Source organism: Gobio gobio (assembly GCF_949357685.1).
Source record: "Gobio gobio genome assembly, chromosome: 5".
NCBI classification, from domain to species: domain Eukaryota; kingdom Metazoa; phylum Chordata; class Actinopteri; order Cypriniformes; family Gobionidae; genus Gobio; species Gobio gobio.
Genome location: NC_137101.1, coordinates 57,759,957 through 57,832,045, shown reverse-complemented (window position 1 = coordinate 57,832,045; position 72,089 = coordinate 57,759,957). Strand labels below are relative to the sequence as shown.

General features: G+C 40.2%; 1 protein-coding gene and 1 long non-coding RNA gene across 2 annotated transcripts; both read left to right on the top strand.

Moving 5' to 3' along the window:
- Positions 1 to 9,994: 9,994 nt before the first annotated feature.
- On the top strand, positions 9,995 to 11,883 carry LOC307126855. Its single transcript, XR_013816553.1, has 3 exons — positions 9,995 to 10,078; positions 11,344 to 11,466; positions 11,560 to 11,883. It is a non-coding gene; the product is annotated as an uncharacterized lncRNA (long non-coding RNA).
- Positions 11,884 to 23,455: 11,572 nt separating this feature from the next.
- On the top strand, positions 23,456 to 69,549 carry LOC307127063 (uncharacterized protein). Its single transcript, XM_079818038.1, has 11 exons — positions 23,456 to 23,825; positions 24,000 to 24,053; positions 24,148 to 24,279; positions 57,038 to 57,153; positions 61,001 to 61,143; positions 61,275 to 61,359; positions 61,604 to 61,754; positions 66,013 to 66,206; positions 66,305 to 66,455; positions 66,700 to 66,827; positions 67,862 to 69,549. Exons 1-11 carry the CDS (start codon positions 23,492 to 23,494, stop codon positions 68,165 to 68,167), a joined length of 1,794 nt encoding a protein of 597 aa, XP_079674164.1. The 5' UTR covers positions 23,456 to 23,491; the 3' UTR covers positions 68,168 to 69,549.
- The last annotated feature ends 2,540 nt before the right edge of the window (positions 69,550 to 72,089 follow it).

Here is a 72,089-nt window from a genome sequence, read left to right as displayed (position 1 = left end):
GACTTGGGGTGAACAGTCATCTCTCCCAAAATGGGCAGTAAGTCCCGCCCAAAGTGCTGCACCAGAGCTAGGAGCCAATACGACAAAAAGGACAATTCATCACAGATTTCGTATTTTAAAATATTTATATCTGGGTATTAGTTTTGCTTTGTCATTTGAACGTGTATTTGACATTGTTTCATTACAAATGTAACTATATTTCAGATATTAGCTTCTTTAATTAAAAAAAAAGAATTGTCCCGTCGATTTTTGGCAATCTAGGGAGTGGCCTGTGTCCCACCCACCACCTTACAAGACACACCCTAGTCCTAACTCAAGGTGCTGACTTGGGGTGAACAGTCCTCTCTCCCAAAATGGGCAGTAAGTCCCGCCCAGAGTGCTGCACCAGAGCTAGGAGCCAATACGACAAAAAGGCCAATTCATCACAGATTTCGTATTTTAAAATAATTATATCTGGGTTTTAGTTTTGCTTTGTCATTTGAACATGTATTTGACATTGTTTCATTACAAATGTAACTATATTTCAGATATTAGCTTCTTTTATTAAAAAAAAAGAATTGTCCCGTCGATTTTTGGCAATCTAGGGAGTGGCCTGTGTCCCACCCACCACCTTACAAGACACACCCTAGTCCTAACTCAAGGTGCTGACTTGGGGTGAACAGTCCTCTCTCCCAAAATGGGCAGTAAGTCCCGCCCAGAGTGCTGCACCAGAGCTAGGAGCCAATACGACAAAAAGGCCAATTCATCACAGATTTCGTATTTTAAAATAATTATATCTGGGTATTAGTTTTGCTTTGTCATTTGAACGTGTATTTGACTGTTTCATTACAAATGCAACTATATTTCAGATATTAGCTTCTTTAATTAAAAAAAAAGAATTGTCCCGTCGATTTTTGGCAATCTAGGGAGTGGCCTGTGTCCCACCCACCACCTTACAAGACACACCCTAGTCCTAACTCAAGGTGCTGACTTGGGGTGAACAGTCATCTCTCCCAAAATGGGCAGTAAGTCCCGCCCAGAGTGCTGCACCAGAGCTAGGAGCCAATACGACAAAAAGGCCAATTCATCACAGATTTCGTATTTTAAAATATTTATATCTGGGTATTAGTTTTGCTTTGTCATTTGAACGTGTATTTGACATTGTTTCATTACAAATGTAACTATATTTCAGATATTAGCTTCTTTAAAAAAATTTTTAAAAATTGTCCCGTCAATTTTTGGCAATCTAGGGAGTGGCCTGTGTCCCACCCACCACCTTACAAGACACACCCTAGTCCTAACTCAAGGTGCTGACTTGGGGTGAACAGTCATCTCTCCCAAAATGGGCAGTAAGTCCCGCCCAGAGTGCTGCACCAGAGCTAGGAGCCAATACGACAAAAAGGCCAATTCATCACAGATTTCGTATTTTATAATAATTATATCTGGGTATTAGTTTTGCTTTGTCATTTGAACGTGTATTTGACATTGTTTCATTACAAATGTAACTATATTTCAGATATTAGCTTCTTTTATTAAAAAAAAAGAATTGTCCCGTCGATTTTTGGCAATCTAGGGAGTGGCCTGTGTCCCACCCACCACCTTACAAGACACACCCTAGTCCTAACTCAAGGTGCTGACTTGGGGTGAACAGTCATCTCTCCCAAAATGGGCAGTAAGTCCCGCCCAGAGTGCTGCACCAGAGCTAGGAGCCAATACGACAAAAAGGCCAATTCATCACAGATTTCGTATTTTAAAATAATTATATCTGGGTATTAGTTTTGCTTTGTCATTTGAACGTGTATTTGACTGTTTCATTACAAATGTAACTATATTTCAGATATTAGCTTCTTTAAAAAAATAAAAAGAATTGTCCCATCGATTTTTGGCAATCTAGGGAGTGGCCTGTGTCCCACCCACCACCTTACAAGACACACCCTAGTCCTAACTCAAGGTGCTGACTTGGGGTGAACAGCCATCTCTCCCAAAATGGGCAGTAAGTCCCGCCCAGAGTGCTGCACCAGAGCTAGGAGCCAATACGACAAAAAGGCCAATTCATCACAGATTTCGTATTTTAAAATAATTATATCTGGGTATTAGTTTTGCTTTGTCATTTGAACATGTATTTGACTATTTCATTACAAATGTAACTATATTTCAGATATTAGCTTCTTTAAAAAAAAATTAAAAAATTGTCCCGTCAATTTTTGGCAATCTAGGGAGTGGCCTGTGTCCCACCCACCACCTTACAAGACACACCCTAGTCCTAACTCAAGGTGCTGACTTGGGGTGAACAGTCCTCTCTCCCAAAATGGGCAGTAAGTCCCGCCCAGAGTGCTGCACCAGAGCTAGGAGCCAATACGACAAAAAGGCCAATTCATCACAGATTTCGTATTTTAAAATAATTATATCTGGGTTTTAGTTTTGCTTTGTCATTTGAACATGTATTTGACATTGTTTCATTACAAATGTAACTATATTTCAGATATTAGCTTCTTTAAAAAAATAAAAAGAATTGTCCCGTCGATGTTTGGCAATCTAGGGAGTGGCCTGTGTCCCACCCACCACCTTACAAGACACACCCTAGTCCTAACTCAAGGTGCTGACTTGGGGTGAACAGCCATCTCTCCCAAAATGGGCAGTAAGTCCCGCCCAGAGTGCTGCACCAGAGCTAGGAGCCAATACGACAAAAAGGCCAATTCATCACAGATTTCGTATTTTAAAATAATTATATCTGGGTATTAGTTTTGCTTTGTCATTTGAACGTGTATTTGACATTGTTTCATTACAAATGTAACTATATTTCAGATATTAGCTTCTTTTATTAAAAAAAAAGAATTGTCCCGTCGATTTTTGGCAATCTAGGGAGTGGCCTGTGTCCCACCCACCACCTTACAAGACACACCCTAGTCCTAACTCAAGGTGCTGACTTGGGGTGAACAGTCCTCTCTCCCAAAATAGCCAGTAAGTCCCGCCCAGAGTGCTGCACCAGAGCTAGGAGCCAATACGACAAAAAGGCCAATTCATCACAGATTTCGTATTTTAAAATATTTATATCTGGGTATTAGTTTTGCTTTGTCATTTGAACGTGTATTTGACTGTTTCATTACAAATGTAACTATATTTCAGATATTAGCTTCTTTAAAAAAATAAACAAATTGTCCCGTCGATTTTAGGCAATCTAGGGAGTGGCCTGTGTCCCACCCACCACCTTACAAGACACACCCTAGTCCTAACTCAAGGTGCTGACTTGGGGTGAACAGTCCTCTCTCCCAAAATAGCCAGTAAGTCCCGCCCAGAGTGCTGCACCAGAGCTAGGAGCCAATACGACAAAAAGGCCAATTCATCACAGATTTCGTATTTTAAAATTTTTATATCTGGGTATTAGTTTTACTTTGTCATTTGAACGTGTATTTGACATTGTTTCATTACAAATGTAACTATATTTCAGATATTAGCTTCTTTAAAAAAAAAGTAATAATTGTCCCATCGATTTTAGGCAATCTAGGGAGTGGCCTGTGTCCCACCCACCACCTTACAAGACACACCCTAGTCCTAACTCAAGGTGCTGACTTGGGGTGAACAGTCTTCTCTCCCAAAATGGGCAGTAAGTCCCGCCCAGAGTGCTGCACCAGAGCTAGGAGCCAATACGACAAAAAGGCCAATTCATCACAGATTTCGTATTTTAAAATAATTATATCTGGGTATTAGTTTTGCTTTGTCATTTGAACGTGTATTTGACATTGTTTCATTACAAATGTAACTATATTTCAGATATTAGCTTCTTTTATTAAAAAAAAGAATTGTCCTGTCGATTTTTGGCAATCTAGGGAGTGGCCTGTGTCCCACCCACCACCTTACAAGACACACCCTAGTCCTAACTCAAGGTGCTGACTTGGGGTGAACAGTCCTCTCTCCCAAAATGGGCAGTAAGTCCCGCCCAGAGTGCTGCACCAGAGCTAGGAGCCAATACGACAAAAAGGCCAATTCATCACAGATTTCGTATTTTAAAATGATTATATCTGGGTATTAGTTTTGCTTTGTCATTTGAACGTGTATTTGACTGTTTCATTACAAATGTAACTATATTTCAGATATTAGCTTCTTTAAAAAAAATAAACAAATTGTCCCGTCGATTTTAGGCAATCTAGGGTGTGGCCTGTGTCCCACCCACCACCTTACAGGACAGACCCTAGTCCTAACTCAAGGTGCTGACTTGGGGTGAACAGTCATCTCTCCCAAAATGGGCAGTAAGTCCCGCCCAAAGTGCTGCACCAGAGCTAGGAGCCAATACGACAAAAAGGCCAATTCATCACAGATTTCGTATTTTAAAATAATTATATCTGGGTATTAGTTTTGCTTTGTCATTTGAACGTGTATTTGACATTGTTTCATTACAAATGTAACTATATTTCAGATATTAGCTTCTTTTATAAAAAAAAAAGAATTGTCCCGTCGATTTTTGGCAATCTAGGGAGTGGCCTGTGTCCCACCCACCACCTTACAAGACACACCCTAGTCCTAACTCAAGGTGCTGACTTGGGGTGAACAGTCATCTCTCCCAAAATGGGCAGTAAGTCCCGCCCAGAGTGCTGCACCAGAGCTAGGAGCCAATACGACAAAAAGGCCAATTCATCACAGATTTCGTATTTTAAAATAATTATATCTGGGTATTAGTTTTGCTTTGTCATTTGAACATGTATTTGACATTGTTTCATTACAAATGTAACTATATTTCAGATATTAGCTTCTTTAAAAAAAAAAATAATACTTGTCCCGTCGATTTTTGGCAATCTAGGGAGTGGCCTGTGTCCCACCCACCACCTTACAAGACACACCCTAGTCCTAACTCAAGGTGCTGACTTGGGGTGAACAGTCCTCTCTTCAGAAAGCGGCAGTAAGTCCCGCCCAAAGTGCTGCACCAGAGCTAGGAGCCAATACGACAAAAAGGCCAATTCATCACAGATTTCGTATTTTAAAATGATTATATCTGGGTATTAGTTTTGCTTTGTCATTTGAACATGTATTTGACTGTTTCATTACAAATGTAACTATATTTCAGATATTAGCTTCTTTAAAAAAATTAAAAGAATTGTCCCGTCGATTTTTGGCAATCTAGGGAGTGGCCTGTGTCCCACCCACCACCTTACAAGACACACCCTAGTCCTAACTCAAGGTGCTGACTTGGGGTGAACAGTCCTCTCTCCCAAAAACGGCAGTAAGTCCCGCCCAGAGTGCTGCACCAGAGCTAGGAGCCAATACGACAAAAAGGCCAATTCATCACAGATTTCGTATTTTAAAATTTTTATATCTGGGTTTTAGTTTTGCTTTGTCATTTGAACGTGTATTTGACTATTTCATTACAAATGTAACTATATTTCAGATATTAGCTTCTTTTATTAAAAAAAAAGAATTGTCCCGTCGATTTTTGGCAATCTAGGGTGTGGCCTGTGTCCCACCCACCACCTTACAAGACACACCCTAGTCCTAACTCAAGGTGCTGACTTGGGGTGAACAGTCATCTCTCCCAAAATGGGCAGTAAGTCCCGCCCAGAGTGCTGCACCAGAGCTAGGAGCCAATACGACAAAAAGGCCAATTCATCACAGATTTCGTATTTTAAAATAATTATATCTGGGTATTAGTTTTGCTTTGTCATTTGAACGTGTATTTGACATTGTTTCATTACAAATGTAACTATATTTCAGATATTAGCTTCTTTTATTAAAAAAAAAGAATTGTCCCGTCGATTTTTGGCAATCTAGGGTGTGGCCTGTGTCCCACCCACCACCTTACAAGACACACCCTAGTCCTAACTCAAGGTGCTGACTTGGGGTGAACAGTCCTCTCTCCCAAAATAGCCAGTAAGTCCCGCCCAGAGTGCTGCACCAGAGCTAGGAGCCAATACGACAAAAAGGCCAATTCATCACAGATTTCGTATTTTAAAATATTTATATCTGGGTATTAGTTTTGCTTTGTCATTTGAACGTGTATTTGACATTGTTTCATTACAAATGTAACTATATTTCAGATATTAGCTTCTTTAAAAAAAATTTAAAAAATTGTCCCGTCAATTTTTGCCAATCTAGGGAGTGGCCTGTGTCCCACCCACCACCTTACAAGACACACCCTAGTCCTAACTCAAGGTGCTGACTTGGGGTGAACAGCCATCTCTCCCAAAATGGGCAGTAAGTCCCGCCCAGAGTGCTGCACCAGAGCTAGGAGCCAATACGACAAAAAGGCCAATTCATCACAGATTTCGTATTTTAAAATAATTATATCTGGGTATTAGTTTTGCTTTGTCATTTGAACATGTATTTGACATTGTTTCATTACAAATGTAACTATATTTCAGATATTAGCTTCTTTAAAAAAAAAGTAATAATTGTCCCATCGATTTTAGGCAATCTAGGGAGTGGCCTGTGTCCCACCCACCACCTTACAAGACACACCCTAGTCCTAACTCAAGATGCTGACTTGGGGTGAACAGTCCTCTCTCCCAAAATGGGCAGTAAGTCCCGCCCAGAGTGCTGCACCAGAGCTAGGAGCCAATACGACAAAAAGGCCAATTCATCACAGATTTCGTATTTTAAAATATTTATATCTGGGTATTAGTTTTCCTTTGTCATTTGAACGTGTATTTGACATTGTTTCATTACAAATGTAACTATATTTCAGATATTAGCTTCTTTAAAAAAATAAAAATAATTGTCCCGTCGATGTTTGGCAATCTAGGGAGTGGCCTGTGTCCCACCCACCACCTTACAGGACACACCCTAGTCCTAACTCAAGGTGCTGACTTGGGGTGAACAGTCCTCTCTCCCAAAATGGGCAGTAAGTCCCGCCCAGAGTGCTGCACCAGAGCTAGGAGCCAATACGACAAAAAGGCCAATTCATCACAGATTTCGTATTTTAAAATAATTATATCTGGGTATTAGTTTTGCTTTGTCATTTGAACATGTATTTGACATTGTTTCATTACAAATGTAACTATATTTCAGATATTAGCTTCTTTAAAAAAAAAGTAATAATCACTGCATGAAAACACTGAAATCCGGCACTATCCGGGCATGGTATACTCCTGTGTAATTTGATGTTTACCGGATGTATGTGGGAAAAAGCGGATCAGAGTAACACGGAACAGTATATTTCCAGAAAAACCCGGAAACCTCACGTATGCGGACGTATACAGGAATCCGTGAAATTTCACGGACATATACAGCTGAAACACTGCTGGGTGTGCTAGGACTGAAGACTGTTAGGTGTGAAGAAGACCTTTCATATGTTAATGACTGACACTTGTGCTGGCTGTTCTCAGAGGGAGAGGGGGCAGGGGAGGAATTCAGGATTGAAAATTATCTCTGGTCTACTGTAGGCTACAGCAAACAAGCTTTTTGCACAGAAAAAAGAATTCTTAAGGCCCTGAAACACTAAACTGAACTAGCAATGACTAAAGCCGACTGTGGGGTTGGTTCACGTCTGATAATTAACCAAACATTTTAGACTATCCCCAAACAATTTTTGCAAAGTTTTACAAATTGTAGGCAATAATAGAATTAAATAAAGAGGAGATGAAATGTGGAAAATGAAAAAGTTTGTTTTAAAAACACCAAAAACTGATATGCTCAAAATAAAAATATGGAATAAAAAAGAGCAGGGATTCACTTGCTCAAGAAACACAGAAACACAAGCAGATCTTTCAGCTCTGCAACTGTTAACAAAAAGTGTCACTCCAAGATTCTTAACTTTAACACGCTGCAAAAGAGGGGCGTTTTGAGGTTTGAAATCCACCACTCACAATAGATGTAGGTGCAACCAATAAGGTTACCAATAAAAATAAGGCAACCAATAAAAATAATCCTAATTTTACAGAAAAAAAACTTCAGTTTATTTACAGTATTTTCTTGTAATTTTGAATTATGTTTAAAACGATGTAAAATTACAAACAATATCTAAATAAACAACTTGACTGTTATTTTAAGGATTATATCATTAATGACAAACTACAGTAATTCTCATTTTTTTATACAGGAACATAACTGTATTATTTTTCTGTTTTCATAAATAACAAATTCATGCAAAATTACAAACAATATCTGTAAATTAACAACTGTAATACAATATTTAGCTCATTATATTAAAGATTTATGTTTATGTCCATACTAACAATTTAACATTATTCTTTGTCATTTTGAAGTAAATCTTATTAGTTTTATATTTACACTGTAAAAATAAAAACCTAAAAAAACAGCAGCTACAGCTGCAAAACAAAAACCGTAAAATTAAAGTCAAATATCTTAAGTCAAATAAAGTTAAAAAAACTTCACAGAAATTTACATTAAACGTTTTAGAGAAAACACTATTAGTTTACAGATTTTTCCTTATTTAAATTAAGATATTTTAATTTAATTTTCTGTTTTACAGTGAAGGTGTATTTTTACATTCAATTCTGGATACAAATATAACAAAATATATAGCAAACTAAATATCAAACAATAATTGTTTTTAAAGAGTACAAATCTGCACTGCTCTCCAGGTTGAAACTTCTGCCCACACCACAAAACACCATTTGACCAATTAATTAAATATAACAGCAAATAAAAATAAATATACACATTTTCTAACTGTTGTTTAAAACAAGTTTTTTCTATATTTGCAAGGCTATTTGCTGTCTTTCCGTGTTCTTTTGAGCTTGATTGGTCAATCTGAACGTCATCCAGAAATCTGGCCAATGACAGTGCGCGCCTTCAGTTTGAATTATACACCCGTTGCCGTTGCCGTTGGAGTTGATCGTGGCTCGCGGGGACGCGACGCGATCGCGGCTTCTAATCTTCACGTCGGTCTATTAATGGCATTGCATGGACCATTTAAACCTGTTAAAATCTTATTTTGGACGAATTTTGATGGTGGGATGTCGACTGAGAACGAAAAAACATGAATACGAACAGACTAAGTTTCCAATGGCGGACAGCAGACGGCAGAAGGTAACGTAAATCCCTTTATATTGTTTCTACTGCTCATCAAGATATAACGTTAGTGCATTAAAGTCATATGCTAATCGTGATTAACTTACATATTCTGTTTCTGTGTTTTGTTGTGTTGTAATATTGTTAAGATAGGGCTGGGTGTTATGGCGATCTGATGATACTGACTATTGTTAGCGATTTTGCTGTAAACGTTAACATTACCTTTTTATATTGCGGAATGGGAATATAGCGTATATAACGCAGCACTGACTGTACTAAAACTTTTTGACATTTTGACAAGGAAACATGCATGAATGTAGAATAATGAACGGGACATGCATGTGTTTAAATAAGCCTCTCTCAGACAGCATGCGATCCCGAAATCAATTATCTTTCTGTAAAATGCACACAGTTATCTCAGTAAGCCTGTCATGTGAGGTATTCACTTGATTTAAACAGTCAGTTATGTCTTAAGTAAAGTCAAACAGTTCAAGTTAACTTGGGGAAACCCGGATGCGTGTCATTCTGTGCATCCGTTCTTAAAGGGGCTGCAGCTTTGTCATCATTTTAATAAAACAAAAGAATAGAGAAGACCTTCTGCTTCCTTAAGAATCAAGTGATATTAATTAATTGAATATCATAAAGTGAAGACTTTTAGAGCAGTATTATTCTGTAGCATTTTAATAAAATATCTATCAAAATAAATATATTGTGATATCGTTATTGTAAAATAAAATTTCTCATGTATGTATAATTATATGGTCATAATGCCCATCCCTACTGTCAGCTAGTTTTAAGATCAAGCTTGTCATAAAATGTAACAGAGCTTTGGAATGAGTAATCTGAGAACACTGTCATGTACACTTGTTCAACAGAGAGGACAGGAAAACACCATACTTGGACTCTGAAGAATTATAGGCAAACCAGGATTTTGGATCTACTGTGAAGTTTTTGTATGGGCCTGGTGAGTATGTTTTGCAAGTCCATGTCCGTAAGTTGATAATTAATATTAATGTTTTATCAAACAAATTAATATTCATTTGTGTGTGTGCATGTTTCTTCCCCCCTCATGATCCAGAAGTTTTGGATCCATGATCCTGAAGAACTTTTACAGATGTTGACCCTGAATGTGTAAAAGGTAATCTTAAAAATTATTTTAATGTTCTCTGTTTTTTTCTGTAATGTAGACGCATGCATTTTCTGTGAAGTTGCTTTGAAACAATATCAGGGTTTTTCCTACATTGAAAATTTTTTGCCGGCCGCCAAAACAAATTTTTGTCCCGCCAAAGCCTTATTTGTTGAGTTATTGTGATTTTATGAATGATGTAGAACAGATGACTGCTGCGCTTGAGTTAACTGAGTGACAGAGAGAACGATCAGAGCTCCTCCCCCACTCGCACGCTCTCTGTCTTCAAAATAAGCATTCTTAGCTTTCTAATGTTTCACATATTACGTTAATCAAAATCAAAAGGTCGGAAGACCGAATCCATGTTGCACGTGGCGCTATCAGACGTCTTCCTTTAATTACCGCTGGGTGTGAAATGCGCTCAAAAAACATTGACTGATTCTCTGACCAGCTGCATAAAGCATACTTTAAATAAACAGGAAACAAATCCTATCCGGTTATGTAGTGTTTTCTGTGTGTTGACAAATCTTTCGCAATGTTCTAACAGACGGGATTCACACACAACGCGTCTGCTAATGTCCGATTTGCCACCTAATGACTCCTTTGAACTGAATCATTTTAACAACTGGTTAGAACTGAACTGTCCAACACTGAACTCACGAATTAGTTTAATCATTTACTCAGAACAACACCTGAAATGAGAACACAAGTGTGCTTACCCACTTTAGCAAGAGTGGATAGTAAGAATTAGTTTTAATTATCAACAGTCTTTCAGCTTATTTATGTTCATAATGTGTAGTAAAATAAATCGCCTAAAATCATTTAGTTTAGACTGGAGTGAAGTGAACCCAGAACAAAGTTGTTGTTAGCTAGCTGATTGTATATGGCAGAAAATTAGGCTATTTGTTCATTTTTTTAATATTGATATGATTACCAAAACAAACAATTATCAGTAAATAGTGTAAAAATGAGGGAAAAAAACAAACATCAAGGTATCAAAATAAGATAAGCAAAAGTTACAAACTTTCTTTGAATTTATTTCAAATTTATTGTCAGTTTTGTGCTTGCAGATCAAGTGGGTAGGGTATTTTTTTTTTAGTGTGTGTGTGTGTGTGTGTGGACGACCATGTCTGTCAGCCACCACCGAAGACCATTTTTGACCCAGGAAAAACCCTGAATATGTATTGTGAAAAGCGCTATACAAATACATTTTAATTGAATTGTTTTACTTGCTTTTATTGGCATTAACTATATATTATTAATGTATTATTTGGCAGGTCGCAAGATGTATTTTATTTTGTGAGACTTTGCTGAGGAAGTATTCTTTGGCTCAGTCTGAAAAGGCCCAGAAAAGAAACACTATGAAGAACATCACACAGAACCGTCAGAGAAAGAGACGGGTAAGTTAAGAAACCGGTTAAGCTTTTTCCCTCCAGAATGTTACTATACTCCTCTCTGAGTTTTAGTGGTTAATTTACTGTCATGTTTTGCAGTTGCTGGAAACCAGGTCCAGGGTTGCACAAACCAACACAGAACCTGTGGAAGACCGCAACTATAGACCTGATGAAGATGAAGATGATGCTGTTGTTGATGGAAGGCTTGGTTAGGCTAGCTACTACAAACCAGACTAGACTGACCCACACTACACATCACATCACCAGCCCATCACGGCAGTTTGAAAAAATGTTCAAAACTCAAACAACATTGTGTTAGAGTTGGTCACAATTATTTTATAATTATAATTTTAATATTCAATTGTTCCATTTTATATTTTCTTTATTCCTATGTTTATATACTTATACTTTTATTGGTTCCCATATATAGAACATTTACATATATTTTATATACACTTTTTAATTTATAGATTTCTTTGTCTCGTTTTATAATGTATACTTTGTATGTTTGTTCCTTTTTAGATGTCCATGTTGCTTTTGATCTCCATGTTTTGTATTGTTGTTCCTCTTACGTCGCCTTCCTTTAGAAACATTTTGTTCACTTATCTTTTCCCCCATTCATTTGAATGTATGTTTATAATGCTCTTTGTTCTTTTTATTTGGTTATATTGTTTACTTGGAATATTTATGTGTATTTTATATACACTTTTTTTTGTCTTATAAATTTATTGTTCTCATTTTATATTGTTTAATTTGTATATTTATTCTTTTCCTTTTTATGTTCACTGTGTATTTTATTCCTTTACATCTGTCTTTTAAATGCATTTTGTTAATTTTTTTTCCCTTTTTGTTTCTTTACCAATTCAATTTAACGTATATTTATGTTCTTTGGACTGTTTATATTTTTACATTTGTTCCTTTACATTTTCATCCCTTTTAAATACATTTAGTTCACTTGTTTTTGTTTCACCATTGTTTTAATGTTCGTTTATAATGCTGTTAAGAATGTTTTTTTTTTTTATATACCTTTTTAATAAATATTTCAGACTTTCTCAAATTGTTTTGTGTGTATTTTTCTTTTGGGAGGGAGAGGGGATTATTTTATATATATATATATTATATATTAATTAGCAAAATCTGCATAGCTGGCCTATAACCAATCAAGTCCCTATGCTACAAAACCTAGCCCACCCTTAGCCTTAGAAGTAACCAATAAAGTCACTTGACTGGGTTTTCAATGCGTCCTGTCCTCCAATAGCAGTCTGGGTTTTGGGAGTGGTTTTAAAAAAAACAACCAATCCAGTTTGAGATGAAGGACCAATAGGGGGTGGAAGGCAAAGCTGTTTAGAGGTGTGAAAATGTCTCCTGGGAAAAACTTGATGGGATTATTTGCCATGGCAACAAATGGCTGTAGCATGGGAGTATACGGCCACAACATACATCCGATTTGGTACCATTTCGGATGAATACGGACATATACGGATCCATGGAATTTGACCTATCCGGCCAGTATACTCCTGGATTCTTCCGAATTTCAGCAGTGTATACAGGAGTATCCTGGTCCGGATACACCTTTTTTCATGCAGTGAGCCTAATGTCATTTTTACTTTTTACATGTGTCATTATTGATGAACCACTATATACTTTATGGTGGTTTACACACCCTGGCGAGCCTATGATGAATAAAAACAGATAAAAACATAATCTTACCACAACAAATTCAGACGTTTCAGTCTAGCAGATGTCCATGAACACATTATCAGAAGTACAGATTCTTGCACTTTCCCATAACTCAGGATATTTTTTCATGTGAAGGAAAAGCACACATATAATGATTAACTCAGTCCACCGAATGATACGAGCACACATCAGTGGCTCAAGGCTGGAAGCTTACGCTGCTGTTTTAAACCAATAATCAGAACAAAAAGCAGTTGAAGGATGACGAGCATAATTCAGTTTAATTTAATTAATCTGACTCCATTAAAGTTGTTGTTCTTTAACCTCTTATTCTTTAACGGTAAAAGTCCACCCCCCAAGATTACTGTTATAAACATGAGCCCCATCTGAAAGGCAAAGGCGGAGGTGTTGCTGTAATTTATAATCATATATTTAGTATTACTCAGAGGTCTAGTTTCAAATAAAATTCTTTTTAAGCGTTGGTGCTTCTAGTGTAGATGATAAATCCCATTTGACTTTGTGCTGGCTACTGTATACAGGCCACCAGGACACCATACAGACTTTATCACAGAATTTGCTGATTTTCTATCGGACTTAATACTAAGACAGAAAGTCTGCAAACGCCTCTAGTTTTGTTTTATTCCATATAGACCCTTTTACTGTTTGTACACAATGATGACGTAGCAACGTATGCGCGCGCATTTTGGCAACAAACTATGGCGAGAATCAGCAGCTTGTCAAGCTACGCGAGCGGATTAAGCAACACAGACAGAGAAAGTTATTTTAAAAAGTTGATTTTATCAAATGGTATTCAGCTACCAGATCCGTGTACTATAGTGGAGTGGATAGAAGACGTTAGCAGATGGCCAAATATACAGTGGCCGGATATATACACGTATTTAGTTGAGAAACCGAACGTGTACACCCGAGAGAAATCACGAGCATATAAATCACTGGATGCTTATGAATACGTTGTCTGTGGGCATGTACAGAACGTCACCATGACATAGACTCTGAGTTTTGTGTCAGAAATTCTCCCTAGTCAAAGACAAGGACACAAGACAACGATGTATGAGGCTTGGGTTATTTACAATAACAACCCCAATAATATATATATATAAATAGGCCCCAAATATTATCTTTGTGGGATTAAACAATAATTCACACACGCATTTACACACTCAAATAAAATCACAGACGCAGATGTCACGGCATAAGACAGACGCAAATACAGTGTTGCCAAGTCCTCGGTTTTCCCTCGGTATTGGGCTACTTCATCACTGTTGCCACGAGCTGTTTTTCATGTCCGCGGGTTGAAGCTGTCACGGTTGAAGATCCACAGTCTCGGTCTGTGGTCTGTGTTTATGTTGTGCTGTCATGTTAATTGTTTCATGTGGGCGTCGCCGCTGATTGCTGATTAATGGCAGCTGTGTTCAATCTGAACTGCCTATTTATTCCCTTGTCTTTCGTCTCGTGTTTGTCAGATCGTTTGTTGGAGTTCCCTGTTCTGTTCCTGGTTTCCTCGTGTGTGCTTCCGTTTGGAGTTGGTTCCTCGTGTTTTTCACCCTGGATTATTGTTTCATCGTTGGATTCTTCACTTCTGATTCACTTCCACGGATTTCACCACGATCACCTCGCCACGGCCCACCAAAATCCCTGTGTCGCCGCTCTCTTGCTGTCTGTGTGTTCCACATCTGACTATCTACTTGAATAAATGAGATTTTTTACTTGCACTTGCATCCCTCCTTATTTCCCGTGACAGAACGATCTGACCACACAATATGGATGCAGCAAGTTCAGCAGCATTAACGGAGTTTATCAAGCACAGCATTGCACGGATGGATCAGCAGCAGGAGAGCATTTCCTCTACCGGACGCGCCGTGCAGGCATTGGTGACACAGGTGTCCGAGCTCTCTCAACAGCTACAAGAACTTCGAGCTCCCGCTGCGCCACCCACACCGTCCGTTCCCCCTCCACAATCCACTCAAGGAGATCAACCGGAACCACGCTTACCTACACCCCAGACTTATGCCGGTGAGCCGAGTTTTTGCAGAGCTTTTTTGAACAAATGTTCACTGTATTTTTCTCTACAGCCACGCACCTTCGAAAGGGAGCAGTCCAAGGTGGCATTTGTGTTGACCTTGCTCACCGGGCAGGCAGCTCTGTGGGGAACGGCGGTGTGGGAGAATCAAGATCCGTGCTGTTCCTCGTTCCAGAGACTCGCCGCCGAAATGAAGAGAGTGTTTGACCGTGCGGTCACAGGAAAGGATGCAGCTCGACGTTTGGTGGGACTCAAGCAAGGTGATCGCACGGTGGCGGATTATTCCATCGAGTTTCGAACATTGGCGGCGGAGTGCAACTGGAATGAGGAGGCGCAGTGGGACGTCTTCCTGCATGGGTTGGCCGACCGTGTACAAAAGGAGATCTACGTTTTGGATTTACCTCAGAGTCTTAATGGACTGATTGATCTTGCACTACGGGTGGATGCCCGTATCAACCGTCTGGAGAATCTTCCTCGTTCCGACTTCGCATCCCGGGGTGCGGAGGCTCGTGGAGGCAACAACAGAGACACGGTCGGTCCTTCTTTCGATCCAGAACCCATGCAGGTGGGGAGAGCTCGGCTTTCCCGGGAGGAGAGAGAGCGGCGGAGGTCCCAAGGACTGTGCATTTACTGTGGAGGAGCTGGGCATTTCTTGAACACCTGCCCAGTAAAAGATCGAGCCCGGTAGTAACATTGAGGCTACTATCGGGTGGGATCTCCGCTGAAAAGTCCTCACCATCCACTCTTCTCCCGGTTAGACTGAGGTGGGCCACACACACGCTCACCTGCCACGCTCTGTTGGATTCGGGGGCTGAAGGTAATTTCATGGACACACAGTTTGCACATCGCTTTCAGCTACCCATCATTCCTCTCACGAAACAGATTTCTGTCAACGCTCTCAATGGTCAGGATCTACCCAACATAACACTCACCACCACATCTATTACCCTCATCACTTCTGGCAATCATACTGAGTCTATTCCATTCCTTCTCATGGATTCACCCCTGGCCCCTATTGTTCTCAGACACCCCTGGCTCACACAACACAACCCCAAGGTGGACTGGCGTCAGCACACCGTCCTGGAATGGAGCACTCAGTGTCATAAGTCTTGTCTTGTGTCTGCTTGTTCTTCTGTGTCTGCTTCTGTGTTACAGGAGAAGGCTGCGGATCTATCAAACGTGCCCGCAGAGTATCTAGACCTGAAGGAGGTGTTCAGTAAGTCCCGGGCTGCTTCTCTTCCTCCGCATCGTCCCTATGACTGTGCTATAGATTTAGTTCCCGGTAAGTCTCCGCCTAAAGGCAAGTTATACTCTCTGTCCATTCCCGAGAGGGAGGCCATGGAGAAATATATTTCTGATTCTCTAGCAGCTAAGTTCATTCGCCCTTCCTCTTCTCCGGCGGGGGCGGGGTTCTTTTTTGTTGGAAAGAAGGATGGTTCCTTGCGACCTTGTATTGATTACCGGGGGTTGAATAACATCACGGTAAAGAATACTTATCCTTTGCCGTTGATGTCTTCAGCCTTCGAGAGGTTGCAAGGAGCGTCCGTCTTCACGAAATTGGATTTAAGGAACGCTTATCATTTGGTCCGCATCAGGGAGGGGGATGAATGGAAGACCGCTTTTAACACCCCTAGGGGGCACTTTGAATACTTGGTCATGCCCTTCGGGCTCTCCAACTCCCCGGCGGTCTTCCAGGCACTCGTCAATGATGTGTTGAGAGACATGGTTGACCAGTTCATATATGTCTACCTGGACGACATATTGATTTTCTCCTCGTCTCTCCAGGAACATGTTCAACACGTCCGACGAGTGCTTCAGCGGCTGCTAGAGAATGGGCTTTTTGTCAAGGCGGAGAAATGCGATTTTCATGCACAGTCTGTTTCTTTCCTAGGGTACATCGTCTCGTCTGAGGGAATTTGCATGGATCCTGACAAGGTTAAGGCTGTGGTGGATTGGCCAAGCCCGGATTCCCGTAAGGCCCTACAGAGGTTTCTGGGCTTCGCTAATTTTTACCGGCGGTTCATTCGCAATTTCAGCCAACTAGCCGCGCCTCTGACAGCCTTGACCTCCTCTAGAACGGCGTTCAGGTGGTCCGAGGCAGCTGAGGCTGCATTCGCTAAACTAAAAGGCCGCTTTGTTTCGGCTCCCATCCTCATAGCCCCTGATTCTTCACGTCAGTTCGTGGTGGAGGTCGATGCATCAGAGGTGGGGGTAGGTGCAGTTCTATCTCAGCGATCTTCCTCAGACGATAAGATCCACCCCTGCGCGTTTTTTTCTCATCGTTTATCTCCAGCCGAACGCAATTATGACATTGGTAACAGAGAGTTGCTGGCAGTCAAGTTAGCGTTGGAAGAGTGGCGTCATTGGTTGGAGGGTTCGGGGGTACCTTTCATTGTTTGGACTGACCATAAGAACTTAGAGTACATCAGAACGGCTAAAAGACTTAACTCCAGGCAAGCTCGGTGGGCACTTATTTTTGGACGTTTTGATTTTTCTCTCTCGTACCGCCCGGGTTCTAAAAACATCAAACCCGATTCTCTTTCTCGTATTTTTGATCCTTCCGAACGCCCGTCTACTCCCGAGTGTATTCTTCCTGAGACATTAGTGGTCTCCACTCTGACATTGGAGGTCGAATCGAAGGTCAAGTCGGCCTTAGAAGGGGTAACGCCTCCGCCCGGATGCCCACCGAACCATTTATTTGTGCCGGAGAGGTTAAGGTCCAGTGTTATCAAGTGGGGGCATTGCTCCAACGTAGCCTGTCATCCAGGGGTTAATCGCACCAGTTTTTTGGTCAAGCAACGATTCTGGTGGCCTGCCATGGCTCATGACATTCGCAGTTTTGTTTTGGCTTGCGCGATTTGTGCCACTGGTAAGACTTCCAATCGTCCCCCAGATGGGTTGCTCCAACCGCTGTCTGTCCCTTCGAGACCCTGGTCCCACATTGCGCTAGATTTTGTCACCGCCCTCCCACCCTCCCAGGGGAACGCGGTTGTTTTGACCGTGGTGGACCGGTTCTCGAAGGCGGCGCATTTCATCCCTTTGCCTAAATCACCCTCTGCTAAGGAGACAGCGGTAACTGTCGTTGATCACGTCTTTCGGTTACATGGCCTCCCGATGGATGTGGTCTCCGACAGGGGGCCCCAATTTGTGTCCAAATTTTGGCAAGAGTTTTGTAAGTTGCTGGGGGCGACTGTTAGTCTTTCTTCGGGATTCCACCCCCAGTCCAATGGTCAAACCGAGAGAGCTAACCAAGATTTGGAAAGAATGTTGCGATGTTTGGTTTCCAAGAATCCTTCCTCCTGGAGTCAGCAACTCTCTATGATTGAGTAAGCACATAATTCGTTACCAGTGTCTTCCACGGGCCTCTCACCGTTTGAATGTAGTTTAGGTTACCAGCCACCTATCTTTCCCAGTCTGGAATCCGAAATCGCGGTCCCCTCCGCTCACGCCTTCGTCCAGAGGTGTCACCGCACTTGGACGAGAGCACGTGAGACTCTTCTCCAAGTGGGGGCGCGCACCAAGGCTAAGACTGATCGCCACCGGTCGAAGCCTCCCGTATACGTCGTGGGTCAAAAAGTGTGGCTTTCTACCAAGAATATTCCTCTCCGTTCCGTCTCCAATAAACTAGCTCCCAAATTCATTGGCCCGTTTCCTGTCACCAAGATTATTAGTCCAGTGGCAGTCCGACTCAAACTTCCTCCAGCGTACAGGAGAGTTCATCCCGCCTTCCATGTGTCAAAGATCAAACCCGTGTTTCATTCACACATTAATCCGCCTACCCCGGTTCCTCCGCCGCGTCTCGTAGACGGGGAACCCACTTATTCGGTTAATCGCATTCTGGACTCGAGAAGGAGGGGACGCGGATTTCAGTACTTGGTGGACTGGGAAGGTTACGGTTCGGAGGAGAGAAGTTGGGTTCCTGCTAGGGACATCCTGGATCACTCCCTTATCGATGATTACAATCGGCAGGTAGGTGCTCCTGGGAACGCCGAGAGGCGTTCCTAGGAGGAGGGGTACTGTCACGGTTGAAGATCCACAGTCTCGGTCTGTGGTCTGTGTTTATGTTGTGCTGTCATGTTAATTGTTTCATGTGGGCGTCGCCGCTGATTGCTGATCAATGGCAGCTGTGTTCAATCTGAACTGCCTATTTATTCCCTTGTCTTTCGTCTCGTGTTTGTCAGATCGTTTGTTGGAGTTCCCTGTTCTGCTCCTGGTTTCCTCGTGTGTGCTTCCGTTTGGAGTTGGTTCCTCGTGTTTTTCACCCTGGATTATTGTTTCATCGTTGGATTCTTCACTTCTGATTCACTTCCACGGATTTCACCACGATCACCTCGCCACGGCCCACCAAAGTCCCTGTGTCGCCGCTCTCTTGCTGTCTGTGTGTTCCACATCTGACTATCTACTTGAATAAATGAGATTTTTTACTTGCACTTGCATCCCTCCTTATTTCCCGTGACAGAAGCGACCCCAATTATATGATATTTAGCCCCGGGAATGCGAATTTTAGTAGGCAACCATGCCAAAAAAACACATATTTAACCCCCCACCCCCCACCCCCCAATTGCGATTTTTACTGGAGAGTGGAGATGCCCCCCTGAAATGAGATTGGGCTTGTTTTGAGAAGCAATTGGGCGGGTTTTGTTGTGAAAACCTGGCAACCCTGAATGTCACGTTCATTGAGAGGAATGAGTGAAGAGAAAGTCAATTGTGTATGGCGTTCCGAAGGGTTCTTTAATATGACTTTGCAACATGCACTCGTCTCAATAAACGTGTCGTCTGGGTCTGCCGAAAGTCATATTAAAGAACCCTTCGGAACGCCATAATAATCAACCAACGAGAGAACTACGTCCTCACAGCATAACGCGAGCAGTTTTTATTATGTCTGAAACGGCCGTGATCCTGTCGGAATCCTATAAAACGTAAGCCCATTGGTAGAATATCGATTAGTGCAACCGAAAACGCAACAGCCACACATTTTGATGCTGGGAAACCGCTTTGATAAACTTTCGGAGTTGCTAACACGTTAGAACCACTGGGGAACAACACCACTTCCGTTGCCAAAATGCGCGCGCAACTATTTGATCACGTGGGCTGTAAAAGGGTCTATACACTACCAGTCAAAAGTTTGGAAACTGTACTATTTTGTACTGTACTTGGTCTACTTCTGCTCACCAAGGCTACATTTATTTGATCCAAAATACAGCAAAAACTGTGTGTATTTATAAATTGTGAAATATTTTAACAATTCAAAATAACTTTTTTGGTAACACTTTACAATAAGATTTTATTAGTTAACATTAGTTAATGTATTAACTAACATGAACTAACCATGAGCAATACATTTGTTCATCTTTGTTAACGTTAGTTCGTAAAAATACAGCTGTTCATGTCATGTTTTTGTTGTGTTTTGATTCATTTTTGTGCACGTGAGCCAGAAAGATGTTCAAGGAGACAGAGACAGAAAAGCACATCCTGTTGTTTTCTTTAGTTTTCAAAGGCTTGACATTGTGTTGTAATTTTTAATGTACAAAAATTAAGTTGTTTCCACTGCTGAGAGGAAAATCCAAGTGATCGCGCCGGCGCCTCACACACGAGCATAATATCTCAGTTCTAGCACTGCCAATTTGACATCGCAGCCGGTTCATTATCCAAATAAAATACATGTGTGTGAGTGACAGAGTTAAAGCCTTTCTTATAGTATGAGGTTACACACAGTCATTACAGCATTTAGGTTACACACCGGTGTGTGTGTGTGCAGAGGCGTAGCAAGCTTTTCAAAAGTGTGGGGGATGGAAGTGGTTTGTTTGTTAACAATAAAAACGATGAATAAAATGACAGAAGGGTACAAAAGGTATAACATACAAGATATATATATATATCCCGTCGCCTAAGAATAGAATAGCAGAAAACTGATGTGACAAGCCATCAGAACCGAACAGAACACTGTGGTTAAAAAAAAAAACGAGGTATGTATATATATATATATATAATATATATATATATATAATATATATATATATATATATATATATATATATATATATATATATATATATATATATATATATATATATATATATATATATATATATATACATACCTCGTTTTTTTTTTTAACCACAGTGTTCTGTTCGGTTCTGATGGCTTGTCACATCAGTTTTCTGCTATTCTATTCTTAGGCGACGGGAACAGAAAGCGGTTAAGGAGAAAAAAAATGCTTAAAAGACTTGAAAAACCTTACTTAAACTTAAAACTTTACTTAAAAAAATCTTGTTCACATACCTAGTGTATAGTATAATATAAAATATATATATAAAGATTTACACTGGCAGCTCAGAGCTGAACAGCAGCATTTGAGTATGAAATTTAATGAATAGATGTAAAAATAAAACACTACATAAACTTCACTATAAAATATACACTGATTCTTATTAAAGCTACTGTATTAATGTTTTTCAGTCAAGAACAGAGAGTGCTTTTCTATGTCTTTTGTAGTTTTATTAACATTAAAGTCCCCATATTAGGAAATAATATGGAAGTCAATGGCTACCATCAACCGTCTGTGTTCAACAGAAGAAATTAATACAGGTTTGGAACAACATTAGATGAGTAAATAATTACATAATTTTAGAGGCTAACTGTCTCTTTAAGCGCTGCGCTCCTGTCAATTTAAGACGTGCATCTAATATATGACACATGCAAATTTACTTTCACTTTACACATAACCGACTGTGTTTATGTTAACCTTGTGTGTATTTGACACTATTAGCACAGTAAGATTACTTAGTCCAGTAATCAAGTGTTTGACAGGCTTTTAGTGCGCGCTCTGCGAGTTAAAACGGTGCATAAGCACGCGAATTACCGGCAAGGCTTTAAAACGCATGCAAATAATAAACTTTCGTGATTGTGAATAACTATAGTTCCGTGAGTATAACTCTCTGACACCAGCATTGCAAGCGTGTCTAGCACTGTGTATAGTGATTGGATATTTGCTCATATCAGCGCGTAGACTCACAGGCACGCTGCAAAAACAAAACAACAAAAACAACGCAATTCAAGCGCTTATTGAACCGTGAATGCCATACCAAACGGTTTAATATTATAATGAGAATTGTGGCATCCCTAAAGCATTTGTGCAAAACTGCGGGAAAACTACAGAAAAAGTGTGGGTGTTGAACCCTCTCACCGGGAAAAGTGTGGGTGTTAAAACACCCACATCCCCCACGGGTGCGACGCCCCTGTGTGTGTGGGTGTGTGTGTGTGTGTGAGTGACAAGAGTTAAAGCCTTTCTTATAGTATGAGGTTACACACAGTCATTACAGCATTTAGGTTACACACCGGTGTGTGTGTGTGTGTGTGTGTGTGTGTGTGTGTGTGAGTGACAGAGTTAAAAACACACAAATTTGACTAGAATCTAAATACACAGCAATGACAAACAAAGGGTAAAACGAGAATAGGAAATAGACGTGCACAATCACAGTAGCATTACAGCTTTTAGACAGACTACTCTACATATGAACCAAAACAGAACTTTTACACAAGCACTCTATAAAAACACAATATTTCCAATCTTTATCAAGATAAATGCGTACCATACGCAATAATAAACTCACTGCAACAGTTCACTTCCACCAAATGATACGTACACTCATTTATTCACATTGCTAATGCTGACAACAACTCAAGATGGAAAATTGCAATATTATTCATTTTGTAAATATCTTAAGGTTTTTCCATGGCACTTTTTCCATTTGCTGCTAGTGCTTTAAAAGACTATTGTCTTTTCTTTATATTTTCTTCTGTGTTCTGTAAAGCTGTGCAACAATGTTCAAAAGGTGATGCACAAATGAACTGAATTGTAATATATATTGCTTTGGATTAAAGCATCTGCCAAATGTATAAATGTTAAACTGGTTGCACTCTCTGGCAGAACCTGTGATTCTACTGTGGGTTTATTCCCAGAACCTTAAAAGAAAATCAGCCATTTTGGTGGAGTTTGCTGGAGTTCAAGGACATGAAAAGGCAGACAGCAAACACCTGTGAGGCCTTGAGAAGGATCGTGGAAACTTTGGGAAAGTTACAACTTGTGTCAATATAAAAAAAAGATAAGGATCTTGGAAACTTTGGGAAAGTTACAACTTGTGTCAATATAAAAAAAAGATAAGGATCTTGGAAACTTTGGGAAAGTTACAACTTGTGTCAATATAAAAAAAGATTAGAACCTAACTTGAGCGGTAAACAACAGGAGTATAAAGGCACATGAGAGGCTGTGGGGATGACAGAGCAAGAGCTGGAGACAGACATCAGTGAAGAATGAAGGGTTTAGTGTGTTTACTGCTGCTGTTGGAAACCTTTGTGTTTGTCAATGGAGGACTCAATGAGAACGAGATCAGTCAACAGCTCAGCTCTGAGGACAGAAGACAGAATCCACCTCAAACAGACACTTTGAGAGCTGAAGCTTCAACTGACAGCCAACAATACTGCCATCTGTGCTTCCCTGACATCCATGCAGCCCTGAGAGAACTGACCGCCACGGTCACAGAGCAGAAAGCAAACATCAGAGCTTTAGAGACGCGACTGAGAGATGCTGAACAGGCTGCAGAACAACAGACGATTAGCCTGGAAGAGCTGGAGAAGAAAACTGATGGTACCTCACCAAAACATTCACTCTTTTATCAATGATCCTCAGAGTAAAACACCAGTGCAATACATTACATAGTGTAAATATTAGTGTAAAGTTGAGAGTTTACTGTGTAAATTGTGTTTTCTATTACAATAATCAGTGTGAATGTGATTTGACAGAATCTTTATTCCTTCACAGAAACTTCAAATCTTACTCTGAGTCAAGTGGAGGAGTTGAGGAAAGAGAACAGAGGTTAATATTAGCTTGAGTGATGTTAAATTCAGTGAATACATTCTCAGTGTAATACAGTAATATATCACAATATTGCTTATGTCTTCAACAACAGACAGAGAGATTGCTTTTTCAGCTTCACTGATGGAATCTGGCGATGGAGATGTTGGTCCTTTTACCACTGAGATCACATTAACCTACAAGAACGTCTTCACAAACATAGGGAACGCCTACAACCCAATCACAGGTAATTATCAATGAAATGAGCCATAAATATTATAGTGTTAGATCAGAGGAATCTTCACGTCAGAAATATCAAATCCAGCCCCTGATCTTGTCTAAAGATATCCGTTTGTCTGGTGTGTGGAGCAAACCTGTCGACAGAAAGTCTGGTCTGGTTCCTCAAGACTCTGTTAACAGTTTTCTATCAGCCTGAGAGTTTGACTCAGAGCAGGAGACGAAGGGATGATGATAAAAAGAGCAAAGTTTATTGAATAATCTTAGTTGTGTAAGTCTCAATGCTCAGACTTCGTCTGGCCAGTACAATTTCAACAAGTGTTGTTATACCAAGGGGGGAAATGGAAAATCACTGCTTCACAACATCGTCCTGTGACGATACAAACCTTGAAATGGAGACTTTCTCTGATCTCCTACTCATGAAGCAAACATCCCTTCAGACCACAGTCATAAGATTAAACAACAAAACAAAATTATTAGGGAATATAAAGACATAAATAAATAACAATAAAATAATACATTATATAAATTAAATTATTAAATGAATAATATGAATAAACTAGAATTTACATTTCCTGAAGAAAATGTGAGTGATGCTTAAAGTGGCAAAAAACAGTTAGCATTTTGTTAGCATTATTAACTAACATGATTAGCCTGTTGTTAACATTATGCTAACATGATTAGCATTTTGCTAGCACGATGCTAACACAATTAGGATTATGCTACCACAATTAGCATGATGCTAACACAATTACCATAATGGAACATGATGTTAACACAATTAGTTTGATTAACTAACATGATTAGCAGGCACGTGCAGAGGGGGGGCTTTGGGTGCTCGAGCCCCTGCCCTTTTTCAAAATGAATCAAAAGTGCCCCTCTCAGACAAATATCAATGATAATATCGTGGTCAATAAAACTAAATAAATGTGATTATTATAACATGACAATGTATACAATGGTAACGAACGGCTCAAAAGTCGGACAATTTCTGTTGAGGCGTTGCCATAACGTGTTGCTATGGGTCGCGTGCGTTTTGATTGACAGCTGATTTTCCTCTGTTCGGAAGCGGCTCTCGAGCCAAATATGGTCCTTTCAGAGAGTGTGTGGCCTTACGGGAAAAAAGTAAACCAATATTTTTTTTTCATCCATAATCAAAGCTAATGTGTTAATTTAATTACAAATCTATATATTATATATTTTAAAGTATTACACAATTCACCAATGCCCGTTTGTCATGTATATACACCAACCAATCGTGATCTGGCAAAGCAAGTTCAAATTCCATTGGGCGATGTGAAGTGGATCGGTAATTTTCTGTTCTTATTCATAAATCGGTTGAAAATGACATGGACAGACGAACTAACGTTTGTGGAACGATTTCCTGCGGTTTGTCTCATTTTTTAAATTGCATCACTGACAAAATGGATTTTAACAAACAAATCCCTGCACAAAACCATGCAGCAGCAGCAAAAGTCACATTAATGGTAAGTGTTAAATTCACTTGTATTTATGTATATTGATGCACCGTTTTCTATTTCATGAAACTATCAAAGTTAACAAACCCCAAGTGCCACCAGCACCTACAGGCCTATTATGTGAAGTGTAGGCTGGCGAAATGGTTACGTGAAAGGACTTTATTATATTACCATTTTTTTATATTATGCAGCATTATGAAATAAGTCTCTTATGTTCATCAAGCCTGCATTTATTTGATAAAAAACAGCAATATTGTGAAATATTATTAAAATAATGGTTTTCTATTTTAAAATAATTTAAAATATAATTTATTCCTGTGATCACAGCGGGATTTTCAGCATCATTACTCCACTCTTCAGTGCCACATGATCATTCAGAAATCATTCTAATATGAGGATTTAATGTCAATGATGGAAACTGTGATACTATTTTAAAGATTCTTTTATTAATAAAAAGTTAAAAAGAACATAATGTAATAAAATTTCACAATATTAGGCTACTGTTTTTTTTCTGTATTTTTGATTAAATAAATGCAGGCTTGATGAGCATAAGGATATATATATATATATATATATATATATATATATATATATATATATATATATATATATATATATATATATATATATATATATATATATATATATATATATATATATATATATATATATTTACATATTGCCCCTTTTTTACATTTGAGCCCCTGCCCCTGAAGAACTCTCTGCACGGCCCTGATGATTAGTATGTTTTGCTAGCATAATGCTAACACAATTAACATGTTGTTAGCACGATGCTAACACAATTAACATGTTGCGAGCATGATGTTAACACAATTAGCATTATGCTAGCACATTTTGACTTGTTTTCATCTGATATAACCCTAAGCTAATTGTTATTAGCATGTAGCTATTCACTGTTAGCATATGTAACATGAGTCAAAAGACCCAACCCTCATGTCTCTATGATGTTCTGATGCAGAGATATAGGTCTTGCTAAACGGTTGCTAGGGTACTCTGTTTGGTTGCTATGGATTGGCAGCTGCCAATGATGATCCTCCAAAGGCTGCTTGTTAGTATGAATGATATAAACCAACCCCCATGCCTCTGTGACATTCAGATGTGAAGATATCCCTCTGTGGATTTGGGTTGCTAGGGTGCTTGATAATGGTTGCTAGGGCGTGGCTAGGAAGTATCAAAGGTGATTTGTGATTGGCTGTTGGTGCCCTGAGTCAAACAAACCCACCCTCGTGTTTCTATGACACTTCTACCAAAGATATCCCTTTGATCTCTTTCAATGGAAGTCTATGGGATCAGTTGCTAGGGAGCTCTAAATGGTTGCTAGGGTGTGGGTTGATGAGTTCGCCGCAATGTTAAGTCTATGAGATTTTTCGGCTACTTTTTCGCCCCCCAGTAAATAACACAGTAAATAAACCTGTATGTAGGATTGATCACAGATTTGCTTTTGAAAATCTTCAGATCTGATGTTGTGTAATGTGTGTAAGAGAATTAATGAAATTATCTTCATCTTTTAAAACTATAACACAGTGTGTTTGGTCATGAAACTGTGTGAAGCTGATTCTGTGTCTCTTGTTGTTTGATTCAGGTGTTTTCACAGCCCCACTGAGAGGAGCCTACATGTTGCGAGTCTCTGTGTTTGGTCATGGCGGAACTGCATCAGGTGCAGAAATTGTTAAGAATGGAGAGCTGGTGGTTACTGCATATGATGTTCAGGCTCAGGGTCGGTTAAACTCCTCAAATGGAGTTGTGTTGATCCTGGAGGTTGGAGATGTTGTCTATGTGAGACTTCCGTCTGGCTATAGGATACATGATAACCATAATAACCACAACACTTTCAGTGGTTTCCTGCTGTTCCCCTTAAGAGAAGATGAGCTTTGCAGAATGTGATTCCAGTAACTCTGAACTTTCAGCGAATGATTTAATATGATAATCATGAAGAATCATTAACATATGAACCTGAATTAATGAGGAATAATGTGTGTTTGATGTTTGCTATAGATTACTGTATAAAGTCAGTATGAGACACTATATTCATAAGTTCTGAGCTGTCTCTACATGTCACATTATATAAAGAGTTTCATCACTGAGACAGACAGGACTCATGAACATCACATGACTGATTTGTTAAAGCAGTAAATCTACAAAATGTTGAATCATATCTTTTGAAGTGTATCTTGTTGCTGATCCTGGATCTGTATCTTCATCCTGCATAAATAAATAAGAGAATAAAGAGACATTGTGGTATTTTCTTTTCAACAATATTTGTTTTGAAGTCATGATATCATGTGGTATAATAATGGCGCTGTCATGTAATTCATGAGATGTAGTTTACATTTAATGTACAGTTTTTGTCTCTAAAATGGTGGATTAAAAACTAAGAAGTGTATTTTTCTGAATCCAGTATGTAATGTAGCAGTAGCTCAAAGGCTAATCTCATGTCCTTATATATAGAGCAGTGTAAGTCCAGCAGTCGGGAACATGCAGGGATTCTCCTGGAGGCCTGAAGATGGCGCTCCAGAGCGGATCAGGGTCTGTGTGTCTGTGTGACGTGTCCACTGGTGGAGTGGCCACAACATTGCCTGTGACTTTATTTCATCTTCATCTACTAAAGATGAAGCTAACAATGATGTGAACCATTTGAAAAAATAATCAACCGTTAAAATACATGTTCACTGTTAAAAAAAAAGAATTAGGGCTTGTGTCGTGTGTGACGTGTCCACTGGTGGAGTGGCCTGAAATTAACTTTTTTTGACCACCTGCCACAGTGACTTTTTACCAGCCACTTTTTTTTCTCCTCGACATTAAGCCTGTTCACGTGCTTGTCCGTATTTTTTTGTGTGTTGTAAATATAATTTATTCTGAAGAAATATTCTCAACAGTGTTCAATCAGCTTTGACATATTTAAATCCGCATATTTGTGATATTTTTACCTTTTATAAAGGGCATTTTTTTCATAATCTTATTAAATATAGGATATGCTTCAGCTTTCAGTTTATATTCTTAAATTTGACCTATAAATTAAATTAGAATAATAAGACACTGTAGGGCTGTTACCAATCAAATTAAATAATTTACACTGAAAAATTACAACTGCATTAAAAAATGTTATAAGATTGTTTTAAATATTTTTGAATATACAAATAAGAAAAGTTGGAAAGAATGTTTAAACATGAAAGTAAACCACCAGTAGGTGGCAGCATGTGACCGTTTTAATGAGTGAGTCATTGAGTCGATTCATTCAAACGGATGATTCATTCAAGAATGAGGCAATCGTTTATGAATAGGTAATTTAATCTTTGATACAAACGATTCATTCAAAGCGCTGAATCATTCAGTAACATTGATTTCTCCTCGAGAGGCTGTGCGAGCGTCAACAGAGCCGTCAGTTTATTAATAGGCTACATTAGGCTATATATTATTATCCACTAAATTAATGCAGAATCATTCTTGCATTTTGTTGATTCCCTAGTTTTTTGTTATTGATATTTTAATCTGTCTAGGAAAATTCTTTCACTTGCCCGTTCAAAAATCCACTTGTCCTACAAATATTGTTCTTTAACTTCTTTAATAAATATAAGTAATAATTAAAGCTGCTAGCATAATAAAGGCATTTGTCTAGCGTTAGAAGCTCATTTGAAACATTGCCGCGGCTCATTTAAGAAAATATCAGCTCCGAAGAGACACCGCTTTAGTTCGAGGTAGTGCTAAAAATAATAAAGAAAGATTAAAGCTGCTAGCAGCGATGAAAGGGCGATGAAAACTCAAGATCTTCGCAATTTAACGTCGCAAAGGCCTTTAGATTAGACTGACCAAATATGATGTTGATCTGATTAAATCTCTAGGAGGAGTTCGTTAAAGTACAACGTCTGGAAATGGCACATTTTGCAACAAAAAATTTAAAATATCTGACTTCCTGTTGGTTTTCAGATTTTGCACGTAGAGACTTTTTTGTAGGTAGTGGGCTGTTACATGTGTATACCGAATTTCATAGGTGAAACATAGCGGGAGGGGCACTACGTTAGGTGGCGCTGTCGAGCCATTATTCCACGCCTAATTCTGAATACCATAACAGACGTAAATTTTCGCCAATTTGGACGCGTTTGGAAAGTTTTGTGAGTTTTCGAGCGTGTTTAGGCCCCCAAAAAAGCGATTAATTCGGGAGAAGAAGAAGAAGAAGAAGAAGAATAATATTAAACTTTCGAAATCCAATAGGGTCCTCACAACATCGTGCTCGGGCCCTAATAACTCTTATAATATACATTTTAAATATATTTTTATTCATAGATGTCCCGTGTCACAGACAGTCACACTGACTGCTGCTAATAGTCACAGCTCGTATGTGAACACATCACACACGGCTGTGTTGATGGCTGATTTAGTCACGTTCAGGAACGGTTAATCAGAACAAAATTTATATTATTATTACTCGTAAAGTAACCGCGTACCGGACATTTTCTCACCGCTTCCCAACTCCCAATATGCACACGCACACGACGCACACACATCTGTGCAACTGCCATTGTACTGTAGCCTACGTCAGTGTTGCATTATTATCTCGTGTCATCTCACCAACAGTTTAATACTCGCACATCCAAACGTAGTCAGAGAAGGGCGTCATCTTCTTTCCGATCGCATGAACGTAGTCGCATCCTCTCAAACTGCCCAATGAATCACTCAATTTTCATTGGCTACCTGCCAATGTGGCAGGTAGATTGAAAAGTGTTACCCGCCAATTGCAAAATTCACCCGCGTTTGGCGCGTGGTAGGGTGTTAATTTCAGGCCTTGAACTTAGAGGTGTTGTAGGGTTCCTTTTCGAAAGGGAACTCGTGCTGCGTCAGCTTGACGCTACGGGGAACGCCTCCAGCGTGACAGGTGTCTGAACTACTATCGAATCACGGCAATCCTATTGACCGCCGACAGCCTATGATGTCATCAAGGTGCGACCAGGAAGTATAAAAGGGCGCCTTGCCAACATGACACCACTTCTTCGTCTTCAGGGACTGTTTTGTCTGAATTGCTTCGAGTTAAGGTAATCCAAATTCATTATTGTATACACACAAGCTGTGTGTTTCTGCCTGGGATCAAGAGCATGCACAGTCAGCTCTTATCGAGTTGTTTGTTTGTTTGTTTGTTTGTTTAATGTGAGCGTTTGTCAATCTGAGATCGCTCTGCTCTCGTCTGATTCTCTTCCTGAGGGAAGAGGGTTTGGCATCCGAGACTGATGATGCGGTCCCCGTTCATGCCGAGGCTGAGCGCGGACGCACGTCATGGTTTCCCGGATAGAGCTTGCTGAATCGTCACAGGAAGGCATTCTTCCCTTTGACGATCTGGCGGCTGACGAGACTTGTTTGCAAGTGCTCTAGGGATGGCTGTGAGAAGGAGGATTAATCTTCTCAGCCATCCCGACTGTGTATGCTGAGCCGTTGAATGTTATGAAACGCGCTGCATGCGGTCTGCGGCTGCTGTGTTGTCGCGTTAGAGGAGAGATGGCTCATGTTGGATTAAACGATCGATTTCTCCCCAGCCATAATCATTGGCTCAGTTGGGCTTTCATTCCTTCCTGATCTTCCTAATTAGATCGAGAGGGCATGGAATAACCTATGTTCGGTTCATGTTCACTGATATCAGCGGTATGACATCAGCAGTATGCCGCTGATGTCGGGAGGATGGTGGAATATGGGTATGTGTCGTTGCCTCCGATTAATGGGATGTTTTATCTCTGGGAAGCTGAGCGCTCCAACCCTGCCACCTAAACTATGTGTCATTTTAACGGCAGGGCTTACACAGCAGCGGGTCAGCCCGGTGCTAATTCTTACACCATGGCGGTGTTTCATGTGCACCAGGCCGGTTTGCTGAGGGATCTCGATCAGGGGATGTTTTCCCTGATGCGGTGGTTGCGCAATAGGCGGAGTCTGGGCCTGAGGGCCAGCATCGCCGAGGAATAGCGAACATTTGGCAGCGTCTGAGGACCTGCATGCCACTGAGATTCGGGTCCCAGGCAGGTGGGAGGCGTCACGGTCCGAGGACCGGAGACAAGGCCCAAGGGCCAGCATTGCCTCTCGTGCGCCCCCACAGTCGGGGGTGGGGCACAGAGAGGCGGACTCCTGGGAGAAGTAGGAGCTGTGTATCACAAAACGCAGTCGGCGTTCATGATGGATCTCCTCCCTGAGGGTGAGATGAGAAATTACATTGACCCTCACTCCTCTTCTTCATCATCTCCCCAGGCGCTTCTTACATCCGGCCTAGGTGGGTCCGCGATGATGTGCTAGGGCCCGCCTGGCTGGTCTGTGAGTGCGCCCCCTCAGGCCCGTGGTAGTGGTACACCTAAGCATACATGTGGTGAATTAAGCTTGTGGGTGGATATCATGGCACGCCACAGGCGAGCGGGTAAGTCCCCTATAAGAGGGAAAAATATTATATATTTTCTGACTTATGCTCCCTGTAGAGGGCTTCGGGGGTCGCTGTGGATCGTTGGATATTTTCTAGGGCCTGTAGTTCCCCTGTTAGGTCGGCTAGAACGATAAAATATTATTTACCAGTTGCTTAAGCTCGGTATAAGTGAGCTAGTATTGCTAGTGGAAGCCAGCAAACACTATATATGTTTGTGTTGAGGGAAGGCTAGGCATTTTTTCTCCTAGTATTAAGCTGCTAACTGGTAGCCGCCTCAGGGTAAGGCGGTCTGTATCTTCTCTCAGTGTAAATTTCTGGAGAATGCAGGATCAGACCATGCTAGAACTACAGTTAGATCTAGAGCCAGATCTATTTAACGACTGGCACTTCGACCCGAGTGCCCCTTTTGCATGGTGCAATAGTAGCGGCCTTTTTTGGACCTCGGGTAGAGATCTAGATTGGCCTAGGCTTTCTAGGGATTACGGAGATGCACGCCAAGAAGCGTTTGCACTCCGGGTAGCTGTTCCTTTTTTGAATCTAGCTTTATTATTGTCCCTAATGTAGCCTCCTCTTATGTAGAGTAGTCCGGCCAAGGCCCGCCCCCTTACCTGCGTTCTGGGGCTTTTTCTAGTAATGCAGGTTGGTGCTGTGCAGAATTGATAGCGACTTAGCCAGTAGTCGTGGGGCAGGGTTAAGGCGTTTTTTCATGCAAGTACGAAAATTCCGTATGCATAGCTCAGCCCGGCCCTCCAGAGCTAGTTTTTAGAAGCCGCCAGTTTTTTGGCAGGCGCTGGCCCTTCTTGTATATGCCCTGGCCAGTTGGTAGTACTCCCCTGACAAAGCAGGGTAGATTTGAGTACCTCCACTCCTAGCTCTGTATCATTCTGCCTCACCCATGGCTCGGGTCGAGCAGCACTTCGCACCCTTTGTTTATGTTGGTTTGGTCGTGAGCTCCCTTGTAGCCAGAGCATTGCCATGGCTGACGCCCTTGCACGGTATGGTAGGCCGCTATTAAAGCTAGGACCTCCATGAGGTGGGTGGCGTATGTGGTACTCCCCCCACTTAGGGGGTACAGGGCGTTTGGTTTGCCGAGTACCCTGCTATGGACAATATGATTAGGTTCCAGTGCTTGTAGGCGCTGCCGATAAGACTGCACCATTATACAGTTGGCTCCAGAAGGAATTGGAGGCCTTCAAGAATGGGTCACCCAGCTAGGCTGGGATGGATTGTAGGACCAGCTGGCTGTGAGTAGCCTTTGGCAGGTAGTAGGCCTCACCAGGCCTCCCTGAAGGAGGGCTCCTGTTTGCCAGTCACCGTGTCAGCTAGCACAGGAACTGCTAGGCTGCTGCTGGGTAGTAGGCCACACTAGGCCTCCCTGAAGACTGGTCGCAAGGTAGTAGGCCTCGCCGGGCCTCCCTGAAGGAGGGTTCCTGTTTGCCAGTCGCCGTGCCAGCTAGCACACAAACTGCTAGGCTGCTGCTGGGTAGTAGGCCACACTAGGCCTCCCTGAAGACTGGTCGTAAGGCTTCGCTGGGCCTCTCTGAGGGCCCGTTATCAAGTTGTAGGCCTCACCAGGCCTCCCTGAGGGCATGTTCCTGGGCTCCAGGATCACCAAAATGAGAAACAGTTAGCACGAGTCGCCTGCAGGTAGCAGGCTGGGCCTCCCTGCAGGCCGGGCCTCCCTGCAGGCCCGCTATCAGGTAGTAGGCCTAACTAGGCCTCCCTTGAGGGCGAGTTCCTGAGTTAGGATGCTCGGGTAACTAGCAATGCTTGCTGTCAGGTAGTGGTGTCAACAATAATCGCTTCGGCAATGCGGGGCATGCACGATTCAGCATCGATGCGCCTAAGTGCCATAATCGATTATGTCATCGTTTATTTTCTGGCCTTGAGTTGGACAATAAAGTTGTGAAGTTTCAATTACTTCCGGGGTCATAACAACAACAACAATCAAGATGGCTGAGGTGAAGGGAGATTACTGATTAATTAAAACACTTATGTTCACTGCTGGAAAAAGTTGGCTGTTATTATTGCTCTATTTAATTTCAAATGGTTCTAAAGCAGAGAAGAGAAACATTTCTCATTCAAAGCACTGAAAGCAGTGATTTATGTTTTCTTTTTCAGGTTTGAAATGCCATATCCAATACCCTGTACCATTCAATTTTATTTTATTTAATGACATTTATGTCGAAGATACAGGAGAGTGATAATACACACATAGCAGCCAATAAAATCTGTTGTTCAATATCTGACTGCTTGTATTGCCTCATGACTGATTAAAAATTTGCCTTGTTGTGTGCAGTAGAATTTTGATGCATCGCAATGCATCGTAGAATCGAATTGAATCGAATCGTTACCTGGTGAATCGTAATCGAATCGAATTGTGAGGGCAGTCCCAATGCACACCCCTACTGTCACGTAGTAGGCCTCTCCAGGCCTCCCTAAAAAGCCTGTTATCGGGTGGTAGGCCTCACCAGGCCTCGCCGAGGGTGAGTTCCCGAGTCAGGATGCTCGGGAAGCTGGCTTAGTTTGCTACCAGACGGTAGGTCTCACTAAGCCTCCCTTAAGGCTCGCTAACAGGCCCTAAGGGCTTGCTATCAGGTAGTAGGCCTCACAAGGCCTCCCTGAGGATGAGTTCCTGAGTCAGGATGCTCAGGCAGTTAGCAAAGCTTGCTATCAGGTAGTAGGCCTCACTAGGCCTCCCTGAGGGTAACTTCCCGAGTCAGGATGCTCGGTTAACTGGTGTAGCTTGACTATCAGGTAGTAGGCCTCCATTAGGCCTCCCTGAGAAAACGAGGGAATTTCAGCCTGCAACCTGGTTTACCTACCGGGCAGCCCCCTTTAAGCTCCCCTCCTTTCGGAGGGTCGTATGTGAGCCGAAGGTGCCTGGGCCTGATCGGGTGGTCGTAGGCCCCTAGGGTGGCCTCCCAATTAGATCAGCTTTTAGGCCAGTCTGGCCTCCTGAGTGTTTCTATCTGATAATAGCTCAGTAGATCCTAGGATCGAGCAGATTAACTCCCCTCGCTGGCAAGGGTAGAAAGCGCTATGCTGAGTACTGCACTCCGGGATTCCCGTCTCTGATATCCGGTCTGAGGAGGACATTGCCATTCTGCAGTCCCTTGGACTGGATGCCTCTCCAAGAGGCGAGTACCCAGAGGCTCTGTTATCAAACAGACAGGGATGGCCCGGCTGAAGCGCCCGTTAGAAAGAGGGGCACCAAGCTAGGCCTCCTTGGTGGCAGTAGTGGCTGGCTGGGGCGCCCTAGGGCCCCCTAGCCACATTCCCTTAAAGGAGCCCCCTTCTTTCGAATGGGTTGGATCCAGGCCTTTGAGCGGCCTGGGTAGAACTTCTCTAAGTGTTCGAAGCTTCCTATTCAGGCTTATAGCTTGGGCTATGACCGAAGGGAATTCTGTCACTGACAGCCTCTGTGACCAGAGGGGGGGTGGTTCAGGCATTTCAGTTGAATTTGCTTGTTCTGACAGTTGTCACTGCCAGTGGGCATGCACTCCCCTCGGCATGGCGGCATTGGTATTTCGTTCCCCGTAGCGTCAAGCTGACGCAGTGCGAGTTCCCTTTCGAAAGGGAACGTCTCCGGTTACGTATGTAACCTAGGTTCCCTGAGAACAGGGAACGAGACGCTGCGTCGCTTTGTCATGCCTCAGGGCTTGCCTGCCAAACAGTCCCTTCAGACGAAGGGCGGTGTCATGTTGGCAAGGCGCCCTTTTATACTTCCTGGTCGCACCTTGATGACATCATAGGCTGTCGCTGGTCAATAGGATTGCCGTGATTCGATAGTAGTTCAGACACCTGTCACGCTGGAGGCGTTCCCCGTAGTGTCAAGCTGACGCAGCGTCTCGTTCCCTGTTCTCAGGGAACCTAGGTTACATACGTAACCGGAGACGTTATCTGACACATGAGATCCAAAACAAGACACTTCCAGTTAGGGTTAGTTATCCACACATGCCATAGACTGTAAAAAATAATGTCTGCCTTCAGCAAATATGGCTTTTTTTTATGGATTTTACTTTAAAAAAATTGTTTTGCACATTCCTTAATTTAAAACTGTAATTGTTATATAACATATTGAATTTACGGTTTACTTTAATTAATAAAGAAACACAACCAGCAATTTTGAGCAAAGACAACAATAATCTGGAGTTTAGTCAATTTAACATAATATTTTAGGATCCATCATCTTACCACGTGATGCCGTCACCACGTGAATGAACGTAGGCCTACGTGAAGCGCGAAATTTGAAAACCATCTATCGAGAGAAGACACTTCACCCACGGCAATGGTAAGTTATTATTAATATTAGGTGATATAAGTAGAGGTTTCCTTGTCATGTTCCTGTTCTGTTAAATAAGTGTAACTTTAAATGGCAATTTTCTAGATATTGTATGAACGCTGTTAAAAATGTGTATGCATGCACGAGTCTCCAAAATGTGTTAAACCAAAATGTACATTGTAAAGTTACTTTCATGAGGTGAATGTTAAATAATGATTATTGGCAGATTTTATTTTTTCTGTGTGAAAACAGGGTGGTCCATATAACGTTGGTATTTCGCTGTGTGGTGGTGTGACACAGTCATTTGTAACGTTAAGCGCTGTTAGATTGTGAAGGAGTAAAATATATATTTGCATTTAACCGTAGTTTTGTGCTACTATGCACTGTATATCAGTGCAGTTCTGCTGCATCCGTCTCTGACATTCATATTGATAACAGCTGGGTGTCGGAAGACAGGCGCTCGCGTGACATGGCAATGCAGTTCATTGACATCACAAATGTTTATCTTTTGCATGTGTTTAATAGCCTTGCCAGTTTAAACTTTCAAACTATTTGATTAAAATATTGTTCTTAGAATAGCTTTTATGTGCGGACACGCGCAGAATTACTGTCTCACAGCGCGAACACTGTGAATACTGAACTTGAATGTTTTCGCGTCTTAAGGCCTGTACACACCGGGACGAATATCGTGCACGCGCTTATCGCCAGCGTTTTTCGTGACGTTTTTCGGCGCGTCTTGAGTGTTCACACCCAAGCGATTTTCACTGGCGATGCGCAGAGTGAACATGCAAATTCAGTAGATAGCGCTCCCGGTACACAAGGTGGTGCTGCGGCACTTTACGCTTCTGACACTCGCTTGTCACACAGAAGAAGAGAGACAGTATTTACGTGCTTGCCAAAACCACAGATATATTATGTCTACGGCCAAAACCATTCACACACTTTTTGCTAACTGGCAAGCAGCATTATCAGCTCATTTTCTTCTTTGTCTACTTACTACTTCTTCGTCGTATCAATGTGTGCTCGGCAAGACCGTTTTGTGCTTGAGCGCCACCAAGTCGTGTTTTACTGTCACTTCAGCAGCCCCAGGCACGTGGACAAAAGTGCTGATCTAATTGGTCGGACAGTTTTTAACGCGCCGTGTCAAAATAAAAAAACGAATCCGAGGCGTATTTTTTTTTTAAATGACGCTTTTATGCGGTGATGCGGTGTGCACACTCACATTGGTGCCCTTTGTTTAGTCACGAGGCTTTAAACGTCGGCGATAAACGCGCGCGAAAATCGTCCCGGTGTGAACAGGCCTTTACCGTGCTAAAACTGTCGAATACACACAACGTTTACAAACAGGTAAATAGTCGTTTATGTCTTAAGTGAACGTTAAAAGAAAACGGGGGGGGGGGGGGGGGGTTACATTTTTGTTATGGTAAGGATGATGGAAGACCAGGGCGGGGTGCACTTAACAGTCTTTAATAGATAAAGGAAATTGTTTATTAACATTTCCCTTATAACACATAAATAAAAAGCTATCATGTATCTAAATACTAAATGTATCAGTTACTGACAAGGATGACTTGATAATGCATTAAAAAAATTAATTGGGTCAGTTTTGATTTTATGCAAATTGAATCTGTCATTTCTCTTTTATTTATAAAGCATGACTTGAATGAAAAAAAAACCTGGATCATCTGTCTTCAATAGAGTCAAGGTAAAAACTTTTACAATATTTTTTTTAAGTTGTAGGATATCTTTGTGTGCATATATTGAATATATGTGTAATGAAGTGTGTAAAAAGGATTCTCCTTAAAGTATGTGCCATCGTAGAATGAGGTGTACTGCCCATCTGATTTGCACACATTTGTTGTGGCATAAAAGCTTTCAGTAGCTTTTTTTCAGAATAGTCTCATCATTTAGAAGTTTTGACAATGACTTTCCCCAACAAAAATAAACTTCTTTACCCCAGTCGATCAATGATGTATTCTACAGGCTCAACAACATCAAAGTTTTCTTTAAAATACTTTTTCCTTTTGTATGTTGTGCAAAAAGGGCAAAATGTTCTCCAAGAGCTGTGCTTAATGGTCCTGTTTCACAAAGTTGTTTCACCAATTCTGTGATAACTGATGGGTCAATAGCACAATTATGCTTCTTTAAGGTTTGGTCAATAATTTTTCTAAATGCTTGCACTGATGTCTCCGAAGAAATAAAATGCAATTCTTCAACTAATTGACTGAAGCAGTTGGCTGGAACATGGAAGAGGCATTCCAATTTAATAAGCAAAGAACCAAGTTTCCTCACTGTATCTTGTACAGATTCCCCATCCTCTTCCTGTGAGGAAGAAAAATGGTTTTCGCTTTCTTCTGTGTAATTTACATAATCAACAACATTTTTAGGTTCCAATGTTCTTTTCAGCACTGCTGGTTTAAAATCAGCTACTGAATGAGTTGAATGCTTTCTGGTTTTATGAGCAGCAAATGTTCCATACACATTCGTTTGGAAATCACAACCACTGAAAAAACATTGGACAGTTTCCTTGGATCTCAGATGACGTCTAACATGTGCAAAAAACTCATTTTCAGTCGTAAATGTGCTGGATGCACAATTTTGACAAGCAAATAACAAGTCATTGCTTGTCTGGTTATCTGCACAGTGGTGCCTTGTCAAATGTGAACGAAGTGCACTCAAAGTCTTAAACGAACATGGACAATCTGAAAACAGACATGGCTGTGAATGGTGTCGTCCTAAACAGTCATGGTCTAATCTGTAATGTTTTAAGAGGTGTCCTTTTCTTGGAACTTCTTTGCAACACAATTTGCATTGCCACTTCATTGCATACTAAAAAAAGGAAAGTAAAACAACTTTCCTGTATCTCTTCTTCTTCCCTGTATCTCTATCTTTCCTCCATCTCTCCCTTTCTTTCTTAAGGTATGCCTCTCTTTGTTCAGGGTTTGCATCCCGGTGTTTTCTGTATTGCCGTGCACTTTCTGCCGCACTCAGAGGCATGTCCTGATAACAGCAATGATGTTTTTTTAAACTACAAAATATTATCTACAGCAGATGTTTCTATAAAATGTAATATAACATTTCTATAAATTACAATATTAACTACAAATGAATGCTATGTCCACCCTGTCATGTCTATGTCCACCCTATCGAGTCTATAGGGCGGCAGTGGCTCAGTGGTTCATGTAGGTTGTCTACAAACTGGAAGGTTGGTGGTTCGATCCCCGGTTCCACCTGACCAAGTGCCGAGGTGTCCATGAGCAAGACACCTAACCCCAGCTGCTCCCGACCAGCTGGATGGCGCCTTGCATGGCTGACACCGCCGTCGGTGTATGAATGGGTGAATGTGAGGCAAAATGTAAAGCGCTTTGGATGGCCGTAGGTCTGTTAAAAGCGCTATATAAATGCAGTCCATTTACCATCTAAGTGGTCGACAGGGTGGACATTTTGAGCTTCAATTAGCATATTAGCTTACAGCAAACTGTGACTAGCTAAATAGTTAGTCTGGTTGTTGAAGAGAATTTGATATATTTAAACTTACATATTTTGAAAATATTGTATTTTAATCACTTCTAGTATATATTATGGCGACAGGGTGGACATGTTTAGCTTTGGCAAAACAAGTAAGCAAAAACTCATATGAATAAAATGTGTCAGTTGGAAAGTCGGCAGCAACTCACCTCAGCAGTTGAAATTCCCGCCACTGAAGAGATAAAACATCTGTTGTCCTGATGTCACTAATGGAGATGGTCTTTTCTTAAAGGGGCAGGGTCCGCAATACGACAGGGTGGACAACCATTCAAGGGACATGGACAAACTCTTCTTTTTTATTAAATAATAATATTGTTTTTATTACAAAATGATCAATACACTCAATTTGAGTAATATCTTATTTAACAAAATATTAATAGGAAAATATAATTTTTTTTATGATTTGACTATTTTACTCTCATTCAAATTTAATGAGCAGTGCCTGGGACATAGCAAAATAACATACATCCTCTTATACAAAACTAAAAAAAATCTTGAAAATGTATCTAAAGAGCCAAGTAATGCTTCTGTTATGAATAAAAAACTTACCCTAATACAACACACCCTTTCATAATCATTTGTATGTTAAGTTATCATGGCAAATTAGTTATTTATGTTCAGGACACCAAAAGGCACCCTACAGTGATATTGACCATATATATATATATAATAGAAACTGGAGCAGGTGTGAATTGAGTCTGTGTTCACTCATTAGTGTTTAATAGTGTTTAATTAGTATTTGTTTAGTATTTCTTAAATTAGTAATAGTGTTTAATTAGTATTTTTTATATTGTCAAAATACACTGACTCTCGTGTGTTTCAAGTCGGACACATGTATGAACTCTGCTTTATGAACTCATACACTCTTTTTAAGATGTTTGCTTTTAACACATTTGTCACTGTTTTAAGTTTAATATAGGGATTATCTGGTAAAAATAGAATACAGACATGTCTCTGTACTTCAGTGATTATAAGACAGCAGAGTGTGAACGGGACTTTTATTTTGGTGTGGCGATGTGACGTCATAAGGCTGCGCCGCGCTCCTGCATCTGTTGAGATTCGTCTAAAGAAAGGTTTGTTTTAAGCATTTAATCTGTTTAAATCGATAGAAACCGTTCAATGATTCATAATTTATTAACTATTAATATAACATTCAAGTAATGCTTTATCTAACTTTAATGAAGGCTGTTTTGTGGGAGTAAATCGCATCCACACCGGTAAAAGATGCGTCTCATTTCTCTTCCTCTATCGTGAATCAGTTCATCATAAACACGAGTTCAGTCTCTGGCGTCTCATTTCTCTTCCTCTATCGTGAATCAGTTCATCATAAACACGAGTTCAGTCTCTGGCGTATCATTTCTCTTCCTCTATCGTGAATCAGTTTATCATAAACACGAGTTCAGTCTCTGGCGAGAAGAGATTGAGAAACTGAGCTTTTCGAAACTCCGAGTCAATTGAACCAAAAACTTAGCGAAATGATTCAGTGATTCGAATCGTGACTCGAATAAAACAGTGTAAATGAACAAGAACAAACACTAACATGTGTTATGACAACTTTAACATACTAACTGCTAATGTTTTCATGAAAGTGCAATCCTTAAAATAAAATCTGTAATTCATTAAATATCAAATGTTGATCATAAATGCCATGATGTGTCTGTAATCCCTCTCGGACTCTTACCAGTGACTGAACTACTGAACTGATTGAGACACTCAGAAATTGAGATTTGATTTTGCTTTCCTTTCTGAAAATAAGGTAAGAAGATAAATGGCTGATTGTTGAGAGCTCAGGTCGAAGCCACCTTCTGCCAATAAGCTCCTGATTCTGTCAACGAGCCTCTTGGCTTCTTCCACTGAGGAGAAGCTCTGCAGACAGTTGTCTACATAGAAAGACTTGGAAAGAATGGCGAACGTCTTCCCCAGGTTGACTATGATCCAGGACATGTTTTTGTAATGCAAAGACTGCACAGCAGGGGCTGCATGTCGTGCCGAAGGGAAGAACCTGCCATTCATAAATGTTAGGTGGATCCTGTGTCCTTAGATCCCTCCAGAGGAATCGCAGAAGTGGCCTGTCCTCTGGAAGCAATCTGATTTGGTGGAACATCCCCCGGATATCACTGCTGATAGCAATGGAATGCTCTCTGAATCTGAGCAACACTGCAAGAAGAGAGGAACCTAACACCGGCCCTGGAAGCAAGAGCTTGTTAAGGTTTTGACCTTGAAATTGAAACGAGCAATTAAACACAACCCTGTTCTTTCCGTTGTGTTGGACCAGGTGATGGGGAATGGACCAGGTGTTGGTTGAGGATGTTTCCGTACTTGGTTCCACCTTGACTGCATAACCTGCCTGCTCCAGTTTCTGAATCTCAGCAGTGTAGGCGGCTGCTTGCTCGGGATCTTTGGCCAGCCTTCTCTCCATGGCTCGCAGATGAGGGAAAACAGCATTTTTGGGGGCATTGAGGACTGGCATGTTCTTAATACGCAACAGTGGGGTTGCATAGCGCTTAACGCCATCCACCTCCACTCTCACTGTCTTGCTCTCCAGAATTTCCACTGCTTCCTGGTCTTGTTTGGATCTTGTGCTCATCTTTTCACTTTGCCAGAGAAGCACGTCTATCTGCCAGAGTCTCTCCACTTGTCTAAGAAGATCAGTTTCTGTATGTGCCATTGAGGTAAAAAGACACTGCTGTTCAGTGGTCTCATGTTGGAGATGCTGTACAGGGCCCTGCAAAGTCCAGCCGAGACGAGTCTTGATGGCTGCTGGTCCCCCTGGGGGGCCTAGGCGGATTGGCTCCACTGCTGTAATAAGGTGGGGGTAGTCGGATCCGATGAGCAGGACAGGGCGAACCGCCTCTAAATGGCTCAAAGGAAGCCCTCTGAGGTGGTGGTATTTCTCCCTTAAAGTCTTGACTGGGTGTGTATGTTCAGGAAGACTCAGCTGCTGGGCTGTGAATGCACCCTTTATGTGATAAAGTTTGCGGGGCTGAGACAGGGGGGAGATGTGAAATGACACTGCTGCACCAGTGAGCATTTGTAGTTCCTGCCTAATTGTGCGAAGGGGAAGATCTTCTGGCTGACCTTTTAGGCCCAGCTGTTGGGCAGCATTGTGCAGAAGGATGGTCCTCTCCGATCCATCATCCAAGATGGCATAAGCTTTCATCTTGTGTGCCCCATTTCGGAGAATGACCTTGACGATCTTCAGAAGAACCTTTCGGCTGGCAGGAGGCTTACGAATGAGAAGTATCTCGTTCATCGTGTTCAGGAGGCAGGCATTAGCTGAAGTACCTTCATGTGGGGTAGTCTTTGGGATGTCGGCACTATTGAGATTGATGCCATGAAGGACCAGTAGGTGGCGGCCATTACACTGTTTGCAGCGCATTTTCAGATTGCACTCTGAAACTTGATGATTCCTCCCACAGCGCCAGCATCTGTTGCAGTCTTTTATCCAGTTTCGTTTCTGGTCAACGGTAAGCTGCTTAAAGTTGTTGCAATTGTTGAGGGAGTGTTTATGGTGGTCACAGTAAGGGCAGTATGGAGTTGAAGTAGGTTTGTTGGCTGCAAGTGCCATCTTTGTCGGTGGAGGTGCTTTCTCTGTGCCAAACAGGATAGTGGCACTTTTAGCGAATGGCTTAGTGTCTCTGATCACGTCTCGTGTACGTGCTGGATATCCACGACGACTAACGCCTACAAACCTTGACGTGTCTTCCTGCACTTGAATTTCATACTCTAGCCAATCTGACAGATCAAGAAGGGTGGGAATTGGCACTAAGTGAGGATGTGCAAAGCGTCGAAAACTTGACCGGAGGTCATGTGGCAGCTTCCCTAGGAGCCTAGAGACATGAGATCCACATTGCAACTCAAAGGTGCCCTTCCTTCCTAGTTGCTCTAGCATACCAACTAGGGAACGAACTCTGAGGGCGAAAAGTCGGAAAGATTTGATGTCCCCACTGGCTATGTTTGGACCATCCATTAGCTCTAGGGTTCGGGTGTACGAAGTCTGGAATTGTGGGAGTCGGACCTCGATACATCTGCTCTAGCTCAGGATGAACTGGGCTGGATGCTCTGCATGGCATGTAAGAGCGTTGGGCTGATTCAAAGAGTGGAGGTGCTGCATTCTCTGGCTCATATGATAAATAACGACTTTCTCTGTAGGGCTCCTCAGCTTTGGCGTAGTAGGGTCTTTCCTCCCTTGTAGCACCCCACCTGGAATGTTCAGAGTGTGACATGTGGTGGGGAGAATGTGGCTTTGCTCTGGGTACGGCTATTGGAGCTAGGAAAGACTCGGCACAGTGCTTGGCCTGATCTGACTCAATAGACCTGAATCGTGATGCTGGCACTGGTGTAAAGCTCTTATCACCCTGTTGCGTTCTCAGAAAACTGCGTGGCGCAGGTTTAGGTCGTGAAGGGGTGACAGGAGGAGAAGACGGTGCTGCAGGCTGTCGCTGCTTCATTTGGATCTGTAGCTGCTGCATCTGTCGTTTCAACTGAGAAAATTCTTGTGAATACTGGTCTCTAGTCTGCTGAAACATGTCCCTTTCTTGCTGCATTGTCTGTAGCAGATTGTCATGGGCAAGGCGTAAATCCTTATTCTTACGCTGGAGTATGCTGGTTTCCCATGGTTCATCGTCAGACCACTGTTGAGGACTATCAAGCTCTTTGCGCAGTAGCGATGTTGGAGTGATACCAGCTGCACCTTCCTCTGGTTCTGGGCTAGGAGGCACTGTAGGATGAAACTGAGATTGTGGTGACATGGGTTCGGGAAACAGTCTTGGGAGAGTGTAGCCGCTGAGGTCATACTCTTCATATCGCACGGGGAGGGCTGTCTTCCTCCTGACGCGCACGACCGGCTCATCCTCTTCACACTGTGACATTTTTCCGTAGTAAATCTGGGTCTCCGGCTCGAAGGACCATGAAAAAAGGATGGCTACTAGTAGCTTTCCCAATGTGAATTTGCCGGTTGATAACAGACCCACTACAGAGCGTCCGGTGAGAGACGTTTAACACAGAGGATCAGGTATACGGGAATAACCCATTTATTGTCACCACAACTCAGTACACTGAATAAATCTTCTTTGCATGTGTGTGTGTTTCTACAATTAAAAGATAAAAGAGAAATAAGTACAAAATAACAAATAACAGTAGTCACAATAAATATAAGCACAGTAATCTCCACAAGGAATATCTAACTACAATGATTAATACAGTAAATATGAGGAACAAATGTGCCATTATATAGGGGAATGCACCGCTACAAATTACTAATATGGTGCAGTTGAAATTCGACACCTTTCAGCGCTGAATACAGAGACGGAGCCGCTCTGTCTAGCACGGTAGTGCGCATGCGCTTATCGAGTGCTTTAACTCTTAGAAATTAGCGATATATACCCATTAAATAAACCATATGATGTGTAAATGGCACATAGATTATGTCTTTGATGCATGACAGTGATATATATGAGGAAACTGATATGTAAATATACCCACGAACATCTTTACAAGTTAGTTCGCGTTTGTCACTTGCATACATTAACTACACACTTGAAGCAATTAAACGGTTCATAAACAAAGTAGAGAACAATATAGGTAAAGACTGCTACTCACTTTGCAGGCACGCACACAACTTTAGCAAAGATAAATCGCTACAGTACAGCCCGCATCCCTTTGCATTACCGATTGATCTGACTGAACTTAGTGGGCGGGTGCGCTGATCTGCACGTTCTACCCCGAGTGCTGATTGGCTTGCTGGTCGGATGCTGCGACAGATGATGTGATTTCAGGCATTTAGAAAAGGTGAACTAATATACATGATTATAACCTTAATGGTGGCCTTTTTAACACTTTCTGTTTTTTTATTTTTATATCATCTTAAACAGGACAAACACAAAGATAAACTCTGGGTGAAGTGACTGAGATCCACGTGACACTATTATAAAGATGGTGTTTATTAAAGAGGAGATTGAAGACATAAAGATGGAGTTCATTAAGGAGGAGAGTCAAGAAATGAAGATTGAGGAAACATTCAGAGTGAAAGATGAAGAAACTGAGGAACAAACAGAAAAAGAGGAGAGTGAAGACGTGAAGATTGAAGAAACATTGAGAGTAAAAGATGAAGAAACTGAGGAACAAACAGGTTGGTTTCATTCTCAAAGCTCAACTCACTCATTTGATCTTTATTAAAATCTCCAGCTCTACAGAAATAGAGAATATACAGAAGTATAATCATACAACGATTTAATACTTAAGTACCCTAAACAAAACAACAATTTAGTGTTTTAAACCCAATATCTACTTGCTATAAACATTTTAATATCCCTGAACATAAATAAAGGGTAACTAAACCCTAAACCGACTTTTTTTAGTTAATGATCTGTAATACTGGGGCTTTATTAATACGCCTTATTCACCTACGTCACTTCCTTAAACCAAACCGAGGATGTGTGGTACAGAAGTAACGTTGGCGCTCAGCAGCTTCTGCCATCACGTTACTACACTGCCGCCGCATTGTTGTGTTCCCAGATGTACATCGTCAAAAAGAGGACGTGTTTGTTTCCAGGGCAACGCTGATGAGAGCTCGGGAGACTTGTCACAATAGACTGTAAAAAAATATGGACGGAGTGTCCGTGACGTCACCCATAGGATTCTGATGAGCCGTTCTGAAGCGCAAAGTAGGGTCGAGCTGGTCTTGGCTCCATCTTGGCAGCGCGTCACTCCCGGATAAATGAAAATGGGCAAAAAGGCGGCACGTGGGCGGAGCTTAAGTGATGCGATGACTAACAGACAGCAGATAAACGGCTATCCACCTGTCACTCAAAGTGGCCACGCCCTTAATTATGCAGAACTTTAATGCTTTATATAATGTAATAGTGTATAATGTATAAAAAAATTCACCCCCCTCACAGTCGTCATGAAGGGCAAAATTAGCCGTATAGACCAAAACCACAATTTGTACCAGGCTGTAAACATGTTTTATAAACGGGTCCTAGAAAAAACAACATTAATGATGAGCATCTTTACACAAAACATTGAGCACGTTTACATGCACACCAGTAAACTGCCAACGCAAGTAAACCGCGTTTACATGATTTAATTAATAAATCGGATTATTTCCTTGAAGTGACGTGAAAAATAATAATTTCTGTATCTGACTCAGAGTATTCCTAATGTTATGTCAGTTGTAATAAAGTTAAATAAAGCTTGCAACATGTGGAAATTTAGGACTTATATTATTCTCTCGTGCAGTTACAGATGCAGCGTTTTAACTAAACCTCTTCTACTTCTGCTGCATGAGATGAGAACACATTTTTGCAAATGTTCTGGGTCTTAAAGCCCTGTCCAATTTTCAAAACCGCATCTTTTTCAATGCGGTTTGGCCATTCGTCCACGCTTAAATGCAGTATCCAGAGACTGAAACCGAACTTTTTTGAAAACTCTGGCCAGGGTGAAGATTTTTAGAAACTCCGGTTGCACTGGTGTCTTGTGGACAGTGGAACCGGAGATTTTGCTTGTTGCGTCAGAACCGGAACCGGCAATAACCTTATTTCCAGGCTTCTGATTGGCCAACATGGCTTTATGGTTAGGGTTATATTGCCACTTGTTGGTTTGGCATGCTCTTGACAGCGCTTCCTAGTGTGTAATGCGTTTTCATGTGGACGCGATTTTTTTTAATTTTTTTTTTTAAACGGAGGGAAATACTCGGTTTATAAAAATACCCATGTACGTGTGGACTAGGCCAAAGAGTCTGTGTTTGTGAAATATTTCCTTCTTTCTTTCATGCAAAACGCTCGCTCTGACTGGATGCGTTTAAATCTGCTCTAAGGATGCGTTCCTGTCACGTATCCCACATGCGCACTTCAATAAGCCCACAGAAAGCAGGTTAATGCGTTTACATGCCGCGCAAAATCGGGGTAAGAGGCAAAAAGCTACCTGTGTCAACCTGTTTATGTTTAAGCCGTTTATGACCGTACTCCGATAAAAGAAAACGGATTACCGCATTCACATGACCATGTTCGTTGTCGGCTTATTAAGCATAATCGGCTTAATAATAATAATAATAATACGTTTTATTTATATAGCGGCTTTCCCAAGCTCAAGGTCGCTGTACAAGAAAATACATACGTAAACATAGTATCAATGAAGAACAATGTAGAACATAGACATACAAATATACAGGGAAGAGGGGGGAGGAGAAAGAAAGAAAAAAAAACCTAGGCAGAGGATGGTTGGAAATATACTGTAATGTATGTTTTTAGCGGTGTCGCGTAGAGATAGAGGGAGGGAATTCCAGGCTTAAGAACGTGCATGTAAACACAATCAATGTAAACTCTATTCAGACAGGACTAGTTTTTCAGGGGGACGTTCGAGAAATTTGTACTTTGCGATTTTAATCCTGTCCAAATCTGCCAAGTCTTTTTTTCTCACACAACCTCCAGGGTAAATTACATACAGTTTTTCGGCAAATTCAGCGGTCCTCTGAGAAATCTAATCCTGTCCGAATGTGCATGTCTGTCATATTATCCTAACACTTCTCCTCATGTGTTTGTTGACTTACCTGAGCTACCGTTTGCACACCAGTCTTCAGCATGCTGTCATTTAGTTTATTAATAATAATATTAATATTAATGTTTTTTTTTATAGCGCCTTCAAGAACCCAAGGTTGCTTCACAAAGTAGTACAATAGTACAATCAATTGAAAAACGTTACAGTCAGCCTGCTTATTATTACAATCAAACAAGCAGATGGAGACAACAAATGACTACAGATAATGAACATAAGTTGAGAGCTACGGACGGAGCGCGAGCGCAATCCAGTGAAAGGTGGTAAAGAGTTCAGTGTGTCTGTGAAGGAGAGCTGTGAGGGCGTGCAATGATGTCGGTGCAACGTCTCCATTAATTCATGCAAGTAGTATAGTCTAATGTTTATTTTAAAATATTGAATTGCGATTCATTCGATTCTAAGCATTTTAACTCGATTATTGACCAAAATCAACGATTCAAAAATACATGTTTCAAGATCGATGCATTGAGAAAACGAGTGAATCGTTACACCTAAGCTGAGGCTGTCAGGTGATTTTAATTTTTTTTTATTATCTGTGGGTATTTGATATGAGACTCAACTAATCTCTGCGACTCTCCATGTGTGATCCTTGGAGAGTCTTTGGCCACTCAGACTATCCTCCTCATCATGCATTAAAGGGATAGTTCATCCATAAATCACCCTCAAGCCATCCTACACTCTAAAAAATGCTGGGTTGTTTTTTCAACCCAAACGCTGGGTTGAGACTGCTGGGTAAGAATGCTGGGTTGATTTAACCCAATTTGGGTTGAAAGTTGTTCTTAACCTGCAACCCAGCGTGCTGGGTTGGGAACGCGGACGTGAAAGAGAGCACGCACGTCACGCAAAAACACGGGCGACACCAGTTGGAGAAGCCGCCATTTTCTTAGCGCATTCAGGAGGAAGCGAATAAAAGACGTTTATGCAGTTTATGGTAAGTAAATATACAAATTTCAAGTAGTTATCAATTGTTTTTTATCCAAGAGTATTTTGAGATTTCGTGGAAGGTGGAAAAGTTAGAAAAGAGCTTATATGGAAATATTCGCGGTTTTTTGCCTCAAGTCTTAACTGCCGCTTTTATTGGGTTTCTTATGTCTTATTTCCAAAAATTCTGTTAATAGAGGCTGTTATCAACATATATTCAATATTTCTCTAACGATTTTACTGTATAAACGCAGTTTTATGCTCTCAGCTCAATTGAGATTCGACCTCACGGCCGAATGACAGCCGCGGTGCGTCTCATACGACACAATTCTCTGTTCAGTGGACTAGGAAGAAAGCGCGCCACACTGTCATCACGACGCTGGCATTTGGAAGGGAAAAGGTAAGTTAAGTCCATTTTTAAAAATTGCTTCTGAATATGTTAACTTTACTTTATTATATTATTTGCTGTATTAGCTACGGGTTTGATTCGGTGAAGTTTAACTTACTATTCTAGCTTGGTCTTCTGTCAGAACATAACGTTAACGTTACTTAACAAATTTTCCGCTCCTGCTTTCGTTTAACTGTACATTAATGACAGTAGATGTTATTATTTTACTACGAGCAATCTACTTACTATACTTACTTTACATTTGTATCTATTTAAACGTATATACAGTATATATATATATTTTTTAACGTTACCTCGACCGCCATTTTGTCCGTGCCTCTCCCGAGATACGTTAAGTTAATTTGGATAAGAGCTTTTCTCAAGTTTTCTGTGATAATAAAATGCCTTTTGACTGACATTAATTTTTGTTTTATAGAATGTAAAGGCAGCAAGCACTGTGATCTTTCTGAAATGACTGGAAAGTGCATCGAAGGATATTGAAAAATAAATGCAAAACAGTAAGACCTTTTTGTTACTGTTGTACTTGTTAAATTATAATTTCATAATTTTTAGTTTTTGCCAAATGCTGCTTTGACGCAGAAGAGTGTTAAATCCAGCTAACGTTCCGTCTCATTTTCCCACTTCTAATTTCAACTCTGTTATGCCTTGTATATTTGACATCATCGACCCTGATTTAACTAAGAGCAATGAGACGTTTTACATGTTTTCAGTTCTATAAACCTGACTACACTTGCCTAGTTCAATAATGTTAACTAGCAATTAATATAACAACTAACTAACATGCCCACCAATTTTGCCTTGCCACTCTGTAATTGGGATGTACATAATTTAGTCATAAAATGTATTTTATCTGTTATTTGATCTTAGATGGACGAATATGTGAAAACTAAACTAAGAGAATGGAATCTTGAAGAGTTAATTCCCACATTTGAAGGTATGTAGTAATATTTTACAGGGTTAATTGTAATTGTAAGCCACTTGCACACTTTAAGACTGAAAAATTAGTGTAATTTATCAAATCTGCTGTTCAAACAAGTGTATTTTTAGAAAAGGTTTGAATCTTCACTTGCCTCACTCACGATTCGATTACAATTCTGAGGGTAACAATTTGATTATATAATTTTTTATGATGCATCATGGTCCACTTCACAATACATTTTTCAGACTATACAATGCAAATGCAAAAATTAAATTTAAACCAGACGTTCATTTTTTTTAGTTTTTCGGTTACATGAATGGATATTTGCCATTTTCTCCCCTTTTTTCAATTTTACTTTTGCTAAATTGTGACATCAGAAAAATAAATTTTGAAGAAATGAAATTGAACGGATTTTCTATTTTTAAATTTTTTTGTCATGTAATTTGCGTCGTATGGCTGTGCCATTAGCACCACAAGCAATCTTGTTATCATTATAATGCTATGTATATGACAGATTAGCGATGCACATCTTGCACTTAATTTAATTTTTTGTGATCAAAGTGATTACAGACATCACTGCGTGATAGATGTTATATCTGTTATAATTCTATCTTTCCCAGCCGTTTCTATATGAGATAATATTAAACCATTTGTCTGTGATGCATTTTTGCTATTCACAATCCAGAAGAGAGAGAGAGCCTACAGCGAACACAACACGTCAGCTTAACCCCTTACACCCTGAAGGTATTTTTAGAGTTTTTTTGTCTGAGTAACATATACAACTTTAAAGACTCATAACTCCAAAACTATAGTAAGGAGAGTCAAATGGTAGGTATCATTTGTTAGCAAACATTTTATATTTTTGGAAAATATAAATTTTATTATATTTGGACAATATATTGCTGAGAAACTGCTGATAAAAGGCATTTTTTTCTATATATTTTTAATAATTTTACAAATATGTCTTATTTAACATTCAATAACTCAGGAAGGAAATAGGCCAGCAGTGTAATTCTTTTTTGGTGATGTTCCCATATATGTGGTCTGCATCTGGATCAAATTTTGTGGCGATTGCATAAAGTAATCAAAAGTTACAGCATTTAGAACAAAAGTAGCTTTTTTGTTCAATCCTTGACACCCTGAAAAAATCTAGAAAACTGTTGTTTTCTGAGTGACATATACAACTTTAAAGACTCACAACTCCAAAACTATAGTAAGGAGAGTCAAATGGTAGGTATCTTTTGTTAGCAAACATTTTATATTTTTGGAAAATATAAATTGTATTATATTTGGACAATATATTGCTGAGAAACTGCTGATAAAAGGGAATATTTTAAAATATTTTTTTAATAATTTTATAAATATTTCTTATTTAACATTCAATAACTCAGGAAGGAAATAGGGCAGCAGAAAAATTATTTTTTGGTGATGTTCTCCTATATGTGGTCTGCATCTGGATCAAATTTTGTGGCGATATCATAAAGTAATCAAAAGTTACAGCATTTAGAACAAAGGTAGCCTTTTTGTTCAGTCCTTGACATTTACAAAACTGTTGTTTTCTGAGAGAAATACACAAATTGAAAGACTCATAACTCAAATTATAGCAAGGAGAGTCAAAAAGAATGTATTATTTGTTAAAACACTTTTAATATTTTTAGAAAATATAAATTATTATTACATTTGGACAATCTAATGCTGAGAAACTGCTGATAAAACATTATATTATTACAATATTATGTATATTATATTATATATATTATATAATAACACATAATGGGTATAATTTTAAAGCTTAGAATCTCAGCTTTTCAATGAATCTATCATTTTTTATATGCTCTTGACGAGCGCTGAGTTATTCATCTAAACCGGAGTGTACCGCCCCCGGGCGCCCTCTAGCTGCTATATAACGTAAATGGCCATGTGCTCCCAACCAGCACTGATCAACACATCATCTGTGAGGAATATCTCGTGATCGACGCAATGGATTATGGTGTCCTTGGTCTCTTTTTAATCGCGGGAATCTCCTGCAAAGAAGGTTGTGCCATGTTTAACGATCGGAGAAAGTTTCATGAAGCTACAAGCGTAAACGCGACTTTAAAGCTACTGTTTATTAGCGTATGTGCTCCTGTCAGGCTATAATGTGTAATAATTCAATAAATCATAACTTCTGATCTGAGTGACGGATTGTGGTGTTCTTGGTCTTTTCTTAATCGTGAGAATCTGCTGTAAATAATGATGTGCCATTTTCAACGATCAGAGAACGTTTCACGAAGTTACAATGATAAACGCGATGTTAGTGCAACAATAGCTTATTTAAGAGTATGTGCGCCTGTTAGGTTTTAAGGTGTAATAATTCCATGAGCCATATTTTCTGATCCGAGTGACGGATTATGATGTCCTTGGTCTCTTTTTAATCGTTGGAATCTTCTGTAAATAATGTTGTGCCATGTTTAACGATCGGAGAAAGTTTCATGAAGTTGTAAGCATAAACGTGACTTTTGTGCAAAAATAGCATGTGCTCCTGTCAGGTTTCATGTACATAATTCAATAAATCATAACTTCTGATCTGAGCCGATTTTTTAATCGTGTGAATCTGCTGTAAATAAAGGTGTGTCATTTTCAACGATCGGAGCTTGGTTCATGAAGTTACAAGCATAAACGCGACTTTAGCACAACGTTAGCATATTTAGCATATTTGCGCCTGTGAGGTTTTAATTCAATGAGTGAGAACTTTGGATGAGAGTGACGGATTGTTGTGTTCTTGGTCTCTTTTTAATCGTGTGAATCTGCTGTAAATAAGGGTGTGCCATTTTTAACGATCGGAGCTTGTTTCATGAAGTTACCAGCAAAAACGCCAAGTCTAAGCAACTGCTATTTTTGTACTCCGCTCATGTGCTCCTGTGAGGTTTTCTGTGTGCCATATTTCAACGAGGGATATCTATAGATCTAAAAAGACAGATTATGGTGACGTTGGGCTCTTTTTAATCGTGAGAATCTGCTGTAAATAATGATGTGCCATTTTCCACGTTTCATGAAGTTACAAGCGAAAAACGCCACATGAATGCTGCATCAGTATATTATTTACATATGGGTCTTGCAGGACTTAACTTACAAAAACTTGCTAAAAGTTTAGTCAAAGCCCAAAACAATTAGGCTTGTTGTATTCTGCTCCACGAGACCTTTCAAATGACATATGACACATGACTATCTGAGCTGTATGATGTGATTGACACATGGCAGAACATAATAATCCCCCCCCCCCTCCATAAATTATGATTTTTTTTTTTCATTTTATCAGCAAATAACTCATCACTACTTTGGACATAATCATAATGGCTACATTCATTGTAAAGTTTAGACTCTAAGCTTTCAAATGACACCTATTTTGTGTTGATCAATGCAGTAGTTTTGAAAAATATGACAATTAATTTTTGTCACAGCTAGGTGGCGCCCTCGGGCGGTACACTCCGTTTTAGATTAATAACTCAGCACTCGAGTTTCCCAACATGGATAGATGCATTGAAAAGCTGAGATTCTAAGCTTTAAAATGATACCTATTTTATGTTATTACATTCAGTGGTTGCTTAGTAACCCCCCCGCGAAAAAAAATCGCGGGGGGGTATCCCGCGGGCGGGACACTTCGGGTGGAAGGGGTTTGAGTGACGATGGCCAAGAGAACTAAACAACAGTTTAGTCTGCTTAAACTTTAGGGATGTGCTGTGATATTAATATAATTTTATTTTCGATTTCGGCTTCCAAGAATTATAAAAAGATGATATGAGGTAAACTATTCCTATAGCCGTGTTCCGTCGAGCGCGACATCCTTACCTTCACAGCCTTGCTGTCATTTCTCCCTCAACCTAAACTTAACGTCAGAATCAGTAGCCACGTTTACATGCGCACTTTTTTGTCATTCCGATTGAAAGATTCACTGGACTGTTTACATGAGTTATCTAAACCGATCTGGTGTTTACATGTGCTGACTTTCAGTCGGAATCATTTTGTGACACGCGCACACTGTTTGTCTGCCGCATCAGATTCGTAATGTTAGTATTGTGGATCAATAGTTCTGTGTTGGTAATTTTTATATTTATTTATTTTTCTGTGGGCGGACATGCAGTAGTTTAACCTAATTTATGTCCTATACAATGGCTATTTCAAAAGCTGTGAATGATGAATGCTGAATCAAAATGAATTCAATTCATTTATTTTGAAAAACACAAAATTAACAATAAAATGCACTCAAATTATTAATAAAAACATAGGATGTACGGTGAAACATGAATGAAAGCATAGACGTGTTCAGCATCATTACTAGTAGTAAACATAGATATTTCAGATGATTAAGGAAAGACACCATAATCACAAAGGTATAAATATTAACAAAAGTAATTAAAGTAGACTGTGGGTAATGTTACTTAACCAATTTGAAGCAGTTGTTGAACTTTTTTTTTTATATCTAACTTAACTAACGTGAAACAGAAAAATGTCGACACGTCCTCTCCAGCAGCTTGAATGTTCCCTGTTGAAATGGCAACTCTTAACGGCCACCTTATATCATTTTATAAAAGCTATTTGTTGTAAAGTGTAAGAATCACCTCAGAAAAATAAATTATTCTGTCAGGCACAGTTCAAGCCTAGGACAAATGCTGTCAAGATGAGATGGTGTAGCCAGGCTATGTCTGTGTCATTATTCCAACACCATGTTACGAAATAAAAAGTTTAATACCTAAGAAAAATGAACTTTCCTCTCTTGTCAACATTAGCCTGGTGTGAGTGCGGCGCGTGCTCTTCAGTTGAGGAGGTCACACGTACACTCAAAGTAATCGGATCAGGTCGTTTACATGGTGGAATTTTTCGTTTGATCGGTTCATGAAAAGGTTTATCCCACCTCTCTCAAACTGATTACAATTTCATCCGGTTTGGCCATTTTTATTCCGATTGAGGTGTTTATATGGGGCATTTTCATTCGGATTGGATTTTTAAACCGATTACAGTGCTCCATCTAAACGCACCTACTGATTGTTGTAAACTGCAGTCTCTACTGTTGCTAAACTGCGGGATGTTTGATAATAAAGAGCTATTAAATGCACAATAATCCGCGCAAGAGACGCTGTTTCCAACTTCAAGGCGGCTTATGTGTGTGTGCTGCGAAATGGACCGACTTGCACTTTATATTTTAGGCTTTGTGTGCGTGTCTAAACCATCAAATACACAACAAATAGCCTGTGTCGAAATGACCGGATTTGAGAGTAGTTATTTTAATAGTTTATATCTTAAATGGGTGTAAATAGTTTGGAGAAATAGGAGAATATGATATTAGTTCTGCATTCGGTCTTAAAGGGGCAGCGTCTAATAAACCTGCTGACGATTGAGCCATTAATTCGAATCAAACTAAAGGCAAAGAGAAAATAAGCACATCTCTTGAATGAATAACTTTAGCTTTTATAAGCATTAATCTATAAATTTATACAGTGAAAACTATGCAGTGTTATTTCATTACTTTATTAGATTTCTTTGTAGGTTTGTTCTTTCTAAGTAATATTAATGTTAGCAGACCTTCCGAATGCCTGCACACTGGTCCATTTGCAAATAGATGTTTTATATTTTTGTTCAAACATTGCTGTTTCTTTTGCTATAGATATTTTACTTTTCAGATTATAAAGCCATGTTAATTATGTTCTTAATTATGTTGTTTGTTTGTTTTTCATAAAAAAAATACAGTATAATAAAAAGAACCAATAAGAATACAGAATACCGTTAAAGTACCGGATCGATAAGCAGTATTGGTAAGAGTAGTAATACCCTTAAAACCTTAATGATACCCATCCCTATTAGTAATACAGTGGAAATCAGTAGATTTGGTTAGCATGTTGATTTACGGTGTGTGCGGCCCTAAATTTTCTAGTTGTGCCCCTAAAATTTTCAGTTAGGGGCCACTGTGCTCCTAGTGAAAAAAGTTAGTCTGGAGCCCTGCCACCACACCTGTCCCTAACTTTACCCGTATCTCACCTCAATATCAGCCAAAGTGTTTTACAATACAATATGAACACAATAAGTACATATTACTTATTTTTTGATGTAAGTGCATAGTAGTTAAGGCCACCTAATATAAAGTGGGACCAAAAAATGTCCTGGATAATCCAAGCATTGAATGGCATCCCAATATTTGAAGCCCAAAAAAGTGTATCCCTCCATTATAAAATGATATGTTTCATCATCTCCATCAAAATACTTATGTTCTGCATTTTTTTTTTCTCTTACAGCTGAGAAGATTGATCAAGAAACCCTCCTTCTTTTAGATGATGTCACACTGACCTCTCTTATCCCCATTATTGGACTTCGTTTAAAATTCAAGAAGTACCTCAAGAATGCACTTGATGTAAGTACAAGGTATTAGGTGTAGAAGGCATGGGGTTCATCTGCTTTAAATGCAAAAGGTCTTTGGGGCCTAATATCAGAGCTTTATTTTCACATTTGAGGGTTGTACATCATGTATTTTCTACATCTAGTTACTTTCAGTGTGCTCAATCTGGATGTCATCGCACATTCAGTATTATTAGATCATTTAGAAGACACCTACTGGAGCATGTTAATGACATTGGAAATGAAGTGGAGGAAACCCCTTTGGTTGAGCCTGATAATTTATCAAATTCAGTTTTAGATGCTGTTGAGCAGTGTGATGAGGACTGATGAAATTGCTGAAGAACAATTTGATGAGTTAGAGGAAGAAAATATACAAGACAGAGTAGCTTTGTTTTTAGCGAAATTAAGGTCAAATTCCTCCCAGACATTGAGTACTGTTAATTTTGTGGTAGATCACACATCCAGCCTTATCAGTGATGTTGTTGGATCTCTACAGAGAAACACAGTCTCTTTTTTAAGAGAGATAGGCCACAGCGAGAGTCCTGGGACCCAGAAACTCTTAGAACATTTTGCGTGTGCGGCTCAACCATTTCAGGGATTTGAGTCAGAGTACAAACAAATGCAGTATTTTACTCAGTCTGGATGCTTTGTGCAGCCAGAGGAAGTACCTCTCCCTGGCTTTTCATACACTCAACAGAGAGACACATTGACGGGGACTGTTAGACAAGTGGCAGTCCGAGACACTTTTCAACGTGTTCCTCTAAAGCCTTTGCTGAAGCAGGTTTTAGAAAGTCCAGGAACAATGGAGAAAATCTTTGAGTGGCAAAATCAAGAAAGCACTGGTCTTGAAGATTTTAAAGACGGCACAATCTTCAAAGCAAATGAACTCTTTTCTAAAGAGTTGTCCATTCCTCTTGTCATTTACAATGATGATTGTGAGATGGTCAATCCCCTCGGATCAAAAACCTCAGTTCACAAGCTAGGTTTTATTTATTTTACTCTTAAATGCTTGCATCCTGAGTATCTTTCCAGCCTGAACTCTCACTTCTTGTTGGCAGTGTACAAGACAGACGATGTAAAAACATATGGAATCAATGCTGTCTTGGATCCAATTGTGTCTGAGATTAAAGATCTGGAATTGGAAGGATTTCAGGTTGTCACAAAACATTTCAAGGGCACTGTCAAAGCAGGAGTCGCACAGGTTTGTGGGGATAACTTGGGTCTTAATGGTATCCTAGGCTACACAGAAAGCTTCTCAGCGAAAACTGTGTGTCGATGGTGTCGGGTACAAAGGGATGTTTTGAGAGGACAAACAGTTGAGGATCTGTCAGTGATGCGCAACAGGGTTAACTACCACTCTGATCTGCTTCAGAATAACCCAACTGAAACTGGCATCAAAAGAGAGTGTTCACTCAATAAACTGCAGTTCTATCATGTAACTGTCAACGTAACTCCAGATGTCATGCATGACATTCTGGAAGGGGTTGGAGGTTATGAAACCAAACTTGTTCTCAATTCTTTGATTGAACAAAAAGTCTTGACACTTGATCAGCTGACTAATAGACTGACAAGCTTTGACTATGGTTTTTCTGATAGTCACAACAAGCCATCTGCGATCAAACCTCAGGAACTTAAAAACCCTGATGGGTCCATGAGGCAAACAGCAGCACAGATGTGGTGCCTTCTAAGGCTGCTGCCTCTTATGATTGGAGATTTGATTCCAGAAGGTGAGAAACACTGGGGACTACTACTTTCACTACTTGGCTGTATGGAGTTGATTTTCTCTCCAGCCTTGACTGAAGAGGCAGCTATATTTTTGCAGCATCTGATTGAGGAACACCATAGGCTGTTTTTGGAGCTTTATCCAGACAGGCATTTGAAGCCAAAACACCACTTTATGCTTCATTATCCTGGGGCCATCAAGAAACTTGGACCTTTGGTTCAGTTCTGGTGCATGCGTTTTGAGGCAAAGCATGGCTTTTTCAAAAGACTAAGCCATATAACCTGCAATTTCCGCAATATCTGTAAAACGCAGACTTTCCGACACCAGATGATGTTGTGCTACACCCTACTCTCTGGGAAGATGTTTTCACATGACTTTGAAGTTGGTCCAGGATACACCACACTCCTGGGAACTATAGAGGGTTTTGAGAAAGTGAAATGTGGTTTTGAGGGAACTCCATTGTTCTCAGATGTCTATTTGCCATCTTGGATTAAATGCAAAGGAACTACTTACAGGTCAGGAATGACACTTTTTGTGTCTCACTCTGCTGATGGTGAGCCCCAGTTTGCAACCATTCAGAGCATTGTGCTCATTGACTCCAAAGCCAAATTCATTGTGAAAAAATGGGACACCGTTGGATTTGACAGACACTTTTTTGCCTTCTCTGTGTGTCCTTCTTCTGCACTTGATTTGGTGGACATTCATTCTGTTGATGATCACCACCCTCTACATGTTGTGATGTCCTTTAAGGAGAATGAGAATAATCATTACGTTGCTCTGAGATACAGGCTATTTTAGGTGGGAGAGGGGAATCAAAAACAATATTAGTTTAAAGCAAGGGTTCTCAACCCTGGTCCTCGAGGGCCACTGTCCTGCAGAGTTTAGGTCCAACCTTGATCAAACTCACCTGCCTGTAGCTTTCCAGTAATCCTGAAAGGCTTAATTAGCTGGCTCAGGTCTGTTTGATTTAGGGTTAGAGCTAAACTCTGCAGATCAGTGGCCCTCGATGACCAGGGTTGAGAATGCCTGGTTTAAAGGGTAAGTTTACTCAAATGATTAAACATTAATTACTCGCCATCATGTCGTTCCTAACCCGTAAAATATTCGTTCATTTTCGTAACACAAATTAAAATCTTTTTAATGAAATATGAGAGCTTTCTGTCCCTCTATTGACAGTCTACATAACTACCACTTTGATGCTTCAAAAAGTTCATAAAGAGATCGCAGAACTAATTTATATAAATCAAGCGATTTAGTCCGCATTTTCTGAAATTACTCGATCGTTTTTTATTTGATGAACAGATTGAATTTAGTTGTTTATTAACTGATCAGCATAAAAAGCTCAACCTGACCAGCGAGAATAAACCTGAACCTCATTGATTCTCACACGTCAAGCGAACATTCTTGAGCTTCTGTTTACCACAACTGATGTGTGAGTTGAATGTTTGTTTGTTTGTATGTATGTGCGTGAGCCTAAATTCTATCTGTTCATCAAATAAATCGATGGTGTCTCTTCAGAAAATGTGGACTAAACCGCTCGATTCATATAAAAAAATTAACTTTTTGAAGCTTCAAAGTGCTAGTTGTGAAGACTGTCAAAAGAGGGACAAATCTCAGATTTCATCAAAAAGATATTAATTTATGTTCTGAAGATGAACGAAAGTCTTGCGGGTTTGGAACAACGTGACAGTGAGTAAATAACCCTAACTAACCCTTTAAATTATGCTTGTCTACACCTTCTACCAAATACTACCTCTTGCAGTTGTAAACCATATTCTATTAATATAAATATCAATTAAGTCATCATGGGCACATCACAATACACTGAGAGGGTTTCTCAATTTGTTGACATCATATACATCTTGTAAGTTTCACTGACAAAATGGTTTAGTCAAATTAACAGAATTGTGAATGTGCACATCATGATATCATTGCTGAAACAATATATTGTGCAGAACTAACATGCTGTAAAAATGCATTACCATTCAATTTTCTATTAAAGGAATCAACTGGTACCAGACTGTTGCTAGAAAAGGCCTTGTCTTTTTTTGTTGTTGAATGAATTAAAGAAATTTGTAGGATGTTTTTCTAACAAAAATAACACAATAATTTAAACAAAAATATATAATTTTTTTTTTAGAGCGTAAGAGACATCCTTCTTGCAACACCCAATGGCAGAGGTATTGTAGATGCTATTGAAAACAAGCACTGCATTTCACTTAAAGAGAGACAAGCTATGGTTCGGATCTTGGTGTCACATCTTATTGAACGCTTTGGAGAAAAGTGAGTACACATTTTCAATACAAAGTAAAGTAAAACATTTTAATGCTAGAATATTTTTGGATATATTAAATGTCTTGGTGTGTACATTTGTACTATTGTTAAAATTCAAAATATGAAATGGTTTCTTTTAGCCCAAGTGCAGGTACAAAAGTCACCCTGGCTTCATCAGTAGTTGAACAGTTTCCATACCTTAAGGATTGCCAGGGTAAAGGCTATGTGAGTACAGTGTCTAACACAGGGATGTGATTTTGCTGTATTTATATGCATTTTTGTATTTCTCTACTAATGAGCTGATGAGTTGAATCAGGTGTTTGATTAGGAAGAGTTCAGAAATGTGTAATGCTGGTGTGCCACCAGGAACAGGGATGGGAAAACACTCCTTTAATCACATTCATGTACTCATGTAAATGGGGCCAGTGTTGCACTTTTTAATACTGTTTTCTTTTTCTTTAAACACAAGGAAGCATGGTTCAGTCCAGGTCGATTTCACAGACCTGCTACTGGCTTCCTGGAGGAGCGTCTTCGAAACGTGCGCAAAAGGGTCAGAAAAGGAGGACAAAATCGAGTTTCTTCAGAGAACCCAAGAACTAGCAGTAGTTTTATTTTGCCAGGTATGTCTGTGTCTAATATATATGCAAAATTTGGACTTCCGATTCTGGGTGCGAATGGCCTCTACTTGTTAAATTTTATTGATCTATGAGCCAGCTGCTTTAAGTGAGAGCCGTTTTCCCTTTTTGTATATTAATACAAGACAGAATAATATCATTATCCTTTCACTACACTGCTCAGCCACACTTCAAGTAGTCACTAGCTGAATGTTATTTTTTTTAAGTGCATGTACATTACCCCTCTGTTCTCGATTCGTCGCACGCACATACACATTAACATAACATTCAGTCACTGTATATGGTCGAGCAGTGTGGTAAAAACATCCTCCGTAATATTGGGTCAGAAAACAAGATTAGATTAGATTAGATTAGATTCAACTTTATTGTCATTACACAAGTACAAGTACAAGTACAAGGCAACGAAATGCAGTTTAGGTCTAACCAGAAGTGCAATAGCAGCAAGTGCAGGATATACAATGGATGCGTAAGTGCAGGACATGGATATGTACTGAATATGTATAAATATGTATAAATAGAGAGACGTTATTACTATAAACAGAACTGAATTTACAGGTGAATATGTACAGTGAATAAATATACAGATGGCTATTACTATAAACAGAATTTACAGGTGAATATGTACTATGAATACAATATACAGATGGCTATTACTATAAACAGAATTTTACAGATAGAGGTATACAATAATATGCTAGGCTAATATGAGGAATAGCAGTGGATTAGGGTAGTGCAATAAATTATGGACAGAGCTATCCGGAAAAAAAAAGTGGAAAGTGCAGTGGAAAGTGGTTGCATATTACAGTTAGAAGTACAGTGCAAAATGCAAATGTAAACATTGGTACTATAAATACAGTCGGCAGTGCAAATGAGCATAATCCAGTTAAGATATGGCAGTGCACGATGCATATGTAAACAGTTGTTACTGTGATAAACAGTCGGTAGTGCAAATAACAAAGTGAAGGAAGATGTGAGGTAGGAGAGTTATCAGTTTATGAGGGAAGTGGATCAACGGTGGTTAGAGTTCAGTAAAGAGACAGCTCTGGGGAAAAAACTGTTCTTTAGTCTGCTGGTCCTGGTCCGGTGGATCCTGAAACGCCTGCCGGAGGGCAGGAGAGAAAACAGTCTGTGGGCTGGGTGAGAGGAGTCCTTGAGGATGCTGCGAGCTCGATGCAGACAGCGTTTCCTCTGGATGTGTTCGATGGCAGGCAGTGGAGTCCCTGTGATGCGCTGGGCAGTTTTCACCACCCGCTGCAGTGCCTTGCGCTCCGCAACAGAGCAGCTCCCATACCACACTGCCACACAGTTGGTCAGGATGCTTTCTATTGCGCAGCGATAGAAGTTCACCAGGATAGCCGAGGAGAGCTGATTCTTCCTCAGTGTCCTCAGGAAGAAGAGGCGCTGGTGAGCCTTCTTGACCAGGCTGGAGGTGTTGGTCGTCCACGACATGTCCGCCGAGATGTGGATCCCCAGGAACTTGAAACTGGAGACACGTTCAACAGCCAGTCCATTGATGTGGATGGTGTCGTGTGTGCCTCTTGACTCCTTCCTGAAGTCCACGATGAGCTCCTTCGTTTTGGTGGTGTTGAGGAGCAGGTTATTATCAGCGCACCATGTGGCCAGGTGCTGGATCTCCTCCCTATAGGCAGTCTCATCGTTGTTACTGATGAGCCCAATCACCGTAGTGTCGTCCGCAAACTTGACGATGGAATTAGATCCATACACAGGCTTGCAGTCGGCGGTGAAGAGGGAGTAGAGAAACGGGCTTAGCACACAGCCCTGTGGTACACCAGTGTTAAGAGTGATGGATGTGGAGCAGGTGAATCCTGAACGAACATTCTGGGGTCTGTCAGTTAGGAAGTCCAAAATCCAGTTACACATTGAAGTGTTGATGCCCAGGTCTCCAAGTTTGGCTATTAACTTGGATGGGATGACAGTGTTGAATGCTGAGCTGAAGTCAACAAACAGCATGCATGCATACGTGTTCTTATGGTCCAGATGGGTGAGCACAGAGTGCAGTGCCATGGAAACGGCATCCTCTGTGCTCCTATTGCTGCGGTAGGCAAACTGGTGTGAGTCCAATGTGGATGGTATAGAGTCTTTTAGGTGTTCCAGGACCAGCTGCTCAAAGCACTTCATGACGATGGGTGTGAGTGCTACAGGGCGGTAGTCATTAGGGCACCTCAGGTTAGAGTGTTTCGGCACTGGCACAATGGAAGTGCGTTTAAAGCATGTCGGTACAGCTGCTTGGGCAAGAGACAGGTTGAAAATGTCTGTAAAAACCCCAGCGAGCTGCTCCGCACATGCCCTGAGCACACGTCCAGGGATGTTGTCTGGTCCAGCAGCCTTGTGTGCGCTGATCCGGCTCAGTGCCTTGCAGACATCTGTGGAGGAGAGTGTGATTGGTGGGTGGTCAGCTGAGGGTTTGAGCTTGGTGGCAGTTTCTCTGTTGTCTCTTTCAAAACGAGCATAAAAGTAATTTAGCTCGTTCAGGAAGTTGACATCAGTGGCTGCGGGGGTGGAGTGGGGGGGTTTGTAGTCACTGATGGCCTGGATGCCCTGCCACATGCGTCGAGGGTCAGAGTTGGAAAAGTGACCCTCTATCTTTAGCTTGTAGCAGTGCTTGGCCTTTTTGATGCCCCTCTTCAGGTTAGCTCTGGATGTACTGTAGGCTTGTGCATCACCTGATCTGAAGGCAGTATTGCGTGACTTCAGCAGGAGTCGAACTTCCCTGTTCATCCAAGGCTTCTGATTAGGGTATGTGGTGATCTGTTTCTGGGTTGTAACACTGTCGATGGTGGTATTGATATGATCCAATACAGAGGAAGTGAATGAGTCAATGTCCGTGTGAGCGCCACTGGTGGCTTGAGAAGCAAACATACTCCAGTCTGTGTTTAGAAACCTTTCCTGGAGTGTGGAGTCAACCACCGCAGGCCACAACCTTGATGGTCTTCACTGATGGCTTCACACGGTTGATGAGGGGTGAATATTTGGGTGATAGAAACAAAGAGAGGTGGTCTGACTGTCCCAGGTGGGGGAGGGGTGTCGCAACGTAAGCGCCAGCCATGTTTGTGTAAACATGGTCTAAGGTTTTGTTTCCTCTGGTGTGGCAGGAAACATGCTGGTGAAACTTGGGTAGCACTGACTTTAGGTTTGAATGATTAAAGTCACCTGCAACAATAAAAGCAGCTTCCGGGTGATCAGTCTGTTGTTTACTGATGGCTGCGTGAAGTTATTTCATAGCAAGCTTGGCATCAGCATCCGGAGGAATATAGGCTGCAGTGATAATAGTGGAGGTGAACTCCCGCGGTAGATAAAACGGTCTACATTTAACCATGAGAAACTCCAGGTTAGCTGAACAATGACTCCCAACAATAGCAGAGTTTGTGCACCAAGCTTTGTTAATATAAATGCACAATCCACCCCCTCTGCTCTTCCCGGAGCCATCTAGTGTTCTATCCGCCCGGAGTGTGTGGCGTCCCGCTAGCTCAATAGCGGTGTCCGGTATTCCGCTGTTTAACCAGGTTTCAGTGAAGATTAGGACGTTACAGTTCAAAAGTTTCTTACTGTGTGTAATGCTGAGTCGAATCTCCTCCATTTTGTTCACTAGCGATCGTACATTGGCAAGGAAAATGCTGGGTAAAGAGAGCCGGTAAGGAGTTAGCCTTAGCTTAGCTCTTAGACCTCCACGCCTACCCCGTCTTTGTTTACGATCACAGCGCCGCCCGAATTTAAAGAGTTCCGTTTGAAATGAAGAGCTGTTTGGGAGCTGAAAGAGCCGACTCTTATTACTGAGCTGAGCCAAATGATTTGGTTCTCTAAAAAGAGTCCTCCTGTGGGTTTAGTGTTCGCAACATCAGAATTTATTCAGCAAATGCGTTTACATCTCCCATTATTTGCATTAACTTGTTTTCATACTAGTCAAAAACCACCTCAAACGAGTATAAAAACTTTTTTTTAGAATTTTGTTTCTATTTTTTTGCATTTCCTTCACTCATCTGATGCGATATTTCAAAATACCTCAACACAGATAGAACCATAGCTAATAAGGACTGATTAGCCAGGGTCAGCGTGAAAGATGCCCGGGATTGTTGACAGAATTATATATATTTATATTATGTGTGTGTGTGTGTGTGTGTGTGTGTGTGTGTGTGTGTGTGTGTGTGTGTGTGTGTGTCCCCGCTTGACATATTTTCCCATTCAAAATTCCTGTTTGTGATTTTTACATTTCTGCTCTCAACAGAGGCAAATGTAGATTCAGAAAGAGCTACTCAAATGACTGAGTGGCTTAAAAATAATATCTGGCCACTAAGTCAGGTTGAGCAATACATGAAGGAGACGTCTATCCATAGGGCCAAATGGATTCGTGACAATGGAACCAAGACAATCATGGAAATATTCAAGGAGTATCCACGTCTCCTCGACACTCCAGGCATGGTGGGTTTAAATTTAAGAAATTAAAACATTGGCTCAGTATTTTCTTTTTTGTTTTACAACTTTTTTTGCCATGTTGGCCTTTGTTTTGTATTTTTTAGATATCCCAGGATTTCTTAATTTTGAATCCAGACTCCGCTTCAAAACTCACCGAAAATTTGGTACCTGTGTTTAAGGATAAGATTCTGCAGTTTGCCAGCAGAGAGAAACAAACTCTTGATCTACTTTCCAGTGTAGACTTGATGTCCGCAGGTAATGGGTATTATTGTTACAAATAAATAATTCAGTCATTCTTAAAAAAGGAGAGATTTTCCCTGTTTACAGTTACTGTTAGTCATGACAATTTTCATTTTGTTAACTATTTCTTTGTAACACAATTTAATAAATGAATGTCATACATCCAGATTTATTGCAGTCAAATTTTATTGCAGTTTTATGAATACTTTTTTTTTTTTTAATTGAGTAATGTGAAATTTTTTTTCATTGTATTCTAAAGAGACGCAGAGTGATGTTGCCTTGCAAGTACTTCCTGTAGTCCTTCCAACATCCGTGTACAAGATTGGAAGGAAAACGTTTAAACCAACATTCATTGAAACCCGGAAGGCCTTCATAGACATACAGCCTGTAAGTTAACAGCCATTGCTAAAACTACATGGTTTAAGTATTTACAATATATTGTATGGACCCTTTTCACAGACTGACACATTTTACAATTATCAATGTCAGAAATCTAGTAATGTTTTTAATTTAATTTGAGTGAAAAAATACATTTAGTGTCACCCAAAAATGAAAATTGTCATCAATTACGAAAAATAAAATGAATAAATTCCAAACCTTAAAGACTTTTGTTCATCTTTGGAATGGGATAAAGATATTTCTAATGAAATGTGAGTTTTCTGTCCCTCTAGTGACAGTTTATACAACCCCAAATCAGAAAAAGTTGGGACAGTATGGAAAACGCCAAAAAAAAAAAAGAAGTGATTTCTAAATTTACGTTGACTTGTATTTCATTGCAGACAAAATGAACACAAAATATTTCATGTTTTGTCTGGTCAACTTCATGTCATTTGTAAATATGCATCCAATGAAGTTGACCAGACAAAACATGAAATATTTTGTGTTCATTTTGTCTGCAATGAAATAGTCAAAGTCAAAGTAAATATAGAAATCACTTCTTTTTTTCTTTTTTTTTGCGTTTTCCATACTGTCCCAACTTTTTCTGATTTGGGGTTGTACAATTACCACTTTGACGCTACAAAAAGTTAATAAAGATTGTAAAACTAATTCATATGAATCTAATGTATTCCAAATTTTCTGAAGAGACTTGATCGCTTTATATGATGAACAGATTTAATTTAAGTATTTCTTTTTGGGTGAACTAACCCTTTAAGGCCATGACACACCAAGCCAACATTAAAAAACTAGTGACATCAAACGGTAAATGTGTTGTTGCCATGAGTCATCTGCATCTGGGCCAAAAAGTTGGACAACAGGGGTCCGACTAGTGCTAACATTGGCCGATGGTCGGCTTGGTGTGTCATACCCTTTACTGTTCCTAAAGGTATTTACATTAGTTTGACCTTTTTTGCGTTCTAAATTGATGCCAATCCCCTAAATCCCCCCCCCCCCCTTCTCTATTTTTTTTCTTTTCTTTTCAGATTGGGACCAATATGGCTGAGTACCTGTGCTCAAAAGACTCAAAAGAATTTCCACATGTTCTCATGCTTGGAGACAACCAATGCTTTCAAGCCTTTGCAATTATCAACGGAGAGGCACTCGAGCAAAATACATTGCTTGCTGCAGTTGATGTTTGCTTTAAGGCATTCTATGTATTTGACATAGACTACCCGAAACAGTGTTCCACAGTGTGGCAGTTTTTACAAACTGTAGTTTATGGACTTTCCGGGGATGAAACCCCAACAATGAGAGTTTTGCGAGCCTTCATTTTTGCTGACAAACAGTAATTCTCACATGATGTTATGCTCAAGATGTTGATGTAAATGCTTTGAAATGTTTTAAGATTTCAAATTCACGTTCTTCAAAAGGTTAATTTTTCTGACTCATTTTTGCTCTGTTTTTGTTATTACTGTCTGAGACCTTTCCTCTTTGCTGTTCTTTTTATATTTACTACTACTTCTAAATACTTGTAGTTTTCTTCTATAGTACAATTACACTACAATTGATTACTGAGTATTTCGCTCACATGATGTATGCTCAAGATGTTGATGTAAATTTGAGATTTCAAATTTTCTTCAAAAGGTTCATTTTTCTGACTCCTTTTTGATGACAGTTTTTGTTATTACTGTCTGAGACCTTTCCTCTTTGCTGTTCTTTTTATATTTACTACTTCTAAATACTTGTACTTTTCTTCTACAGTACAATTACACTACAATTGATTACTGAGTATTTCGCTCACATGATGTATGCTCAAGATGTTGATGTAAATGCTTTGAGATTTCAAATTTTCTTCAAAAGGTTCATTTTTCTGACTCATTTTTGATGACAGTTTTTGTACTGTCTGAGACCTTTCCTCTTTGCTGTTCTTTTTATATTTACTACTTCTAAATACTTGTACTTTTCTTCTACAGTACAATTACATTACAATTGATTCTGAGTATTTCGCTCACATGATATCTTGTGTGCAAGATGTTGATGTAAATGAAATGTTTTTAGATTTCACTTCATATTTTCTTCGTTATTTCAAGTCTCATTGAATTTTGTCAATGGGTAGGGAGTGATGGGAAATTTAAAAAAATGTATTCACAAATGGACAATTTTACTTGATTAACGTCACGCCTCTCTTCATCAGACTCCACTGGCTGCCAATAGCCGCTCGCATCAAATTCAAGGCACTGGTGCTCGCCTTCAAAGCAACCACTGGCTCTGCACCAATTTACCTTAACTCACTTGTTCAAACATACACACCCTCCAGGAGTTTGCGTTCTACCAGTGAACGACGCCTTGTGGTGCCATACCAGAGAGGCATGAAATCACTGTCACGGACCTTTTCCTGGACTGCCCCCACCTGGTGGAATGACCTGCCTATCTCAATTCGAGCAGCCGAGTCTGTAGCCATTTTCAAAAAACATCTAAAGACGCATCTCTTCCAGCAGCACCTGACCAATCAAGAATAGCACTTAACATTCTATTCATTTTTCTGTCTGTCTAATTTATTAAAAAAAAAAAAAAAAAATCCTGTGTGTTCTGTGTTAGATTAACTGAGACTTGTTACAGCACTTGCATACTGTAGCCCCTGACTGTTGTAGTTGCTTCTATTGCTCTCATTTGTAAGTCGCTTTGGATAAAAGCGTCTGCTAAATGACTAAATGTAAATGTGATGTAAATTAATAAAAATATGAAATTTTATTTTTGTTTTCTGAAGTCTGTATTGCTGTAGATGTTATTTTAGTCGTTTTAATTACTAAAATTTCTAGTTTAAACTTCCAACCCATTTTGGGTTACATCAACCCAGCAGTGTAGTAATTTTTAACCCATAATTGGGTTAAAATAACAACCCAGCATGCTGGGTTAAAACAACCCAGCGCTGGGTACGTCCCTTTTTGACCCAGCGCTGGGTTGCCAAAACAACCCAATTTGGGTTGATTTTAACCCAGCAGTTTTTAGAGTGCAGATGGACTGGCTTAACCGACCATCTGCTAGCTGTCTCACAGAAGTCGGATAAATCCCAACACATAGAGCCTCTTTCTCCTAGATATCATCACATAGAGACTGTTGCTAAGTTTCCATCCACTTTTTCCACTGTTTTGTTATCAACAAAGTGAATATGCCTTAAAAAAAAAGTGCGCACTTTGCTGTTTCCGGCCAATTGGCCTTTTACCGATAAAATGGTGTGTGTCATGACACATCCCTAAAAACATGCACTGTTGCATAAATTTTGCGTTAATCGCAAATTATATTGTATCTTCACGCCCCAAATATTAGTAAAATGCAGTGTAATGAGAACATTGCAATTCGGCAGTTTACTGCTAACTATTTTCATGAATAATAGGCCTATTGTTAAATGAAGAAATATGAATCCCTCCATGCAAAGTTCACAGGTCTGTACTCTGTGAAAGAGAAACTTAGTGAAACAAACTATGTTAAAGCGATTTGTTTGTGACTCTAAGCCTGATTCCCAGTGTAACCTTGTAACTAAACCCTTGCCGGTTGCTGTAGCAGTTGCCAGTATATATAGATGTTTCGAAACACTGCTCCGAACTGTGATTCGAAACACCCATGTCACGTGACTATGGCTAAATGAACCTAATTCCCCACAGTAAATTAGGTTTACTATAAACCTAATTCCCCACAGTTTAAAAGTGTTTAAAAGTTAATCCATCTTCACCTCGTGGGTTTTTGTGAGAGGAGAGAGATTTTGTGATAGCAGTCATTTTCCCTCATTTGTAAGGCTGGAGAAATTATATGTAAAAAAAAAAGAAGAAGTCGGCAAAGTCCTTCAACAGCAGAGCAAATAATATTTTTGAATAAAAATGTTATGTAACAAATGTGACACATTGTGGCTTTATTTATTTTTATTAATAAATTTTATCAGTCATTAATCATTTATAATGACCAAAAAACCCTATAGTTATCCACAATGAGGAGGCTACAGGTTAAAAAACAAGATCATGTAGTTGTCAGACAGATGTAATTTTTTTTTTTTACATGGATCATTGTAAAGGTTATTTCAGATCAACACATGCAAGCGACCACTAGGTGTCGCCGTAGAGACGGGTGTTGGACTGATTCGAAGCTTCGTAAAGGGTGTTCATTTATTAATTTCATACTTGTTTTTTATATTATGTTATTGTAATTATTTGATGTATAATCTTTGTTCACGGACTGTGATGGCTGAATGTTTGTAAATTGAATTCTGTAATAAAAAATTAATTAAAAAAAGATTAAGGATGCTTTGTTTAGTTTGAACGTGCTGCGAGTAGGAAGAATTTTTAATTATTTCATGCTAAGTTGCCCCCTTTTCATGCATTTTTTTGAAACATTGTTCCAATAAAACAATTCATCATCATGAAGCAAACGGTCTGACATTACTGAAGTAAATCAAAAGCTTTATTTTGAGTTTTTGTCCACTATATGCTCACGATCCCCTTATAATGTATATTCAGCAGAGCTTACATCTCTCTCTGCTGACTCTCATACAACGCTGATGAACTGCACTAGAACCAGCTTTTGCTCTTGTTTGTCCCAATTTTGTCTGTAGTCTACTGGGCCCAGTGAAGGGAAATCTTGAGTGACCATGAACCTGCTCTCAGCGTGATTACACACACACACACACACACACACACACACACACACACACACACACACACACACACACACACACACACACACACACACACACTCACTCACAGCCGCTGAGTGAGTGAGTGAGTGAGTGAGTTCAGTTCAGCGATTATCAGAGGTGATGTCCTGTAGTCTCTGCAGGGGTTCCCTTCAGGGGGAGCAGGGCCTTCCCTTCTCCTCGTCTGCATAGATGGAGAGCAGCAGCGGTGACGGCTTGAACACACTTCTGCTGCTGCTCGCTCTCTCTCTCTCTCTCTCTCTCTCTCTCTCTCTCTCTCTCTCTCTCTCTCTCTCTCTCTCTCTCTCACACTGACATACAGAAATGATAGTAGGACACGGATAACACTTTGGGTGCGTCGATCAGGGTATATTCTGGCAAACCGCTTGCCAATCACGTGTAGCAATAGGCCAGGGGTGTCCAAACTTTTTAAAAAGGGTTTTCAATGTTGTGGACAGGGTTCCTTTTCCATATATATATGTATATACTGTATATAAAACATGTTTTGTTTCTTGGAAACGCTGACAGTAGACAGAGTAATAGCTTGTGATAGGACACAGATATTTTATAGATATAAAATTTTCATC

Excerpts from the sequence above, each read along its gene's own strand:
- LOC307127063 (XM_079818038.1), top strand. The coding sequence starts at position 23,492 with ATGAAGGGTTTAGTGTGTTTACTGCTGCTGTTGGAAACCTTTGTGTTT. Across the intron at positions 24,280-57,037 it reads CGCCTACAACCCAATCACAG|CTGAGAAGATTGATCAAGAA; the intron begins GTAATTATCAAT and ends TTTCTCTTACAG. Across the intron at positions 57,154-61,000 it reads ACCTCAAGAATGCACTTGAT|AGCGTAAGAGACATCCTTCT; the intron begins GTAAGTACAAGG and ends TTTTTTTTTTAG.